Source organism: Lactuca virosa, chromosome 5, assembly GCF_052849685.1.
Source record: "Lactuca virosa cultivar CGN04683 chromosome 5, Lactuca_virosa_CGN04683_v6, whole genome shotgun sequence".
In the NCBI taxonomy this organism is placed as follows: domain Eukaryota; kingdom Viridiplantae; phylum Streptophyta; class Magnoliopsida; order Asterales; family Asteraceae; genus Lactuca; species Lactuca virosa.
The window spans coordinates 183,715,765-183,787,853 of record NC_136430.1 but is presented as its reverse complement, the minus strand read 5'-3'; the positions used below and the strand labels follow the sequence as shown (position 1 = coordinate 183,787,853).

General features: G+C 35.1%; 2 protein-coding genes, 1 long non-coding RNA gene and 1 pseudogene across 4 annotated transcripts; 2 read left to right on the top strand and 2 right to left on the bottom strand.

The window, feature by feature from the left end:
• The first annotated feature begins 35,664 nt into the window (after nt 1-35,664).
• On the top strand, nt 35,665-37,500 carry LOC145117233 (protein STRICTOSIDINE SYNTHASE-LIKE 11-like; annotated as a pseudogene). Its single transcript, XR_013712563.1, has 3 exons — nt 35,665-35,932; nt 36,408-36,662; nt 36,971-37,500. The product of XR_013712563.1 is annotated as a protein STRICTOSIDINE SYNTHASE-LIKE 11-like (transcript).
• Nucleotides 37,501-38,093: 593 nt separating this feature from the next.
• LOC145115399 (uncharacterized) lies at nt 38,094-38,502 on the top strand. Its single transcript, XR_013711542.1, has 3 exons — nt 38,094-38,176; nt 38,302-38,356; nt 38,466-38,502. It is a non-coding gene; the product is annotated as an uncharacterized LOC145115399 (long non-coding RNA).
• Nucleotides 38,503-50,580: 12,078 nt separating this feature from the next.
• LOC145112115 (uncharacterized) lies at nt 50,581-51,308 on the bottom strand. The gene is made up of 4 exons (XM_079048327.1): nt 51,288-51,308; nt 50,971-51,204; nt 50,872-50,925; nt 50,581-50,769 (listed from the first exon to the last, which is right to left on the bottom strand). Exons 1-4 carry the CDS (start codon nt 51,306-51,308, stop codon nt 50,581-50,583), a joined length of 498 nt encoding a protein of 165 aa, XP_078904453.1.
• Nucleotides 51,309-51,742: 434 nt separating this feature from the next.
• Nucleotides 51,743-52,396, bottom strand: LOC145112114 (uncharacterized). The gene has a single exon (XM_079048326.1). It carries the CDS (start codon nt 52,394-52,396, stop codon nt 51,743-51,745), a length of 654 nt encoding a protein of 217 aa, XP_078904452.1.
• Between the last annotated feature and the right edge of the window lie 19,693 nt (nt 52,397-72,089).

The window sequence follows — 72,089 nt, the reverse complement described above, 5'->3', positions numbered from 1 at the left end:
TTTAATTAGTATTGATCTATAATTAATTTAGAATTAGTTTAGAGATCAAAACTATGACTAATTAAATATGGGCTCTTGTATTTATATAGTGTGGGCTAATGCTTATTTGGAATGGGCTAGGCTTGCATGGAAAGTGCATGGATACTCCATGGAGCTTTAACCCATGGATCTCATGGAAATGAAAAGACATGGGTATTAGGGTTTACATGGATGTAACCCTAATCCACCACACTATATAAAGGAGGCTTTGGTTCTTGAAATTGCACTAGTTGATGTGTGTAAACTAAGAGGGCCGATTTCAAGAAGTTTGTGACTATTCTCTCAAGTTTCCAAGTTTGTGGTGATTTGTGACTTCCATTTGAGGCATCCACATTATTGGTGCTAGACTCTCAAACTCCAAGCAATCAACTACTACTACAAGGTAAGTAATTCTACTAGTTTTATTTGATTCAAGTACCCCATGCCATGCTAGTTAGGATAAGAACGTTGGAAAAATAATTATTTGCATGTATCTTAGTCAAACATAGATCCAAGGTTTCTAGGGTTGCATGTACACCATAGGAGTGTTAGAATGCTCAAAACCCATCAGTGGTATCAGAGCCTGGTTTGTTTTATTTGATACTTGACGCAAAAAAAAAAAAAAAAAAAAAAAAAAAAAAAAAAAAAACTTAAAAATCGAAGTTTTGTTCAAAAGCTCGTATCAAAATTTCAAGTTTTGTATATGTACTTACGATTCTTGAAATTTTTGATATGAACATTCATAAACATATGAGTTTAGAAGATCATAGAAATTATGTGCTAATAATTGATTAGATTAATTCTTGATCTTTATGTGTTTTAATGGAGTCCATAACTAGTTCTTAAGTTATGGATAACCAAAAGTCACATTTATAAATAACCATAAAAAGAAAACATAGGTTACAAAAAATGAAGAGTCTTCATATTTAATAACCATTAACTCATAAATTATGAGAAATGAAAAGTTTTGAAAGTTTACAAAACTTGCCCTCAAGTTTTGGAACATGTAAAGTCATATTAAAAACTTTAGTTCCAACCCCTAGAATTTTAAAAGTTAAAATTCAACCCTTATACTTTCTAATATTATAAGTTTAATAATATTTATATATGTATAAGATCAAGTCGTCTTACCGCTAGTACGCCTCATTCACGAAGCCGGTCTATAAGGGGGTATAAGGTTGTTGCCTATAAAATGGCAACTTAATGGGTGTCCACTCTCACCCACCGCTTCCTTGATCAGTGGAGGGTCGTTAGCCGAACGGGTAGGACAAGGACTTATAAATTCTCATTAAAAGTATAATGATAATACTAAAGTAACTAAACTTTATTGAATTCCCAATCGTAGTTATTTTAGGAAAATGTGAATAAGGTGCTAATCCATGAAATTACACTTTACACTTTGTTTAAGTCGTTAATGGAGCGTGTGTGGTTAACTGGCACACTAACTTGAACTTAACAAGGTAGGTAAAGGGTGACTTAATGTTTATCATAGTATCGATGGAGCGTGTGTGGTTAACCGGCACATCGATTGAGGGTTAATACATTAAGGGTACCAAGTAATTTGCATGGTTACTTCACACCTTGTTTTGTGATCCTCGGTATCCCAGTCACAAAACTTGAAGGGCACACTCGAGATTGAAACATGCCATTGAAGAAAGTTCAATGAATCTCAAAGAATCTAGGAGTTTCTAAACCAATTAAAACCTAATTAAATATTTCGTTTTTCATGGTGGAAATTGGTGAATCGTCATTCACCTACCTTCAAATATCTTATAGCTTAGATTACGGCATCCCTTTTCTAAGTTATAAAATATTGTGTTGGGTCCTAGCCTTAATATTACATTTGGGTGTTTTGTTAAGGACTCTCTCTATATCTAATCTAATATATTCCCTCTTCTTTTCAGATGTCTTCCAATAACAATGCTTTTAGCTCAAACCCTACTAGCTCCTTCTCTCTCATTAATCTTTGTGGGAGAGTCATCTTTGATGGGTCCAACTTTACAGATTGGATCAGAAACATCAGGATGGTCACTCGGTATGAGAACAAAGAATATGTTCTCGACAAGGAGCTGAAGGTACCCGAGCCAACTACTACTCCTGAAGAGCTTGCTGAATATGAGGTACATGAAAGAGATGCTACAAAAAGTGGCATGCATCATGATGGCCACCATGACAGCCGAGCTCCAAAAGTCCTATGAGGACTATTATCCTTTTGAGATGCACCAGGACTTGATGGACCGCTACCATCAAAGTGCTCGTCAAGAGCGATATGAAATAATCTCCTCCATGATAACAACCCAAATGAAGGATGGTGAACCCATCACGGGCCACATGCAGAAAATGCAAAGGTATGTGGACCGTTTACTGAAGCTGGATGTGAACTTCCCTGAGGAGTTAGCAATAGACATCATTTTGCACTCCTTGCCATCGTGTTATGATTAATTCCGCATGACATATCACATGAACAAGGAAGAAGTCACCCCCAGCAAACTTCAAGGACTCTTGAAGACCGCCGAAAGTGGTCTAAAGGGTAAGTCGGTTGTTACTACTCCTACTCCTACTCCAACTGCGGCCAATGTCTTGGCAATCGGGCATGGCAAAGGGAAGAAGAGAAAGAACCCTTCTAAGGGTACCAAGGGTAAGACCCTTGAAGGCTCCTCTTCAAGCAAAACCAAGAAAGGTTTTGTCACTCCTTCTGCTAACCCTAATGAGGCTGAATGCTTCTATTGCCATGAAAAGTCGCACTGGAAGCGAAACTGCCCAAAGTACCAGCAAGATTTGAAGGATGGGAAAGTAAAACCCAACCATGCAGGTATATACACTATATTGTCTAATAACTCACCTCATTCTAACTCTTGGGTCCTTGATACAGGTTGTGTTATTCACATATGTTGTGATTTGCAGGGACTAAAAAGAAGTGAGAATGTGGAGCAGGGAAAGATAAACTTGATCATGGGAAACAGGAGAGCTTCACCTGTCACCAAGATAGGAGTTTATTCCTTAGTGCTAAATAGTGGGTTTACATTAGATTTGAATAAATGTTATTATTCGCCAGAAATGGCAAAAAATGTTCTTTCCTTTCATGCATTGTATAAACAAGGTTTTACCTTTTATTTTGATAATAATAATGGTAGTATTGATGCTTTCTTTAATAATGTTCTTTATTTTAAAGCATTACCTTGTGATGGCGTGTATGAAACTGTATCTGTTGTAGATAATCTAGGAAATAATGTATTGTGTATTAACTCTTCCACTAGCTTAGATAAAGCATCCTTATGGCATTGTCGTCTTGGACATGTGAGCAAGAAACGCATAGGCCAACTCCAAAAGGATGGAGTCTTGGAGTCATTTGACCTAAAGTCAGATGATAGTTGTGAATCTTTTTTGCTTGGTAAAATGACAAAGTCACCTTTTATTGGCACTTGTCCTAGGGGTGAATGTTTGTTGGACCTCATACACACGGATGTGTGTGGACCCTTCAAAACCGCCATAAGAGATGCTAATCGGTTCTATGTGACTTTTACTGATGATTTTAGTAGATATGGATATGTCTACCTAATCAAGCATAAGTCAGAAACCTTTGAGAAATTCAAAGAGTTTCAGTAAGAAGTGGAGAATCAGTTGGGCAGGAACATTAAGATGCTTCGATTCGATCGTGGTGGTGAGTATCTTAGTACTGAGTTCCTTGAATGTCTTAAGGAATGTGGGATTGTCTCACAATTGACACCTCCTAGGACACCACAGTTGAATCGTGTAGCTGAGAGGCGCAATCGGACCTTGTTGGACATGGTTCGTTCCATGATGAGTCGAGCTTCGCTACCAATCTCATTTTGGGGGTATGCCTTAGAGACTGCCGCCCATATCCTTAATCTAGTCCCTACAAAGAAGGTTGCCAAAACACCTCACGAGGTGTGGACTGGAAAAGTTCCCAATCTAGACCACATCAAGATTTGGGGTTGCGAGGCTTTCGTGAGACGCGAGACTCACGATAAGCTCGAACCCCGAAGCGAAAGGTGTATTTTCATCGGCTACCCACAGAAATCCTTTGGTTACAGCTTCTACAGACCCAGTGATAATGTGGTCTTTGTAGCAAGAAGAGGATTCTTTCGAGAGAGAGAATTCATGAGCCAAGGAGATAGTGGGAGGCAAATTGACCTTGAGGAAATTCAAGAGTCAAGTGGTGAAGGAACCTCAAACCCTAGCCCTCAACCTGAGGAGGAAACTCCTGTTGAGCCGACTGAAGAATCTATACCTCTGAGGCATTCCACCAGAGTTAGGAATGCACCTGAGCATTATTATGGTTTTAATATTACTGCAAAAGGTGAGACACTTATCAGTGATAACACACTGGTAAATCTGGATAAGCCTAACAGCTACATGGAAGCCATGGCAGGCCCTGAGGCTGCTAAATGGAAAGAGGCTATGGATAGCGAGATACAGTCCATGTATGACAATCAAGTTTGGAACTTGGTTGACAACGTACCTGATCGTAAGATAGTTGGGTGCAAATGGATCTTCAAGAAGAAGACCGACATGGATGGTAATGTACACACTTATAAGGCACGACTGGTTGCAAAGGGTTATTCTCAAACTCCGGGAGTTGATTATGATGAGACCTTTTCATCAGTGGCCAAGATTAAGTCTATTAGGGTTCTGTTAGCCATTGCTGCATTTCATGATTATGAAATATGGCAAATGGATGTCAAAACCGCTTTCCTTAATGGAAAGTTGGCTGAAGATGTTTACATGGTTCAGCCAGAGGGTTTTGTCAGTACAGAGTATCCCAGTAGAGTGTGTAAGGTCGAGAAATCCATTTATGGATTAAAACAGGCACCTCGCAGATGGAATCTTTGCTTCGATGAGAAAGTCAAAGAATTTGGCTTTTCAAGGAGTGAAGATGAATCTTGTGTCTATATCAAGGCTAGTGGGAGTATAGTCAGCTTTTTGGTACTGTATGTGGATGACATACTACTCATAGAAAATGACATCCCAACCCTGCAGGAAGCAAAGTCCTGGCTTGGGAAGTGTTTCGCTATGAAGGACCTTGGAGAAGCTGCCTATATCCTAGGGATAAGGATTTTGAGAAACAAGAGTAAAAGACTAATTGGACTTAGTCAAAGCACCTATGTGGACAAAGTGTTGAAAAGGTTCAACATGCATAACTCCAAGAAAGGAGAGTTACCCATCCAGAGTAACGCCAGATTGAGTAAGACACAAAGCCCTAGTACTGAGGCTGAGATAGCAGAAATGAGTCGAATACCTTATGCTTCAGCTGTAGGATCGATCATGTATGCTATGACGTGTACTCGACCTGATGTAGCCTTTGCTTTGAGCATGGTTAGCAGGTATTAGGGGAACCCTGGCAAGGCACACTGGACTGCGGTAAAGAATATCCTCAAGTACCTACGGAGGACTAAGGACTGGGTCCTTACCCTCGGTGGCAGTAAGGACTTGAGAGTTGTAGGGTACAGTGATGCTAGCTTTCAGACTGACAGGGATAATTTCCGCTCTCAGTCGGGCTGGGTCTTTACTCTAAACGGAGGGGCAATTACTTGGAAAAGTTCCAAGCAGGAGACAGTGGCTGATTCCACTTGTGAATCAGAGTATATAGCAGCAAGCGAGGCAGCAAAGAAGGCTATATGGCTAAAGAACTTCATCGGAGACCTTGGAGTTGTACCAGCTATAAAGGAGCCAATGGAGATTTTCTGTGACAACAATAGTGCGGTTGCCTTAGCCAAGGAACCAAGAGATCATGGGAGATCCAGACACATTGATAGAAAATATCACTTCATCAGACATCGAATAGAATAAGGAATCTTCGTGGCAAAGAGGGTATCATCGGATGAGAACCCTTTAGATCCCCTCACGAAGGGACTGACTCGGGCTAAGCATCTCCAGCATGCTCGGAGCATAGGGCTGAAGGATGATATTAGTTTTAGTAGTTAGATAATCTTGAAATTTGTAAAATGTAATTGATATTTGATGATAAATAAAAGCTGTTAAAGTGTTGCTATCTCTTGTCAATCGTTTACTATTATTTCTTTTTGCATGTTTTGACTTCCAGAATAATTATGTTATGGTTTATATCATATTATTCAAACTCTCCACAGTCGGTCATATGTTGGAAGTAGATATGAATCAAGACTGTCATGGGTTGGCTTCCAGAGGTCTAAGATGTTAGACAAAGCGGGGCTACAACACTCATGAGTGCTCATAAGTTCTGAGTATTGGATTCAACCCACGCTCACTTGTATCACTTCATGGAATTTATCTCGAGTGATCGTGAGACGGTAATATCATATAAGTCTTCAAACCTAGAGATATGATTTGTTGCCTATGAGTTGGTTATGCATTGATTGCATGAAAACGTATTGGTAACTCGATGTTATAAACCGTGCTTTTGTGTGTAATTCAACAAGTAGTAGAGCAAACATATGAGTCGAAGTTTATCTGTTCCTTCTAGGATTAGAAGCGATATCTGGGCCCCTCGATGATTTTGTTTTGACCTATGTATCGGGCCTGGTCAGAACTAAATTGATGTGTTCAGTTAAGTTCTATGTCAAACAAATCGGAAATCGGGATACAAATGCTGGACAATAAGCAAGACCATGTTCCATGTATTTGTCCGGATGATATATAGAACAGAGGATTATATGATCACTTATCTAAAATGGCGCTTCATAGTTCAACAGAGTTTAAAGAGCTACGATTGCTGATCAGTTCCTGAAGTCATACTTGCAACTATAGTTATTAGACTTATCCAAGTGGGAGACTGTTGGATATAGTGTCTAAGTCCATAACTATATTTGGTATGTACTTGACCCGACCCGGCATGGTCCATTTGGGTTGCACTTCACCCGAACAATTTATGGATAATCGTTTGAGAATAGTATAAGTTATGATTTATTAATATATTATAAGTCCTAATATATATTAATATAAAATCATATTATTTAATTAGTATTGATCTATAATTAATTTAGAATTAATTTAGAGATCAAAAGTATGACTAATTAAATATGGGCTCTTGTATTTATATAGTGTGGGCTAATGCTTATTTGGAATGGGCTAGGCTTGCATGGAAAGTGCATGGATACTCCATGGAGCTTTAACCCATGGATCTCATGGAAATGAAAAGACATGGGTATTAGGGTTTACATGGATGTAACCCTAATCCACCATACTATATAAAGGAGGCTTTGGTTCTTGAAATTGCACTAGTTGATGTGTATAAACTAAGAGGGCCGATTTCAAGAAGTTTGTGACTATTCTCTCAAGTTTCCAAGTTTGTGGTGATTTGTGACTTCCATTTGAGGCGTCCACATTATTGGTGCTAGGCTCTCAAACTCCAAGCAATCAACTACTACTACAAGGTAAGTAATTCTACTAGTTTTATTTGATTCAAGTACCCCATGCCATGCTAGTTAGGATAAGAACCTTGGAAAATAATTATTTGCATGTATCTTAGTCAAACATAGATCCAAGGTTTCTAGGGTTGCATGTACACCATAGGAGTGTTAGAATGCTAAAAACCCATCAAATGACTCATATATCACGAACTTCATCAGATGACCAATCTCCAACTATTCGTAAAGCTCAAATTAATAGGAGAGGGGTCATAGTTCGTGAGATTCCAGCTCCAGTCTCACCAACCTCAAAAAAGCGAAAGAAGAGGAAGTTGATAGTTCGAGAAGAATCATATGACTGTGAAATAGTTCCAGAAACGCCAATGGGAACAAAGTCTCCTATTGTTACATATACTTCAACAACAACAACAACAATAAGTCCACTCAAAATTGTTCTTACCAAATCAGTTACTGAGGAGGTTCCAATTTCAGACGTTCGTGCAAATGTATCTGATACGGGTACCGAAGTCATCATGAGTGTTGAGCAAACGAAGCAGGTTTCTCAAGGTATTATAGTTACGTCTTCTATCGAACCTATTCCCAATACATTTGTTTCACTTCCACCATTTCTTTCACAAGTTCAAACCATTACCACTTCACCTACATTTGAAAACATCCTTCAACAACCCTTCACTACACTTTTCCAATATCAATCAACCGATCCACCAAAACCTACTTCCAATGATGAAACATATGGAGGAGGTTTCGGAGGAACTTTTGCTAATTTATAGTTCGACTCAGAGGAGGAGAATGTACCAGATCATATGTTGATGTCTGGTAAGCAATTGAAAGTTCTATATCGCAAACTCAATTCAATACTGCAGTCACAAGCTGATTCTGGAGCTAAGAATTCAGTTTCGGGAATTGAGGTGGAGGTAATGCTCAAGGCGTTAGAGCATAGACTGCAAAGGAAAATTGACATTGTTGACAAGAATAATGAGTTACGGGTCAAGGCTCAAGCTGATGCATTTAATTCTTAAATCAAGGACCTTCTTATGGTAACGAAAGAACGTCATGTTCTATTGGTTAAGGATGTAACTACCGTAAGATAAGATGTCAATCGAAAGCCTGTAGAGATGAAGAATGATATGTCGAAAGAAATAAATGACTTGAGTACGAATTACTCATCAATACTTTCGAAGGTTGACATTATAGCAGAGGCTATCACAAATTTTATTCAAACGTTTCAATCAATAGTTCCAACAATCGAAGCCAAGGGGAATGAAGATCGGGCTCAATTCGAACAATTGGAAATTTTGATTGGCGAACTCAAAGAACTTGTTTCAAAACCTACTCAACAATTTTTTCTAACTCCTGAGTTTTTAACTCAGAAGTTACATGTCCTTGATCAAGCAATTCAGAAGGCGGTTGTTCCAATTTCGAAGTTTGCAAATATGCTACCAACTGGTGCCCCACTTGTTGTCACAGGGGTGCAAGGGGGAGAAAAGGAGGTTGTTGGTAAATCTACAAAGATAAGCAAAGGAGATGAGATGATAAAGCCTGTTGGTAAAGTTTTCTCAACACAAATTCCAACTTCTTTAATTCCAGTAGTTTCTACTGTGATGTCTATGAAAACAACAAGGCCCATTCAAAAGGGAATTGATATCGGATCAACTGTGGGAGGAGGAAACTCAAGTGCAACTAAACCAAAACCCTCTGAAGCAGACAAGGGTAAAGGAAAAGGAGTTGTTACTAAGAAAACGAAGGAAGAAAAGAAAGCCGAGTGTCATAAAAATTCAGAGCATATTAAGGCTTCGTGAGAATGACCCACCAAACATGGATAAGGGAGATCCAAAGAAGATTCACAATTACGAAAATATTGAAGCCATAGTGTCATACAATCAAATGTATGCATTCGAGAAGAAACCAAGGAAGAGTTATTCTATCGAAAATTCTGATATGAATCAACTTGACTTCCCAATTAACGAAATGATGTTTATCACTGCTCAATACAAAATCATTGAAAATTTTCCGAATGAATATGACTTCCTTCATATGAAACTTAGGTTTCATGAAGTAGTTGGTAAAGAACAATAAGAAGTATGGTCACTTATCAATGTTGTTAGGGTGATAAGCGTGACGAAAGATGTGATGTTCGAAAACATGATACAAAATTTTCGGTATCAGGTTGTTAGGGCGAACAATGTTACCTGTGATTTCTCTGTAGCTGATTTCCCATTGATGAACTTGAATGATCTTATTCAAGTTGAATTAATGTTGAAAGATATGGATGCTTTGAAACTTCAAGGTAGAAGCAAGGAAGTTTTGAGATTTGGTCTAGGTCATATCAAAATTTTCATAGACAATTACTATGATTGTCTAGCTTTGACCGATATTGAGTTGTCTAATGCTTTGGGAAAAGAAGTAAAGGTTGAAATGGAAGTGGTGAAGTCTCAGGCAGAACTTAAGAAGTTTGCTGATGGAGAAATATACTTAAAGCCTATGGGAATAGTCTTTTAAGGAAAAGACAAGAAAGGAAAGGCAAAGAAGTTTTTGTTCCAAGCTTCAGAAGTTGAAAGATATACAACAGCTCAGTATACGAATTTCATTGTTCGTATGAATAACTGCAAGAATAACAACGAAGGAGACAAAGTTGAATTAAAGAAAGTTATGAGCTGGTACACAGAGATAAGAAGAATGATGCATTTTGCTGCATAGATTCTCACCAACTGAGAAGTTCAACTTTATTACAAAGGGGGAGAATGTAGAGACGAAATATGTTGTAATATGTCGAAGTCTGTTTTTTGTATGTTTCGTTAGTTTTGTTATATATTTACTAAGGCACACTTTGTACAAAGTCGAAATGAAAAGCCCTTAGTATTTTTTGTACTTTCAGTCCTCCTATAAATAGGAGTTGAACTTAGAGTATTGGCATGAGTTTTTCCAATGTTCTCTGTCTGTAATACTCTTTGTTCTTTGAAACTAATATGAGCTTAAACCAGATTCTATTTAAATCTTTTGTTCTTATTACGTGTTAACTCTGATTTCATTCTTATTCCCGATTATTCTCTTCTACATCTTGCATGGGGTCTATGAAACTTATCACCCTTTTTTGCAACCATTCATTTCTCTAAATGTTTAGAATTCTCAAGTCCTCTCGTGCATTTGATGTGTCTTTTCTTTTATCATTCATTAGAAGAGTACCTAACAAACTCTCGTCCATATTTTTCTGGACATGCATGAGATCTATCTTGTGTTTCAGCTGTAGAGAGGACCAATACTTGAGTTCGAAGAATATGCTTCGTTTTGACCAGTTCAACTCGGCATATTGCCACTTTGGCTCCCCAGCTCCATGCTCAGGACGTTTACCGGGTTTACGAGTTAGTAGATGACCTAGTTGCTCTTGTATGTCGTCATTACTAAAGTTCCTCGGAGTGGGTCTTGTCTCTTCCATCCCTTTAAAGTCCAACCTCTTTCTTAACGAATTATTAGCATCTAGGGAATGACGATGATCAATAAATACGACTTTATTTGTTGCAAGGTACGTAGGAGTGTCTTCATTGCAAGTAGCACATGCTCTATACCCTTGCCCACTCTAACTTGATAGACTACTACGAGTTGGTCAGTCGTTTATTGTCCACAACAACATAGCTCTCATCGTGAAGAATGTGTTTGTCGCTGAATCTTTAATACGTAAGCCTGAGTTCCACAAATTTTTAAGCTCTTCTACCAATGGCCTAAGGAAAACATCCATATCCTTACCAGGAGCTTTCGGGCCGGGAATCAACAAAGTCAACATGAATGATGACTCTTTCATACAAAGTGAGGGTGGCAGATTGTATGTGTTGAGTATGACCGGCCATGTGCTATGTGGATTGCACATGTTTCCAAATGGATTAAAATCGTCAGCCAAAAGACCTAGGCGTACGTTATGGGGTTCACTCGAGAAGTTGGGGTATTTTTTTATCAAAATCTTGCCAATTTTCCCCATCAGCAGGATGACGTATCACACCATCTTCTAAATGTTCGATACTATGCCAAATCCTATTTTTGGTAGTGTGCCTCGAACAATATAAACGTTGTAGTCTAGGGGTCACACGAAAGTACCATAACACCTTATGAGCTACTTTCTTACCCTTGGTGTTTTTATCGATCCATCGGCTCTCTTTACAAACGGGACAAACTTGCAATGAATTGTATTCTTTCCAAAAAAAAAAACCATCGTTTTTGCACACATGTATCGACTCATAGCCTAGACCAATAGACTTTAGTTTCTTTTTGGATAGATAATGTGAAAGGGGAACCTTGTTGACTTTGGGACTTGGACTTCTCGATAAAAGCTTTGAGTCCTGCTTGGCACTCGAGATAGTTTCGATGTGGATTACTAGTCAAGCTTTATCAATAGACATAATGTTGCTGAAATATAATTTCAGGTTTAATGTTTAGTCTACGGAATTAGCATTGTTTTTTTTTACAATCCACATTGTTTATTTTTTTTATACAAAAATTAACATCCTACTTTTTTTAACATTGTACTTTTATAGCATCTTACTATTGTACCGTTTTTACCGTCTAGATTAATATATATATATATATATATATATATATATATATATATATACTAATCAAAATTAATAATTTGGGAGGTGAGGTTCATGGTGGTACCATTTAATTTGTTCATAAAAATGATGTTGTGTACTTTTCATTAGAGCACACCTTTCGCTCGGAATGTTATTGTGGAAATGTTTCATTTTGAACTAAAAGGATAACATATGAGAGTATGATTTCTAGAAAGATGAAACTAAGCAATATTGTGGAAAACCATTTCTACAAATAAACATCATAACAAATTACTGAAATCGTCCCTGTGGTTCGATCAAATTTGTGTGTTTGGTCCCTAACTTTTGTTTTGCACTCGGACCGTCTTCATAGTATGATTTTGTTACGAGTTTCATCCCTCCCCGAGATGAAAAGACTATATTACCCTTTGTATTCTTTTTTTCATTTTTTTTATTATTTTCTTTATTATTTATTTATTAAATAAAATCAATTTACAGGGATGTGGGACCCACTCGTTCTCTCACTTGCACCATAAACACCACATGTCATCGATAACCACCACAGTCCACTGAATACCACCACCGACCACCAAAAACTACCACCGGCAACTGATAACCACCACCGGCCATTGACAACCACTACCCATCGATTCCAAAATCACCACCATACACCGATTTTAGCTCCAGTACAACTACATAATCGATTTCATCAGGTCAAAACCCAAGATCAAATCCCAGAAATCAAACTTAAAAATAGAAAACAAAAATCAAATCGATCAAATCAGAACGTAACTTGAAATGAAAACCAGATATGGAAATCAAAACCCAAAACGCAAAACCTAACATGAAATCGATGTTGAAAGAAAAAACTGATGAAACCCCATAAATCAAATACGATTTCCAAAAGAGTGGGATTAAAGGGGGAACTCAGTGAAGGAGAGATGGTGGTGGTCGGAGGATTTTGATGATAATACCTTCCAAAATTGCCTCAAACGAAACCGTACCACGGACCGCCCCAAAATGGACATTAACTGAAAAGACACCGACGACAACCTTCCCACAGTCACCACCTATCTTCTCCGACAAAAACTCTCTAAAGCCACCATCTAGTACCGATTTGCTCTCTGAAGTCGCCATCGATTGCTGATCATCTATCACCACTTCTCTACTCAGCTAGAAAAACTCTCAAAGTCGCCATTGATTACCGTTCTACACACTAAAACCATCGTCTTTATGGGGATTCACCTTGACCTAACGAGATTAGGTTGAAAAAACAAAACGCAGTATTCATTTTTAGCGGGGGATTTTGTTTGGGGGTTTGATTCCATTAAGGGATTTATTGGTGATTGGATATTTGGATATGTTTTTTTGTATATTGTATCTATTTTGTGAATTGAATATGTTTGTTGTATTTTAGCTTGCTGGAGGAAGGGGTGACGATGTCTTCTTTACTGGTCAGAGAAAATGGAGAAAGGAGAAGAAAAGGGGATCAGGTCTAAAAGGGAATGGTTTGACTAGATGGGGTATGAGGGACTAAGTGCACAATTTTTAACAAACAACAGGGACGATTTCAGTAATTTGTTCTTAGCCTTATATTCATAATATAGTCTTTACAAACACTTTACGATTTAATATATCACAAAGGGTAATTTACAAATTTGGCCATTGTGTTTTATTATAAGTTGCAAGCTCGATCTAAAATTCCCATTTTATTCTACTATGATTCTAAGATTTTCATTTGGTTGTGATTTTGGTTCCTATAGGTAAAATACACATTTTGAGGCTAGAAGTTTTAATCCTTAAGAGAAATTTTATTAAAAAAATAATTATTAAAATAAATAAAGAAAGAAAATATATAAAAACAATAACAATTACGTGAAATAAAATTTTAATTAATTAAAACAAGTTTAAGTGAATTTATTTAAATTATTAAAATAAAATTTTAATTAGTAGGTTAAATGATAAATTAGATTAAAATCTTCAAATTAATTTGAAATTAGGGAATGAAATTTTTATAAATTCATTTAATTAAAATTTGTACTTAATCGTAAGAAACTTTATCTTTGAGAGCTAATATAGTATATATTAAACTATAGAAATATAACATTATAAGTTAAGTAGAAGATTTGAAAATGAAGGAATCAAACTTGCCAAAAAAATTTAAGAACGATATTGATTTCTCTTTCAAAAAAAAAGTATTGTTATATTGACTTACTAGGTTTGTAGCTAAAAAGATAAGAAATTAACTTTCTAGTATTAATATAAGTTTTAGAAATTATTGGTTAATATATAAGTTTTAGAACTTATTGGTTAATTTGGGGTTAGTTTGGGAACACACTAGAAACTTTCTAGTATCTGTATATAAGTTTTTAAACAATTTTATAACAATCTTTTTTTTCAATTCTAACAATAAGTTATTTATTTATTTTTGCAATTATAGCATCCTACTTATACCAAAACCACAGACTTTCACATAATACATAAGAGCATCAAATACACATACTTTCACATACATATACCACATATACACCAAATACAAATACATTCACATACACACATAATAACATCCTACTTATACCAAATACACATACTTTCACATATATAGATAATAACATCCTACTTATACCAAATAAACAAATTTCACATTCATATACCATATATACACCAAACACAAATACATTCACATACACACATAATAACATCCTACTTATACCCAATACACATACTTTCACATATATAGATAATAACATCATACTTCTACCAAATACACATATTTCACATTCATATACCACATATACACCAAACACACATACACTAACATATATACACCAAATTTACATAGATTCACATACATATATCAAATATACACACATATGACAATTTTCACATAATTTTTACAACTACACATATTTAGCAGTTAAACTCAAGTTTCACAATAAATAGAAGTAAATAGAACCTATGGTGGCAAAAATCAACGAAAATGGCACGGTGGTGGTGGTCGGGATCTCAATCAGAAAATTGAAATTGATATTTTTTTCAATTAACCACTGCAATAAGTTTCAAATTAATGTTACAAGAGAAAAGGGAAAGGAAACTAAGCTCAAAATACCTCTCAGTCGCCGGAAATTTCTCAATGTCACCGGATTAGAAACACGATTGGACGATTCTTTTTTACCAGAACGTCAAAGTGTGGATCCATGTCATGGCCCCTTAGCGGCAACACCAATAGTGGCGACAGGGACCTTTAGCGGCGACTTTTCAATATGTCGCCGCTAAAGGTCCATGTCGCCGCTAAACGCTATATTTCTTTTAGTGCAACTCAATAATGTTTTGGATGAACATAATTTTAGTGTTCTTAAAAATTGATTTAAAAATACTCATGTTGATATGTTACAATTTTAAATCAAATTAAACTCGTTTAAATAGTTATGTGTCACAACTAGCACTTTACCTAGGAAATTATGTACTCATGTAAACATCATCTATTGTGATACTTGTAACTCTAATTTGATAATATGCTTGATGTTTATTCAATGATAACAAATTCAATCAAGGTTCACCAAATGAAGTTCAAAACTCTATACAAAGCATTTCAAATAGTCAATTATGAGTTGAAAACGCTAAAAATCCCGGTTCAAGTGTATTATGGACTAGGATTTTCTTATTGGGCCTAATGGGCCAATAAGCATTCAATTCGACTATTTTGGGCTTAGAAACCCTAGTTGGGTTCTAATTGGACCACATTTATAAAACCTAACATTTTGGGCCATAAGAACCTAAAATGGTTCATCTTATTCCTAATGGGCCAAGTTGGGCACAACTATTCCAATAACACTAATGGGCCATAAATGATCCCATTTACCCTAATAGACTTCAATTGGGCCGTAAACCCTCACAAAGGGACCAATGGGCTGAGAACCAACCATTTAGGCCTCATAGGATTAGAACCAAGCATGTAAGGCCCAAGCTACCCATCCTTCTTATCTTTTTAGTCTTTCTTGGCCAAACTATGTAAAAAAGAGAGAGAGAGAGATTTGCATGTAAAGAGGTGGTGACACCTCATTGTTATTTTGAGGATACCCAAGTTGATTACATAACATGCATCTAAGCAAAACATTATCCATGGAGTATTAACCACTAATCTCTTTTCCCCTTCCCCCTTATCTTCGGCCGAGACCAACAACCCCACCATCATTTATCATTTCAAACATAACTTCTCTTATCTTTTCCTCTCAAGCTTAAGGAAATCCTCTCATATCTTCCATCAAAAATCATGAGTGTGTGTTTGAGTGTTCAAGAGTTCTACACAAAAAGTCATCAAACCTTGGTATGTCATTACATATCCAATATGTATAACTCCATTTTTATGTTAGATCACTCCTCCTAAGCATTTGTTTGTAATCATACTTCTAGAAACCTCATAAGCTCGATATCTACTCAAGTAAAGCTTGTTAGGGCCAAAACCTCTCTCTTTTCTTCACCAAACCAAGAACAAACAAGCAATGTGAGTTCATACCCCCTTGTTTTCGGTTTTCATGTGTTTTGGGGGAGAATACAAGTGTTTATGTAGTAGATCTAAGTGTTGTGCATACTATGTGTGTTTTTCTTGTGAAAATATGATTAAAACATCCTAGATCTCGAAAACTATAGTAATAATGGTTGAGATTTGTAAACTACAACACTGTAGGCAACATACTCTAAAGATAAAAGTGTTAAACATGTATACTTGTTGAATAAACCAACAAAAAACCGTGTTTAAGGACTATATTTGCCAAATAAACAAAAATGTTGGGACCTTTATGACATATACAGTTTCATAAGGACCAAAAGAATCATTTTATGTTAAAAATGAACATTTATGACGTTTTTGGTGTTAAAAGGACCATAAATGTAAAATTTTTGCTTAATGGGCCTTATTATGGACTGTTGCGGTTTCATGGGCCTAAATTGCAAAAATATCAATTTTCATGGACCAAAATGTTATTAAACATAAATTTGAGTTAAAAATGAAAAACTCACGGTCTAAGGGTTAAAAATGACACTTATTTCTAAATTGGGCCTAAAATGTAGATTTTACGGAATTTGGGCTGAAAATGTCATTTTTATCAAATAAGGACTAAAAATGTAAAATCTTATCAAAATGGCCTGAAAATGTCAATGAATGTATTTTTGGGCCGAAATTGTAAATTATTATATAATTGGGCCGAAAATACAAGGTTTACTAAATTAATGGGCTAAAATGTTATTTTTAACCAAAATGGGCCAAAAATGTCATTTTATGGGAAATAAGTCCTTAAATATATATTTTAAGTTTTAAGGGACCTAAAGTGTAAGTTTTACAAAAATAAATCCAAATTGTAAAGTTATGACGTAATGGACCAAAAATATCATTATAACAAAATATTGGACTATTTACATCATTTGCATGTTTATTGGGCCCAATTCATTCATTACATGTCTATTGGGCCTTAGTGACCCATATACATGCTTAATGGGCCGAAATTATCATTTACATGTTTATTGGGCGGTAGTGGTCCACTTACATGCTAATTAGGCATGGATTATTCCTTATATGCTTAATGGGCTATAAGTGTCCTTTTGCATACTTAATGAGCCTGGAAATAACTTACATGTCTAATGGGCCACAGTTGTCATTTTTCATGTTTGTCGGGCTTCATCCATTCATATTCATGTTTTATCTGGTGCTTGCAAATCTAAATACATATACGTTAACATTATACATCGTGAAATCTGTCACACCCCAAAACCAAGAACGGCGGAAACGTTCGGGGGCGGAGGACGTCATGTATAGTATCACAACAATGAATAGTAGTAAACAAGCAACAACATCATCCATTGCATTAATAATATAATTTTAATACAAGTGTGTTCTGTCAAGTTAAATAGACACCAAAATATAAATCAAAATGAAAGATGAGTCTTGAACGAGCTCCATCTTCTCTAAACCCTGCATCGGTACCTGTCTACTGGTGACCTGAAGATACAAGTTATTTTGAAAGAGTTTATCAGCTTTAAAGCAGGTGAGATCATAAGTATTTTAGTGTCTGTATTTGTATGAAAGTACTTGTAAGTATGTGGTGTGTAAGAATGCAAAAGTTTGTGAATGTTTGTAAAAGGTTTGACTCTCCTAGAAAACCTTATGTTTCCTACTAAAAGTAGCCTTCTACCAAGGCATCTAGTGTCTGTGTGTGTGTCTCTTCTAAGAGTATGTATTTTCCCAAATCTGACTATCATTAACCAAAAATATAGTTTTTACATTACTGTTTATCGTGTGAATATCACAAATTGAATGCAATGGGAAAATGAAATAGTACTGTAGTGTTGTATTAAGTAACCACTGCTGTACTAACTACCTTAAACCAATTGTTATTTAAAGTAACATGTGATCGGCCTGTATCCTGCTACCGACTATAGAACGCGATAATGTAAGACGTCGGAAAAAAAATGACGTTTGGCACCCGTAGACTTGCAAGTCCTACTGTAGCGAGCAGCGAGGTGTAGGATAGTCAATCCAGTATAGATCTATACACAAACTCATACGCTCCCCACTTAAGGAGATTATGGATACAAAACGGTCATGACAGGTAGTGCCATGCCCCGTTATGTGGCTCACATAACTGTAGTAATGTTCTAGTATATGTATGTGCTAGCTGTATTGTGTGTTCTCTCCATGTATAGCATGTATGTATGTTCTCTCTGTATGGTATTGTTTGTTTCTCATCATAGTATTCTCTATCTGTATGTTATGTTCACTCTGTATAGTATTGACTCATGTATGAACCGACTCTTTGTATGTTTCGTTGTTCTAGTAATAGTATTAGTATCTCCCTAAACTATACCTATTATAGCTTACTAGTAATTGTGTTTGAATGTATGAACATGTGTGTATACCCTTGCTACCCAAAGGTATTGAACTGAAAGAAGGAACTTTTATATCTATATACATATACATGATATATAACTAGGATTCAAACGACCTTCGGACAAATAACCGATACCCTAAGTCCACAACCAAACGAGGAACAGGAGGTAAGGTGAGTTATCAGTCCTAAGTCCTTTCAATACTACTTATATAACTATATCTATAAAGATATACATTGAACAGAATATAATTGTAAAAGAGTTTAAGTAAAAGAGCTTGATAAAAGCATTTGGTATGTAAAAGAGTTTGTAAAACAGTTTGAAAAGTAAGAAATCCACTAGGCTAGTAGTTATTAATCACATGTGATTGATATAACAACTATAATATATCAACTTGTATGCCCTCCCCATGAAAGCATTTAAAAACATTTAAAAGGTTAATTAAGGGGTATGAACTCACCTGTAGTGAGTGGTTTGGATGAACGGATAGTATAGGATTTTAAGTGTCAAGTGAAGACTTGAACACACACAAGGATCCTAGTTAACATATAATAACACATATATGTATCCAATTAGTCATAAAACAACTAATTAACCAAGTTAAGACATCCTAAGACATGTAAAACACTTGATTTAAGTGCTATAAGTCCTAAGGATTGCATCTAAGGGTTGTAGGACTTCGCTATTGAGTTTGGGGTCCAAGGGTAAACTCTTTATGAGTTTATGGTTTTGGGACCAACTCCATTGGAGTTTACGGTCGTAAACCCATGAGTTTACGGCCGTAAACTCATGGTACTTTTACCATTTTGTGATTTGAAGCTTGTAAGGTCATAAGAAGCATTCCTACTTCAAGTCTAAGATTTTGGAAGTGATTAGGGCACCATTTCACTCCTTTGTGGAGTTTACGGTCCTTGGACCATTTCTCCTTGGGTTTACGGCCGTAAACCCAAATTCTTTATGGTCTTTTTGATGTTTTAAGTCCTAAGCACATCAAGGATGGTATCTAGACTAGTATCCAAGGCTTGGTAAGGGACTAGGGCACACTTTGGCCCCTTCATTAGGGTTTACGGTCCAAGAACATCTTGGACCGTAAACACCTTTGATCTTGTGTTTTTTTATGTTTCCGAGATGCTTTAGAAGTGTAACAAGCCTTATAACAAGCCAAGGTAAGAGTACTTACTATGTAGAAGCTTGAAAGGGTGTTAGAAGTCCAAGAACACTAGTGTGTGTTCTTGGTGTTCTTGGTGAAACTTGAAGATCTACACATATGGAATGATTTCACGGATGGAATCATGTAAGATCACTAGATTAAGTAAGATATCAACTTATTAGGGCAAGAAACACTTACAAAGTTGAAGATCAAGAAGGAAAATCGGATGATACTTGAGAGCATTTGAGTTTTGGATCTTGAAAATGTGAAAAAGTGGTAAATATGACTAAGTGTCATATTTATACCCCCTTAGGGTTTACGGCCGTAAACACATTGTTTAGGCCATAAACTCTAAACTCTTGGAGTTTTAGGACTTTATTGTTGCACAATAAACCCTAGGGCATCCTCTCTCCTGTTATCTCCTGAAGTACTAGGCTTTAGAACACTCAAACTGACTCTACACAGCTCAAAAGTTAGCAGAAACTGTTCTGACTTCTATTGAAGTGAATGGTTGTACAGAATAGAAATTTCGGGTTGTCACAGCATCCCCCCGTTAGAAGGAATTTCGTCCCGAAATTAGAGTTTAAGCAAATAAGTAGTTACAAATAACTAAGTAAAAATACGAGGATATTTCAGTTTCATCTGATCTTCTCGCTCCCAAGTGAATTTAGGTCCTCGCTTGGCGTTCCAGCGAACTTTCACTATCAGGATACGGTTGTGTTTCGTTTGCTTGACCTCCCGGTCCATGATCTCTACAGGTTCTTCCACGAAATTGAGGCTCTCTTTGATCTCGATATCGTCGAGTGGGATTACAAGAGTCTCGTCGGACAGACACTTTTTCAAGTTCGAGACGTGGAAAGTAGAATGTACGTTACTGAGTTCGTGTGGTAAGTTAAGTTTGTAAGCTACAGGGCCGATTCTGGCAAGAATCTCGAAAGGCCCTATGTATCTTGGATTTAGCTTTCCACGCTTTCCAAAGCGTATTAAGCCCTTCCAGGGTGAGACCTTCAATAGAACACGGTCGCCCACCTGGAATTCCAACGGTTTCCTTCGTTTATCAGCGTAGCTTTTCTGTCGGTCTCTAGAGGCTTTCAGTCGTTCACGAATCTGAACGATCTTCTCTGTCGTTTCCCGAATGATCTCCGGACCCGGGAGAGTGCTTTCAGGAACTCGTCCTTTAGCTAACTGGGTATCACCCACCTCAGCCCAGCACAGAGAGGATCTGCATTTTCGGCCATAGAGGGCCTCGAATGGAGCAGCCTTTATGCTGGTGTGATAACTGTTGTTGTAGGAAAATTCGACAAGGGGTAGATGAGTATTCCATGCTTTTCCAAAGTCAATCACACAGGCTCGCAACATTCCTTCCAAGGTTTAGATAGTCCTCTCACTTTGTCCGTCGGTCTGTGGATGGTAGGCCGTACTCATGTCCAGTCTAGTTCCTAAGGAGCTTTGTAGCGACTGCCAGAACCTCGAAGTGAACCTATTATCTCTGTCCGAGATAATGGATATGGGAACACCGAGCAGTCGTACAACCTCTCGTATGTAAGTTCTGGTAAGCTTCTCCATCTTGTCGGTTTTCTTTGATAGGCAGGAAGTGTGCGGACTTGGTCACTCTGTCCACGATGACTCATATGGTATCAAGTCCACCCGTTGTCTTGGGCAACTTGGTTATGAAGTCCTTGCTAAGCAGTTCGTTAAGTTTACAGGACAGTCCTTGCATCTCTGCAGGTGCTAGACGATAGGGCGATTTGGCTACTGAAGTAGCCCCTGGAACTAAGTCGATTTTAAACTCGACTTGACGTTGCGGAGGAAATCCTGGGAATTTTCTGTTCTATTTGAATCTATTGTCTCGATTGGTGGGAAAAGCATCTGATTGGATTCTAAGTTTATCCGCATGGCAGTACGATCACTCATAGTCTTGGACAGTCTCCGTCCTAAAGTTCATATCAGAAGTCATATTTGGTTCATCAATCACAGCTTCGTGTATACGAGTCGTATATAATTAAGACTGAAAAGGCAGTCGAATAAATGATTCTTCCTTAATCTCACATCCAAACAAGGAAAAGAAGTTAAAGCGGAATCATCAATTCTAAGCCTTCAGAACCTTGATTATATACCACCATTGCGTATACCCTCTCCAGCGATAGATCAACTTTATGGATCTTCGGGTTGAACTTGACGTACTGTACGAGTGGTACTCCGGGGAGTTTTGCTGAAGTGACTTCGGGAAGGATACGAGACATAAGGTACTCTCTGCATGAGTACCTCGGAGTTTTGGAATGACGGCTTCGCTAGAAAGGCGATTTCGGAGAAAAGAATTTACACATGAAACTGTCATTGTAAGGATCGAATTTACTCAAGTTAAACGATAATGTCGGACTACTCGGAATAAAAGGGCGTTAAACTAGATCATAAAGGTGTTACAAAACATATCGGTGAAACTTTTACAGTGTTTAAGTACTTTAGTTTTATCTATAAGGCTGCTGCTGCGAACAGGAATACTACAAAAAGCATGCACATGCAGCACGAGAGTCCCTTGACTGACGGGGTCTTGCAAAAAGATAAGACCCGAATTGCACTAGTGTTTAACAGTTTATAAGTCTACTATTACGAAACGCCCTAGTATTTCAACGTGGGTCCGGAGTAGTTTCTCCTGCGGCTGTGATCCTTAGTATCTTCCCGTCTGCGCCAGAGTTCTTCGTTATTGGACAATCCTTCTTGAGATGTCCTATCTCACCACATAAATGACATATCTGGCTTGCACCCGCATTGGTGGTGGAAATGATGTGTCGGGTCAGAGTTATGTGGACACGGTTGCTTTCTCTGCTCCTCCTTTTCGAACAATTCCTCGTAAGGTGTCCGATTTCACCGCAACCATAGTAAGCCTGGTTGGCTCCGATGTCAGGGACTTGAGCGATGGGTCATGTCGGTGCTCCACAGCTATGAGCATGGTGCCCTACTTTGTGGCAATTGCAGCATTGCATTTCATTGCAAGTCCCATTATGATAAAAGCTACACTTGTCACACTTCAGAAGTTTTCCCTCGTATGGTCTGATCGGTGCTGGGATAGCAGGGGTTGCCACTTGTTGTTGTTTCATGGCAAGTCTGTGGGATCGCTTGCGCTCCTTTTGGGCTTGGCGCTTTCGTTTCCATTTCTCGGTTTTTCGGCTCTGCGAGTCTGTGCCTGTTATCATTTGTTGGTTTCCCGGATTGTTACAACGATCCGAATTATCAACCCCCTTGCCAGTCTTGCTTGTGTTGTTAGCGCTGAGGTTTGCAAGGACAGCTGTCACGGCAGCTGATACCGCTGCTTGGAAGGTAGCGGCGTCGATATGAAGGATAGGGGTTTCGTTGCTCGGCTGGTTATTTCTGGGTGACGACATGATTCTGTTATGCAAAAGAAAATGAGTTCGTGAGTGATTATAGTCGGCCCTAGATGTATTCTACTTAATCATGTAATCGTAAAGTTTTTGTTTTGCTAAACTGTTCTAGATGGTTTGACCTACATCCCTATGATGCAGAGTTGGAAAAGAGTGGAAGTAAGTTCGTAGAATGTTTACTAGACAATTGCTATTTCGCACTAGACTATCATTGGTTGGTGGATAACTGTAACGCCCGTAGATCCAGGCTAGTCAATTTAGAGACGATAAACATCAAAAATGACTTTTTGATGGAAGTTTGTTTAGAATTAATAATCTTAACCAAGTTGAGGTATATGTCAGAAGGTTTCCGAAAATATAAAGAATGTTGAAATCCGAGTTATAACGAAGAAGTTATGATCTGTCGAAGTTTCGCGACAGAACCGGCACGACGCTGAATGACGTAAAAAGTGAATTTACGATAGAGCGATATTTAGCCTTAGCGATCTAAACGAAAGTTGTAGAATTAGTTAAACCGAGAGCGTGCATAAAAAGAATGCCCAAATCTGACTTCGTATGAGGAAGTTATGTTTTTCCGAAGTTTCAGCTTAACATTATGTAGCCCGAAGTTCGAATATGAGATTGAGTGGTTTCTAGCCGAAACTTTCTAAATGAGAATTGAAGATCTCATCGTTAGTAGTCCAACGGTAAAAAGACAGACGAAAACGGACGTCGGATGAAGAAGTTATGATTTTATAACGAAGTTTTCCTGTCCCGACCTACTAAAAATAATATAATAAAAATAAATTCAAAATTAGCCAACGGAGTCTAAATTAAAGTTGTAGAGCATAATCTCACCTACACTTGGATATAAAGAACGTCGAAAACGGAGCTCGTATGCGAAAGTTATGAATTTTTGAAGATCGTGGCACGCATACCAAAGCTTATCCGAAGGGTACGCCCCGCGTAACCTTTGAGTACGCCCAGCGTACTTCGGTGCATGAACCGCCTCGGACTCGAGTGCTCCGATGACGTAAGCGATGACGTTCCCGAAGCATTACGCCCCGCGTACCGAAGCATTACGCCCAGCGTAATGCGAGGCTTCAGCCCCGATATAAAGGATGCGAGGGCAGCCGATCTTTTTGCTCTTTTTCTCTTCTCTCTCTCTCGTTTTGTCTCGTTTTTCATGCCATAATTACCCCGAAGCCCCGATATCATTCTCGAGCCCCGAAGCAAGTTCCGAAGTCCCGAAGATCCCGAGAAGTAAAGTTTCCGAGCCGAAACTCTGCCCGCGAGAAGCCCGGTTTTCAAGAAAAACATCCCGGTTTTATCGGAAAAGTTTATTTTAAGAGACGAGGTGCTGTCCAATCATTGTCTTATCAAGTGAGTGTATAGTTATTTTCTTCTAACACATAAATAAGAAGTATTTGCTATGAATTACGTACTATGTGTTAATAAATTATTTGTTTATCTGAGATGGTGTTGAATGCAATGTTTGGTGCAGGTTTTTAAATGAGTTAAACTGTATATGTATTTTATATCTACTAATATGTTGGGTAGAACATGGGTAGATGAGATAGTTGGTATGAGATCAATGATGAGGTAAATGATGAGGTATGTAAGATGATTAAGAATGATATTGGCAGATGCACCAATTAGAGAATGTCATAATACTAGCAGATGCGCTTAAGAATAATATTGGTAGACGCACCAATTCGAGAATGTCATAATACTAGCAGATACGCTTATAGGATAATCCTGGCAGATGCGCTTAAAGGATAATGTTGGCAGATGCGCCTAATAGTGAATGTCGTAATCCTGGCAGAGGGGCTTAAAGGATAAAGTTGGCAGATGCGCCTTATGTAGCAATGGATTTTGTGCCAATTCCTTAGGTCAATCCTTAGGAATGAATGAATGAAGGATAGTTGATTCTTAGGGTAAAACCTTAAGAAATAAATAAGATAATAGGGATGGGTAATTGGGTTGATTGTTTGATGATTAAATATAATAATTGTATTATTGTGAGTTGAAAACCCTATATGCTCACCAGGCTCCCAAGCCTGACCCACTCAGTTTTCTTTGCATTACAGGTAAAGGCACAAGAGCATAAGTTGGTTGACTTGACGAGAGATTCTGGATTATAGACCAGTAGTTGTAAATAACTGTTGTAAGGTCCATTTTAATTTGTTTATGCTTTTGGTCTGTATCGGAACATGACATCCCGAGATTTTATTATTTAATGAAAAGTACATTCTCTTTGAGAAATGTTTTGATAAAGTTTTATCATATCTTGTTTGGGAACAAATTCCGCAACCGTTTTCTTTAAAAGATTACTCTGATTTTATTTAAAAGCATAAATGAAACCGGTCTTTTCTGGCCGTGATTTTGGGGATGTCACAGTTGGTATCAGAGCATTAGTTTAAGCGAACTAGGAATTTGTAGGATTTCTAGACCTAAACTTAGAATGTTAAGTGATGATTGTGAGATGAGTGTCTACCATATTTTAGACACGAGCACTAGTATATTTTAGGAAAGATGCCTAAAATGCTTTTATGTGCTAAATGCTATATGTTTGCTATATATGATATTGTTTGTTTGGATCTATGGTCTGTTGCCGACCGGATCTGGAAACCTTATGTGTTTAGGATTCTAAGCGTGTGACGACGGTATTAGAACTGGCATATAAACGTTTCGGAGTGATTTGGATAATTATCTATCGTGAAGGAGGATCTAAATTCACATTGTTCGGTGTATAGATCAACGATGGCAAGAACAAGAAGTGGCACTAGAAACATGAACGAAAACAGGAATCAACCACCTGTAAACGAGCAAATACCTATTGTAGCAGCAGCACCTGAGCCGGTAACGATGTGGCGTACAAGCAATGATGCAGGCGATGTTGGATCGTCAAGTGGAGGAGACCAGGCGGTTTCTTCGACAGAATCGTGAAGAACTGTCAATTCAAGAGGAAGAGCCCGAAGTAAATGGAGGGCATTCGGAAGGAAGGAACTACAGTGGGACCGTTGGTCAAGCCAACCCACCAATAGTTCGCCGAAACTACCAGGATGAAGGAAATGACGGACGTGGATGCAAGTACAAGGATTTCATGGCATCCAAACCCCCGTGTCTAGCCGGAAGCCCGACACCGGTGAAAGTTATGGATTGGATCTCCGAAATGGAGACGATGTTTGAAAGTTGCGAATGCAGCAACAGGCAGAAGACCGCTCTTGCGATCCCTTTGTTAAAATCTGGAGTGTTGAGCTGGTGGAAGCTACTAGCTGGTTCGATGCCCAAGGGAGAAGCTAGCAAGATATCTTGGGAAGATTTTGTGGTGCAACTGAAAATGCAATACTGCTCTGAGCAGGATCTTCTGGAAATCAATAATGAGTTTCAGAATTTGAAGAAGGGAAAAATGAGCGTCACTGAATACGCTACTAGTTTTACGGAGAAAATGAAGCTTGTTCCCTACCTAATTCCAACGGAACTTTCCAAGGTCAACAAGTTTTCCAATGGATTACCATCGGACTTTGGTCCAATGGTCAAGCAAGCAACCAATTTGAAAGCGGCCATCTAGGCTGCTAAGAACGTGGAGACCCAAATAAGGGAAAAGAATCTGGAGAAGGCCGATGTGGGCGAGAAAAGAAGGTTTGAAGGACCCTCAAGGTCCAATGAGAAAAGAAAATTCTCGAAGTCTGGAGGGGGAGGGGGGGATGAAGCAATATGGTGCGATAAGTGCAAGAAGAAGCACTCGGGAAAATGTGGCGCGGAGGTGACATGTTTCAAGTGTGGAAAGCATGGGCACTACGCCGATGATTGTATATTCAACAAAAAGGTATGTTACAAATGTAATGAAGAGGGGCACTTCAAGCAAGACTGCCCAAAAAGGGAAGGAGCTACAAAGCAAAATGCACCTCCAAAGCCAAGGGCATTCCACATGATCCTCGATGAAGCAGACAATAACGCGAGGAATCAGGAATAAGGATTTCATATCCAAATATCAAATTATCAAGTAACAATGTGAATAGTAACTTATGGTGTAGCCTATTAGAGGCATAGTATAGGGTGAACTTGAACTTTTGTGTAATAATTTCAAGAATTAATATAAACCCTGCTTTTGTTATCTGATGTGTTGAATGATTGTGTGATTTTTGTATGGGGACTTGGAGAACTGCGAGGAAATACTTGGGACGAGTATGAGTAGGTGTGAATGGTAGTAGAGGCCTATACTACCGGAAGCACAGGACTCGCACTTGGATCAGGGAAAGTCACAAGGTTACCAAGAAACTAGTAATTGATTCCGTTTTATTCAGGTATGTCATTACCTTTGTTTCGGTAATGACTAGTAGGATGATTGTTATTCCGACCCTAGTGGTCATATCAAATTGAGTCCGACTACGATGAGTTTGTTACGTGGTTCCGAGAACCGAGTTCGATGTAGCATTTGACTGAAGTCAGAAGATTGAAATCAATGCGATCATTGGTAACACGCTCGTTATTAATGAAGTTTGTAGCTGGAAATGCTACATGTTAAAATGTGGTTATATCGCATTAGAATATGAAGGAAGGTATATTCCATTCTGGAATTTAACTCTAAAAGACCTGAGTCTACACGTTGCATCATGCGACGAGAGGTCTTTAGAACACGACCCATCGGTCTATTACAATAGATAAATGAAAGTATTTATCCTAAGAAGAAGAAGGAGTCCACAATAAGGACTTATTGTGTAACTTGAAAGTTATGATTGAAAGTCCAGCATAGTATGAAAAGCAGATGCAAGATTGAGCATCGTCTGCAGTCAGGAAGCCCTAGAGTTAGATACTCTTTCGAGGAAACATAGAAGTTACGGTTATTACTTAGGATGGAAGGATAACGTATGGAATCATTAAACAAGCCCTATTTCGTTGATGATTCCGGGACGTAATCATCCTAAGGGGGAGATAATTGTAACGCCCGTAGATCCGGGCTAGTCAATTTAGAGACGATAAGCATCAAAAATGACTTTTTGATGGAAGTTTGTTTAGAATGAATAATCTTAACCAAGTTGAGGTATATCTCACAAGGTTTCTGAAAATATAAAGAATGCCGAAATCCGAGTTATAACGAAGAAGTTATGATATGTCGAAGTTTCGCTACAGAACATGCACGACGCTGAATGACGTAAAAAGTGAATTTACGATAGAGCGATATTTAGCCTTAGCGATCTAAACGAAAGTTGTAGAATTAGTTAAACCGAGAGCGTGCATAAAAAGAATGCCCAAATCTGACTTCGTATGAGGAAGTTATGATTTTTCCGAAGTTTCAGCTTAGTAGTATGCAACCCGAAGTTCGAATATGAGATCGAGTGGTTTCTAGCCGAAACTTTCTAAATGAGAATTGAAGATCTCATGGTTAGTAGTCCAACGGTAAAAAGACAGACGAAAACGGACGTCGGATGAAGAAGTTATGATTTTATAACGAAGTTTTCCTGTCCCGGCCTACTAAAAATAATATAATAAAAATAAAGTCAAAATTAGCCGACGGAGTCTAAATGAAAGTTGTAGAGCATAATCTCACCTACACGTGGATATAAAGAACGTCAAAAACGGAGCTCGTATGCGAAAGTTATGAATTTTTGAAGATCATGGCACACATACCAAAGCTTATCCGAAGGGTACGCCCCGCGTAACCTTTGGGTACGCCCAGCGTACTTCGGTGCATGAACCGCCTCGGACTCGAGTGCTCCGATGACGTAAGCGATGACGTTTCCGAAGCATTACGCCCCACGTACCGAAGCATTACGCCCAGCGTAATGCGAGGCTTCAGCCCCTATATAAAGGATGCGAGGGCAGCCGATCTTTTTGCTCTTTTTCTCTTCTCTCTCTCTCGTTTTGTCTCGTTTCTCGTGCCAGAATTACCCCGAAGCCCCGGTATCATTCCCGAGCCCCGAAGCAAGTTCCAAAGTCCCGAAGATCCCGAGAAGTAAAGTTTCCGAGCCGAAACTCCGCCCGCGAGAAGCCCGGTTTTCAAGAAAAACATCCCGGTTTTATCGGAAAAGTTTATTTTAAGAGACGAGGTGCTGTCCAATCATTGTCTTATCAAGTGAGTGTATAGTTATTTTCTTCTAACACATAAATAAGAAGTATTTGCTATGAATTACGTACTATGTCTTAATAAATTATTTGTTTATCTGAGATGGTGTTAAATGCAATGTTTGGTGCAGGTTTTTAAATGAGTTAAACTGTATATGTATTTTATATCTACTAATATGTTGGGTAGAACACGGCTAGATGAGATAGTTGGTATGAGATCAATGATGAGGTAAATGATGAGGTATGTAAGATGATTAAAAATGATATTGGCAGATGCACCAATTAGAGAATGTCATAATACTAGCATATGCGCTTAAGAATAATATTGGTAGACGCACCAATTAGAGAATGTCATAATACTAGCAGATGCGCTTATAGGATAATCCTGGCAGATGCGCTTAAAGGATAATGTTGGCAGATGCGCCTAATAGTGAATGTCGTAATCCTGGTAGAGGGGCTTAAAGGATAAAGTTGGCAGATGCGCCTTATCTAGCAATGGATTTTGTGCCATTTCCTTAGGTCAATCCTTAGGAATGAATGAATGAAGGATAGTTGATTCTTAGGGTAAAACCTTAAGAAATAAAGATGATAATGGGGATGGGTAATTGGGTTGATTGTTTGATGATTGAATATAATAACTGTATTATTGTGAGTTGAAAACCCTATATGCTCACCAGGCTCCCAAGCCTGACCCACTCAGTTTTCTTTGCATTACAGGTAAAGGCACAAGAGCATAAGTTGGTTCACTTGACGAGAGATTCTGGATTATAGACCAGTAGTTGTAAATAACTGTTGTAAGGTCCATTTTAATCTGTTTATGATTTTGGTCTGTATCGGAACATGACATCCCGAGATTTTATTATTTAATGAAAAGTACATTCTCTTTGAGAAATGTTTTGTTAAAGTTTTATCATATCTTGTTTGGGAACAAATTCCGCAACCGTTTTCTTTAAAAGATTACTCTGATTTTATTTAAAAGCATAAATGAAACCGGTCTTTTCTGGCCGTGATTTTGGGGATGTCACAATAACCGGATCCAACTTTTGACAAGAATTTGAAAGAAATCATTGAGCTAATTCACCACAGCTCAATAATTTGACGAAGAGAGTGTTTAGATAGGATTCTAATGATAACAAAACGGAAGTATTTGAACAATGATTGGCACAAAAATTTGCCGACTTTCAATATCATTGATATTTAAGATGTAATATGTTTGGGAAAAATGACCTTGGAGTAGGTCTTACATCATATCCGAAGTAGCAAAAGTTTTGACGGTATACTGGCCTAACTATAAAGTACTTACAGTACCAAGTTAGTTACTTAGAAAAGTGGTACTTAGAGCCTAGATGGGAAGACTATTCTTTCAACTAGGGAAAGAAAGGTAGAACATCTCCTACTGGTGGTGGTTATCCCTTGGGTGAACCCTCAGTTCAGCCAGCTGACGCTCCATATCAAGTAGGTACCTTTCGTACACCCTTTGGCGTACTCTGAGCTCTATGACTTCGGCTCGAGTTTCAGCTAGCTCTTGCTGCAGGGTCTCATGATCTACTGTAGATCTCTCACGAGCATCTTTCAGACGAATGGTGCGGATTGTATGCATTCTCGCATTGGCGTCAACTTTCGTGATTCGATGGAGAGCTGTCCTGCCTTGAATTTCATTTCTGGCCACTCTTCGGACCAGGATTGGCAAGACTCTGTCTGCTGAGCCCCCTTCACTTAGGTCATAAAAGCTTCGGTCTCCATTGAATGGCATGGGCTGATCCTGCCCTTGGCTCCATGTTTCCAAGCTTTCTACCCATGGAGGTGTCGGGCATTGAAAAGCCGGACGAGGGTTAGGATTTGGGACAGGAGCCATCGGGGGTAGGTTCTCAACTTCAGGATCGGAGTCAGAACCATCTGCAAAGCCTTCAGCCTGGTGACCATCCACAGGGATTGGGTGATCATTTTCTGGCTCGGCTTCAAACCCTCCTTCATTACCTTGGTTAGGGAAGTACAAGTTGCTGTGGGGATGGAATCCAGCCATATTATCTACGCGAGAAAAGAGATATAAGAAATAAGCATGTACGTAATTTATAGTAACACAAAATACCCCTATAGTATTTTAGGTTTATGTTCTGTTCTAAGGTTTTCATTGTGGTAGTGTTGGTAAGTTTTTAGACTTGTTGCAACCTCACAACCACACTTAGGCACATGCTAGTCAATCCTCGGATAATATAGTTGATCAGGCTATATCTTCCCAGTTTTGACTATATGTCTCTAAGTCTACTTGTGCTGCCCAACAATCGTAATACTTTTGTTCTGTCCTACTTAACATATAATAACACATATATGTATCCAATTAGTCATAAAACAACTAATTAACAAAGTTAATACATCCTAAGACATGTAAAACAGTTGATTTAAGTGCTATAAGTCATAAGGATTGCATCTAAGGGTTGTAGGGCTTGGCTATTGAGTTTGGGGTCCAAGGGTAAACGCTTTATGAGTTTACGGTTTTGGGACCAACTCCATTGGAGTTTACGGTCGTAAACCCATGAGTTTACGGCCGTAAACTCATGGTACTTTTACCATTTTGTGATTTGAAGCTTGTAAGGTCATAAGAAGCATTCCTACTTCAAGTCTAAGCCTTTGGAAGTGATTAGGGCACCATTTCACTCCTTTGTGGAGTTTACGGTCCTTGGACCATTTCTCCTTGGGTTAACGGCCGTAAACCCAAATGGTTTATGGTCTTTTTGATGTTTTAAGTCCTAAGCACATCAAGGATGGTATCTAGACTAGTATCCAAGGCTTGGTAAGGGACTAGGGCACACTTTGGCCCCTTCATTAGGGTTTACGGTCCAAGAACATCTTGGACCGTAAACACCTTTGATCTTGTGTTTCTTTGTGTTTCCTAGATGCTTTAGAAGTGTAACAAGCCTTATAACAAGCCAAGGTAAGAGTACTTACTATGTAGAAGCTTGAAAGGATGTTAGAAGTCCAAGAACACTAGTGTGTGTTCTTGGTGAAACTTGAAGATCTACACATATGGAATGATTTCACGGATGGAATCATGTAAGATCACTAGATTAAGTAAGATATCAACTTATTAGGGCAAGAAACACTTACAAAGTTGAAGATCAAGAAGGAAAATCGGATGATACTTGAGAGGATTTGAGTTTTGGATCTTGAAAATGTGAAAAAGTGGTAAATATGACTAAGTGTCATATTTATACCCCCTTAGGGTTTACGGCCGTAAACACCTTGTTTGGGCCGTAAACTCCAAACTCTTGGAGTTTTAGGACTTTATTGTTGCACAATAAACCCTAGGGCATCCTCTCTCCTGTTATCTCCTGAAGTACTAGGCTTTAGAACACTCAAACTGACTCTACACAGCTCAAAAGTTAGCAGAAACTGTTCTGACTTCTATTGAAGTGAATGGTTGTACAGAATAGAAATTTCGGGTTGTCACAAAATTCAACTACTCATGTGGTAACAACTAGGATCTAATGAGACATGTCGGTTGACACCATTGAGTGTATGACCGTAGCCTGTAGTTATAACCAGAGTCTCCTGGAGGGAGAGCGAGAGTTTGTGTATAGATCTATACGGGGGTGACTCCCCCACACCTGAGTTGTTCACTACAGCTAGACTAGGCCAGTCTAAGGTGACAAACCTTATCTTCAACAAACCGGCATTCAGAAAATGCCAAGACAGGCAAATTAGTCACTATCAAGCATGGTTATAACGACTCACATAGAGATCATTATCATCATAACATTACGAAAATCAGAATATTAATCATGACAATACAAAGCATACATACATCAATACATGGTCTTAGGGTTTATGACCACAACACTTTTATAATCAGAAAATATCGGATTTTCTGGGGAAATTCTATTATTCAATTACCTTCTACTTATAACAGAAAGAATACAAAGAAAATCTGGATCGCATACTTATACATATTTTACAATGGAATTCACACATGCATTTATACTCGACTATTACATCATTTTCAGACTTTTAACAGAAAATATCGGATTTTCTGGGTTTTACGAATAATACATAATCTTTCATTCAAACATGCTTATGAACTCACTAACATTATATATGTTGACCATTTTCAAAATAACTTGTATTCTCAGGGAATCGTTAAGCAGGAGAATCTTCAAGTATGTGTGGAATTATATTTGTGTAATGTCAATCATCATACAATTAATGTTTTGGGAGATGTAATTTAAGACAATATACTGGATGTGAACAATGCCAGTTGTATTATTATAAGGTTTGGTGATTGTGTTATGTTTCACGTATATTCATTGTGATGATATTTCAATTTATAGTCACACGAGCCCTCAGACGTTTCCGCCGTCTGGTTCGAGGGTGTGACATTATGTTTTGAAATTTTAAATTTCGGCCCCTCTACTCTCAATGCTCGAGTCCGTCCATGCCCATAGGTAGATGATTCGAGTCTCGCCGATGATAAAAGACCGGTTTAAAAGCATACTACAAAGTGTACATGTGTGTCTGTGTTTGACGTTCTAAAATAAATAATTCAATGGACTAAATCTACTTATTTCCATATATATGTCAACGACAATATCATTTAACTTCGTAAATTCCACCTAAGTTGTGGACCATTTTGTGATCAAGGAATTTGATGGGTGGAGTTATTCTCAACACTGTGTCATGGATGAAATCATCTAGCATTATGAAAGCGTTTGATAAAATTTATGAGAAGTTATAATGCATAGTTTAATATCATTAGACAAAATATCTACTTCATATTCAATGATTCAATCATAGTTGGATGTCATGTTGTCGTCCAATAAATAGTTTTAATATTTCATATTCATTGCACCTCAACAAAATGACATCCACAATGTATTGAACTTCATAAAGTTCAATAGATTGTCACACCGTCTTTCAAAAATCGATACAACTCTAATTTTTTTTCCTACAATATATTAAATTCTACAAAGTTTAATAGAATACTACAAAATGTAATTTATAATATATATTTCAAAATTAAAAACTTTTTTTTTGTATTGAAGAATTCAATCATCATTGAATTCCAAATTCATTGAATGTCATGGTGAAATTCATAGTGATAGGGTTTATCCATTGAATGACCACTTGTCCCCTCAATCTATTCTCTTATTGAACTCATCATTGTGGATGCTTTAACATCCAAAGTTTATAAGAAAAAAGGAAATTTTATTGATATAAAATGGTTAGCAAATGATAATATATATATATATATATATATATATATATATATATATATATATATATATATATATATATATATATATATATATATATATATATATATATATATACCTTTCAATCAACTTTTATTGACGTTGAGTAAAACGAAGAAAATTGGTAAACGATATATGACAAATGAGATAAATATTAGGATTAATTCCATTATACGTTATAAAATTCAATTTACTGTGGATGTTCTAATATATATAATATATATGACAGATTACGTCCATGTTTGTTGTCAAGTTGCAAAATATGTCACGGAAAGTTGACGGCAGAGAACAAACATTCTGATTTATAATGGCCAATGCAGACATTACCCTTATTCTAAGTAAAAGAACTTTCGGTTTTAATTTATAAAAGAAGGTGTTGACTTGTGATTGCATTTATACATGCCTGTGTTGATTTCATACTTTACGTAATCGTCAAATCAATCATCCTTTCCCCAAACCTATAGTTTTTGGTAACTTCTTAAGCAAATATTGTGAATACAGATAATAGATTTAAACTCCCTCTTTGATTAGCGAAGTTAGTTTCTATAAAATGATTCTCAATATCGCAAATTATGTGACAGGCTTTAAGTTTATTGATCAGTTAGATTCCTTACACATTTCGATGTGAAGTAACAAGCGTGTGGATATCAAAAATTTTACTCTTTTCAGGGCTTTATATATGTAACATGTCAAAAACTAGTAATCATTTATGAATAAAGGGTATATGAACGACGTACGTAAATATATAAAAAAATATTAGATGAAACAGGGGGGTAGAATAAATAATTAAGTATTTGTAGTAAAAGTAATTCCATGCAGGGAGACGTCGATTTATAAACATTTAATACATAGAAGTCGGTGTCCTTTTCACCAAGTTTAAGCAATCATCTTTATCCCAAAATGGGTGATACAGTAGTCAACTGTAACAAGTTGTTGCTACATGTATAGTATGTGTGCGTGGGTTAGCTTTGAACGTGTATATATACAAGGATAAGTAAACGAAAATATGCATTCAAATTGAAAAATAACTATAAACAGTGTCTACATACATCGTAGCAATGAAAACAAGCAGCCTGTTTCTTGTCGATCTACTTGTTTGGTTCTTGGTTTTGGGAAATGTGTTATCCAATGATTATGGTACTTTTAACAAACTTGTATTGCCCCCAAATGTCACAGGTCCTGCATCCGCTGCCTTAGACCGTGGAGGTAAAGGTCCCTATGTAGCAGTCGCAGATGGTAGGATCCTAAAATGGCAAGGCCCCACAACCGGCTTCCTTGATTTTGCCTACACTTCACCTAACAGGTTGTGCTACTTTGTTTTTCCCTAACCACACATTTCACTTTTCACATATGTAGCCGATAATTGAATAATTAATACTCGCTCCGTCCCAATATTATTGTTCACAGACAAAAAACATACATATTAAGAAAAACATTAATTACCATTAACTTTATTTAATAAAACGACAGTTTTGTCCTTACTTTGCATTTAATGTTTCATTAAATGTTTAGTTGCTTAAGTAATACTGATGGGGTATTTGGGTAAAAATGTTATTTATTTTTAGAAGTTTACTATTATTTTGGAACAAACCAAAAATGAAAGATGGACTATAATTTTGGGACGGAGGGAGTATTATATATAGTAAGTGTGCACCAATGAGTAGCTAACTAAGGTTTCCTCCTTAGTGACCAAATGCTACAAGTTCGAATTATATGTTATGCTGAATAGCTGAACTACATAACTAATTACTTGATAAATCATGATTTTATTCTTTCAGGACGAAGAAATTGTGTGATGGTATAAACGATCTGAAATTAGGACCAATATGCGGGAGACCAATGGCTCTTAGCTTCAACTATAAAACCAGTGATCTTTATATCACCGATGCTTTTTTTGGTCTCCTTGTTGTGGGATTCAATGGTGGGCTAGCAACTCAACTTTCCAGTGGTTTCAAGTACCTTTTTGGTATCGATGTTGAATCATACACCGGAAATGTTTATGTGGTTGACGCTAGCTTGACTTACAACATAAGGTAAATTTTCCGAAAGCAATGCAAAATCTCCAAAAATAACTAATTCATTGTTAAAATAAGGCCAAAGTACATAAAACGAGTATAGTTTGTAAATTGTTTAATATGTTTTTCAATAAAACCACTACATAAAACTTTCATTTCATAAAAATCACTATAATTTGGAATTTGTTCTGTTAACCACCTCAAAGAATTTTTTATGGTTTAACAACTAAAACATATTGAAATTCTTTTTATAAAGTATACCACTTTGGATAGAAAAATAATCTTCACATGTTTATTTATTTATTTTTTTACTTTTTTTTGTGCAGAGATATGACAAAACCAGGGTTTAAGCCTGACTCAACTGGAAGGCTCTTGAAATACGATCCAAGAACTCAACGGGTAACCACTTTGTTAAGTGGACTCTCTGGAGCAGGTGGTCCTTCGGTTAGTAGTGATCGAAAATATGTTTTGGTTCCAGAGTATGTGAACAACAAAATCCAGAGGCATTGGCTGCAGGACCGAAAAAAGACACAAACGAGGTCTTTCTGACTGACTGTGGGAGCCAAAAAATATTAAAAGGGCTGCAAATGATGGAGAGTTTTGGGTGGCAGTAGAGAAACAAGTTCAACATTCCCCGATGTTGAGTGAACCTCAAGGGATAAGGGTGAATGGCTCTGCAACAGTGGTCCAAACCGTGCCTCTTCCCCATTTCTTTAACATGGCTCTCGATGTGGTTCAGGAGAGCAATGATGCGCTATATGTGGTTCGAGTGACACTGGTTTTGTTGGTGTTTACACAAACTAGAGTCTTGTTACTAGACATGGTTGGCAAGAACTCATTGTACTAGTTTATTTGTTGATGTGATGAATATGTTTGATTCCAGAATAACTGGCAATAAATATTTTTGCTAGATCAATTAATCTTACTAACTAATGAATTAATGCATTTTTGTTCCATCCTACATGCCTTAAAAATATATAAACAATTTTATATTACACATATAAGAAATCCATGGATTTTTCCTAATAAACGTGCAACAATAACTTAAAGAAGTGGCCTTAAATCGATCGATTCAGTGATTATCCAAATCCCCTATCCTAATAAAAGAGTACCTCTAATGCTACATGGCATCTCCTCAATCTTTCTCAGGTTTTTCTCCCGCCTAGAATTTTATAAGTGAAGTTCCCATTTTGTTGTTCTTCCTTACACGTGAAATTCGTTCTTTTGCTTAACAATAGCAATTTCTTCTTTTCAATCCCTTTAAACGTGGAGGTAAATTGGATTTAAATCATGCATTATCTTTCTCTTCGGTAACCAAAATCGCTTGAAATCGTGGAGCAAATCATCTCCAAAATTGAATTATAAGAGACTATATTTTCTCAGTCATCACCACCACACCATTACTGCTATATCACGATTGCTACTACACCATTTTCACCACCACCTCCATTCTTTTTCAGCATCAACGTTTACCTAGAGATGACACATTTGCTCGAAAAATATTTAATCAACCAGAGGAATCGATGCTCAAGGTAAATATTGATGCCCGCTATATGTTTGATGATATGTCTATTACAGTTTCACCATGTTTTTCTTTTACTCTGTTGTTTGATTTCTTGATCATTGTTGTTCATTTTCATCTCACGCTAACATAAAGTAAAAGAAACGGCACCAGATATGACAACTTTGATGATTTTATCCCTTTTCGAAAGGTATCATCAATTCATTCTTCTTAGACAATTCTTTTTAAGGTTTTATCTTTTCACAACACTTTCATTTGAATCAAATATAAATCCCCTTTGTGTGCCTTGTCTTTTGTAGTCTCCAAAGCTATAACGATACTCTTGCAACATGCCAAGTATGTAACTGTCTTTTTTTTTTTAATTCTTTCTTATTTTTCTGCCTTACATTATTAGACAACAAATATGTTTTAATCTAAAATACTATTGTAATATCTTATAGTCCGAGCTAGAAGCTGCAAAGTTAGAAGTTCAGAAGTGGCTTGCTTCATGTTGCTCAAATGCAGATAACTTAATGTAGTTATCTAAATCAAAATGTCATTTTAATGTAGTTAGCTTGCTTCATGTTTCTCAAATTTTATGTTTTTGTATAAAAATCAATGGTTCTGTTGCGAGGAACCCTTGGCGTCTATGCCTGCTCTTCCACGAGGCATGCTTGAATCTGATGTGGAACCCCTTTATATCAAGTTTTGCTGCTACTCACCATTAGATCAAATTGAGAGTGCATCTAGACCCTATTTACAATTTTCTGTTATGAATTGGTTCAAAAAATGGTAACCAACACCCCCTCTTTTGTCCTTTAATTATTTGGGTGTAGTGTATGTTTGTTTGAAATGTGATTGATTTGCAAGATCGACTTGATAAATTTATGTCGAAATCATAAGGGGTTAAAAATGAGATAGCTTTAGTCCTCTTTTGTCCTTAAGCAATACGCTTTCATTTCACCAAATATGCAACCAATATGATTATTTAAAGATTACATATTTATATCATTTTACTATGACTAAATTGTTGTCGATATTGGGTATATAGGTTGATATTACTAATTGTTTTGTGGTATTTGAGGAGATGTTATAAATTCTTTTAGAATTTTTTTTTTGTCTTGGATCAGGTTTCCACGCATTTCATTTTACAACATCATGATTTTATCCCAACGAAATCCAATGGAATTTAAAATTCATTTCAGTCATATTATATTCTATATTGCATTTTACAAAATCATGATTTTATCATATATCTACACGTATAGAATGTAGATCGGATATTTATATATTAATTTTAACTACTCGCTATAAACTTACCGAAAAATTTTTATTTTTTTAAATTAATATTTTTTTTTGCAAATTTTTTATTAGTTATAAGAGTTTAGAATTATCAATAATGTTTTATTTATCAACCCTGGTTGCCACGGGTTTAAACCTAGTTCATAATAAGGGGATAATTCACTACTAGAATAGGAGGTATTTTTTGGATATTTTTGGACCATTAATAAATATATATAAATAATGTTATCATTAGTTTTATATTATTATGGAAATTATATAAAATTGTTGATGGGCTGATTTTATTAATAAATAAAGATATACACTTATCATGTTAATCTTGTGGATTGACTTAAGAATTAAGATCTCTTAAGTCCGTAATATCTCTCATATTCGGTTATATCTCCATCTATATAAATACGTGATTAGAGACAGATTTATAATATACGAAAATACATACAAGAAATTCGTTTTAGGGTTTGCTGTGGGATTTGAAAAGAGTTCTTGAGATCAACTGTGAAACTCAACCCTAATTCTTCAGATCTGAAGATCATAATGAAATCAGGTATGTAATCGTTTTTTTAGGTTCAAATTTTTCTTTTGACCGATTCGAGATTAAGATCTAAGGCTTACGCATTTTATGTTTTTGGTTATTAAAATAACGAACAATTGGTATCAGAGCCTACTTGAATCTGTTAATTAAAATCGTGGATTGGTTTTAGTTCCTTTGGTCTTCAAACTAAAACATACTTGCATGATATATGTTATTTTACTCTTCATGTTCTTGCCGGCATATTCTTTCTTAACTTTGGCTTATGATATTATGATTTTTATGTACTTGGCTTCAGCATTTGTATGTTCTTTTCTTTTCGAAAAAAAATATATATTATATCAAGAATTACCCTTTCGATTTTCTACTTACTTTTGACATAAGGACCGGCACGTATTTATTTTTCGGTTTTTTTAGAACCTTTTGTACCTATGTGTAGCTATACCCCACCTAATATTTTTAATTTTTTGTCGGTATGTATATGGTAGTATGGTCATATACTAATATACGTGCATGGTGTAAATATGTGTAGCCTTTATTTATTAATTTTTTAATAAAATATTGATAACTTTTGGGCTTCATGTGTGTATTGTGACGATCAGTATTCATTTATATTGCAGTACCGTACAAATCGTGTTACAAAGTATTCATATAATTTGATATTACATATATTGCTTTAAAGTTTTAAGCAAAATATATTTTTGCATAACACGTTGGGACTTCCATTGTAGTCTAACTTAATTTATTTAACCTAAGTTCTTTAGTTTTTTTATTTAGTTGAAAATCATAAAACTATACAATTGTAGAAAATCCATTCAATTATTTTGTATTTGGAGAAAGATTTTAATGGAAGTTATTTAAAATGTGTAATTTAATTATATAATTCATGAAATTATGTGTGTATGTGTTAAGTTGTAAAGATGTCATAAATTGAATTTATTGATTACGGTTTATGCATTAATGGCCATAAAATAGGTTTGTTTATGTTTTCAAAACAAAAAATTTGATTTGTGGTATTATGTCTACTAACATTGATCACATTTAGGATGCATGTACTCAATGAGATTAATTTTAGGGAATGGAATGAGAGAATTATTAGTTCTCAATGGCATGGATATTGACCTTGCATTTTGGATAGAGCAACATTCTTTGAGGATATTGAGTTTGGGGGGAAATAAGGTTAAAACATTGTCCTTAAGGAGGAATCAATCTTGATTCTTATTATTGCTTCCGATAGTGTGCAGATTACGAATCAGTGATTGACAATGTTATTCAATCTCCTATTCTGAATACACAAACTCAACAACCTCAACTTTATATCATACGCGTGGTACCACATTTTTCATCAATTTATTATCCCTTTTTGTTTTGAGGTAAATACAGTAGATTATACAAATTAAGTGGGAGTAAATTTATCTTTCTAGTTTTGGGTAGATATCTACGTAACCCAAGTGTGGATCATAAGAAAGCAAGCAAATGGATTTTGAGATATCTATATATAACAAAAGGCTATATACTCAACTATAGGAAATCAGATGTTTGGGAGATCATTTTTATTAAGAATCTGATTTTATTAGATGCAAAAATGGTTACCTATTCATATCGGGATACTTTTACATTTTAGCATGATGAGTCATTTCATGGAATAGACTTCGGTAACTTCTTCCATAATGGCAACATAATTTTTAGCATGGAATATGGTTGCGGAAATTTGTCACGAGGCTACACATTATTGGTATTGAAACACCATTAACCTTGTGATAATAAGTCAACAATGTTATATTCCAACAATAGAAGTTCTATTAAGTCAAAGCATATTAACATCAAGTTTCTTTCTGTTAACATAATAGTGCAAAATGGAAATATATATAGCACATATTAACAAACTCCATGAAAGTGGATCCGCTCATAAAGGGATTACCTCCCTAGGTCTTTCATGAGCATACTACACACGTTGGTGTTTTATGTTTTGTTTAAGAACAATTATGTTTTTTTGTACAAAATTAAGAATTTGGTTAACTTCATTATTAGTTGCACTTATTTGAAGTTTAATCTCAATTCAATCTAAAGCGAAACTCGTTGGAAATCTATTTAGATTTTAAAACCACACATCATGTCTAATCTATGTTGTTAGTTATATATGTATATGTGAGCATTGATGGACCTAATTGCGTAAATTGTAACGAATGCCAATTTGATCCTATACTTGTATGATTAGTGGACGAGATTGTTTAAGGATACAAATACTATGATAACATTCATTAAAGCGCTTATACAGTTATATATACATTTATACATTCCTGGTCCAGTGGGAGATTGTTAGATATTTTGAGACCACTAATAAATGTATATAAATAATGTTATCATTAATGTTATATTATTATGGAAATTATATAAACTTGTTGATGGACCAATTTTATTAACAGATAAAGATATACACTTACCATGTTAATCTTGTAGGTTGAGTTCCCAGTTTGACTCAAGATCTCCGAAATCTCTAATATCTCTCACATTCGGTTATATCTTCATCTATATAAATACGTGATGAGAAGCAGATTTACAAAATACGAAAATACATACAAGAAATTTGTTTTAGGGTTTGCTATGGGATTTAGAGAGAGTTTTTGAGATCAACTGGAAAACCCAACTCTAATTCTTCAAATCCAAAGATCATAATGAAATCAGGTATGTAATCGTTCTTTTAGGTTAAAATTTTTCTTTTGACAGATTCGAGATTAAGATCTAAAGCTTCCGCATTTTATATTTTTGGTTATGAAAATAACCAATAGGTATCAGTCAGGGAAATAATCCCTCACTATATTAGCAACGGAGGTACGAGTGTTCAGCGGTGGAAAATTAAAATACATACATATATATATATATATATATATATATATATATATATATATATATATATATAACTTTAGGCTCATCGGTTTTCCAAAATATTCCAAATTTAAAAACGAATATAACATTCAAAGCAAACTAAGTTCTAATTACATTGTTTCCAATCCATCTATTTCTTATATGAGTGAAAATACGTTGCAAGTGCAGTTTACAAGTGATCAGGTTTCAATGGTTTGAAAACTATTAGGGAAATTAAATGTAGGAGTGTTGTGGTAGAAGATTTTGCCAATATGACATCTATTAAAGCTTCTACCAATATGGCATGTATAAATCTAATTTCAAATATGCAACTCTATTTGTTATGTGTCTAAATTTAGTTACGCTGCATAATAAATTTAGGTGTTGTTTGTTTTTTTTAGCAAAATGTCTAATGTTGTATGAAACAACCTAGGATATAATAGAGGTGATACACCACACTATGACATCTGTCATAGGGCCAAGCAAAATCATGAACCCTTTCTAATGGGGTTATACGGAGTGGGCCGACATAGAGCACGACAAATCTGATGTGCAGCTCGACAATCAGAGGCAACACCACCCCTCAAACTCGGTAATGGTGGTTCGGCGAGGCAACTCGATAGTAGGCTACCAATGAGAGAGAAATTTAATTTTCAATTTTTGTAACAACTTTCAAAATACCATATTTTTCAAAAAAAAAATACTCCATTTTACAAAATATAACCGTTTTTCTTTTCAAAATTTTAAATTTTAAACCATTCATCAACCACTATAAATACTAACATCCTTAATTAGTTTCAAACACATTCAAACCATCCTAATTCATCTCTCCAACCATTTTTATTTTCCATCATCTTCTAACCTTCTTCATCTCTTAAAATGGCATGTTTGAGTAAAGATGATAAGATAAGTTTTGCTCGTGCATGGGTCGATATAAATAAAGATCCAAATCACATCAACTACCTAGATGGGAATTCTTTCTGGAATAGAATCACCCAACGGTACAACGTGAAACAGTTAAAGGGAACCAACGTCATAAAGATCAAGTCCTCGTCAAATGGAGAACAACAAATGTAGTTACAATACAATTCCAGACTGTGTATTGTAGCAAAAGTAGGTGTGACAAGTGTTTTGCGACGGTAATGTGGCAGGCAAAAGGAGGTAGCAAAAATGTCCCCACTCCCTCCAACCAAAGTGGGCATATGACTCATAGACTAGGTGGCATTGTTTACTTAGATATGTGAGGTGTATCCACTAGAAGATATTCAATTTTTTCTTTATTGTTGTTCAAGACTTTACTAGGGCTGTGTTTACTTGGTAAAAGGATAATATGAAGTCTTTCACAATTTATCATTTTCTATGGCATATTAAAGCTACAATTTGCTAAAATTGTTAGGATTTCTAGATCTTATAATAGTTTGGAGTTCATAAATGCAATAGTAAATGCAAGAAATTATAAAGAAAATGAATAAAATGGAGCTAAAAATGTTAAAAAAATATGCAAAACCCTTTTTGAAGTTCATGCAAGGTGACGGTGGAAGGAACCTATTCATCCACCCCTCCATGGAGAGGCGGACCCAAAAAAAAATTTAAACAGGGGGTAAAAAATTCAACTTGAAGCGGTTTGAAGATGTACACACAAATGATGAGAATTTGATAATTAACAGAATTTCTGGTTGCAACTTATTGATTGAAATAAGACAAATCAAATTATCTTGCAAACAAGTATCTTCCAGCAACAATTAAACCACAGTTATTATGGTACACAAAACATAGTCATTTATTTAATATTATAATTAGATAATGGACAACCACTTGTCTTTTCCAAGAGATCAAAAAAAACATAAACTAGGGAAATACAAATAAGGTAGTGTAGGAATAATATTCCGGTAATGTAGGAAAACAAACAAGATAATAGAAAAACTGAGGCATGTGTTTAACACATTGTCCTTAAAACAAATTCGCCCGCTACCGGGTGTTTGTTTACCAAGATACAACAATTTGAACTGGTTCTTCTAGACCACCCGAAACCTCAATAGGCCTATATTATCTCTTCAATATAGCTAGAAAAAGAAGAAAATGAAGTGGGAAGAAGAGAGTTTTCTTACATTCTTTTTGGTGTACTCAAATGGTTGTAAAATAGTGGTATTTATACTACACATTCTATAACCTCCCATTTAAAAACCTATATTAATCACAAGATTAATGTGTGTTAATATGTAATTAAATTGTAATATTAATTACAATTTCAGTTACGAAAGAAAGAAATATTTGCAAGAAAGGTCCCTGAACTTTTCTTTTCTTTCTCCCACCCATTAAACTCTTTTATTTACTTCTTCCAATAGCCTTACTTTAAGGATTAATTCTCATTCATATTAAATCCATTTTGGACGTGTTAAAAAATGGGGAAAACCCATTTTTATAAATTGGTTAACACCACTTTTCCAATAATCCCCCACATGAATGAAAGTTGAGAATACTTAAGATACACACAGCTACCTAGATAAAATCCAACAGTTGAATCATGCATAGGATAGGTAGGTGTTACCCTTTGAACCTTCCCTTAAGATACATATTTATTTTACTAGCGGACCAGTAGACTCGATGTCCTTGAACTTTTCTGCCGTTTGTGTAAATAATCAATATGTGTCTCACATGATTCTCCCTGACCTAGTTAGGTTCTCATTGATATGTCCGTTATGGTCATGGACAGTTTCCTGGTTCTGTAATAGCTCTTAGGAATGTGCCCATACAATTCCGTTTGAAGCGACCCCACTTCTCTCTCATATAGGTGATTCTATAATAATCATTAAAAGTTAATTCGTGATGATTTCCAATTTATCATCCACGACTATAAGCTTAACCTGCATCACTGTTTGATTTCCAATGATAATAATCCTATATCATCCCTATAGTGATTCGCAAATGTTATATGCAAGTAGGTTGTCCCATTGAACCTAGATCTTGGGATCTCCAGTCAACTAGGTTGGGTTTTCCTTCGCAATAGCTTATTAATCTATGGGTTTTTGTACCATTCCTCATAACGGCCTCTCATTCCAAGCATTTTGTAGCGGATCCGCAATCTGATTTTGACTTTATGTAGTCATTCATCTTGAGAGTCATTGTTGAATGGTGTTATGTCTTTGACAAATATATCTAGACTCACCATTATTTACATCATCATGTACATATATATATATATATATATATATATATATATATATATATATATATATATATATATATATATAGGAGTTATTGGCTCATCATGGGACGTTTCCCAAGAACTTACAAAGCCCTTTAGTTTATTGTCCAACCTTGGATAAACTTGCAAAAAAAATTTCTCCTATATTTTCCAAAAAATGTTGACCATTATCAATATGTTTATCACTACACCATAGTTACCACTATTGAATAAACATAATTGTGTCAACATAATACGATAAGCATATGTACTACATGTATTTGTGAATTCATAATAACATTGCCCAGATGTAATTATGAATATTCCATACATGAGTTTTCTTGCAAATTTCATATTTTTCCATGCAATTTCTTGTCTTAACCATTTACATGTAAAATTCTTTAGGCATCCTATCTCAAGGATACTACTTTGTCATAAAATAGAATATCACTTTAAAGTGCCATTTATATGGATCTATTTCATCACATCCATTGATGTTGAACGACATATTCAAACTTTTGATACTCGTTGTTCAAAAGTTTGCTTTAATCATATAATGACTTTAGTACTCGCACATTTTGTTGCTTTCCCTCGGGCAAGATAACTGCTTGGCAGTTCCATCTATATTTATACTTCTAAAACTTTTTTTAGAAGTTTTAGTTTCATATCAGAATGATATACTTCCAAATTTCGAGAAGTTACAACCACATACAATGATAAGAGCATGAAATTAATCAAGACATTCTTATGTTTGTAATCCAAACATATATTTCAAATATATCATCGACTCTTACTTCTCATTTGGAAACCCACTAAACCGCAATGATTTCTCAAACTCAATAGAGCAAACGGTAAAACGATTATTAGTTTTTACAACTTAATTGAATATGATCTTTTAAGAAACGATCATTTGATTCCAAACTTAGAATAATCATATTTCCATTTATAGTCCTTTCAAATTCATGTTGAATATCTTAATATTCATCAAAACCTTTATCTTGTTTTGATGAATTCCAACCAATATTATTGGATTTAATGGAAATAGCTTCTTGGAGTATAGAAGTATCATTTGATTCTAAATTCCAAACAAGAAATCAGTGCATACATCTATTGAAATCATAGAACACTATGTTCTAACTGATTCTCATATTCTTTGGATCTATCTGCTTTCATTTTCCTCTTGAAAGTCCATTTATAGCCTAGTGGTTTACATACTTGAGGTATACCCACTAGCTCTCATGTGTGATTTGGCAAGATAGAATCCATTTCACTTTTAATTGCCTCTTTTCATTAAGATCTTTCAAAGTAAGTGAATTCCTTTTTGAAAGTTTGAGGCACTCTTTCAACCATATACATACATAAATCATCTCCAAAGGATTTCTCACTTGTCCCCTTTTACTCCATCATGATCTATTTATTTCTCCATTTTCTTCTTCATGAGAGGATTCTTTGTGCCCAATTGTTTTGGAGCGCTTGTCTTTTATTTATCAAGATATCGAGACACATTTTTAAAGTATGATGCATTTGTTGATTCCATTAGTGTACAAGAAAACAATAAACTCTATTGTTTTGTGCATAACCAATAAAGATGCAACCAACAATCTAGTGTACAATCCTTACAACCATTGGGTTAGGTATAACACCCTTTCTGAGACACCCCCACATTCGAATGTATTTGTAAGATGATTTTATACCTGACCATAACTTAGATGGTATTTTTTTATCGTTTTCTTTTGCGGTACCTTATTTAAAAGGTAATTAGTTGACAACACAACTTGCCCCCACATTGAGTGTGGCAACCCAAAACATAAGCAACAACATGACATTCATCATTTCATTTAAGATATGATGTTTCCTTTCGGTGATGCCATTTGTTATGGTGAATAAGGTGCCTTAAGCTCATGTTTAATACCATGACTTGCAAAAAATTCCTAAAATGGTGATGAATATTCACCTCTACATTCACTCTTTTTGTTGAGATGATTCTCAACCTCACTTTTGTAGAATTTAAACTTGTATATAGCCTCATCTTTACTTTTAAGTAAATTAACATAACAAAGTTTAATGCAATCGTCAATAAAAGTGATAAAGTACTTATATCACCGTTACATGGATTCGACTTCATATAATACACATTTGTGTGAATTAGTCCAAGGGGTTTAGTTGTCCTTTCAACGAACTTGAATGATTGGTGTGTTAACTTTGACTCAACACAAGTGTTGCATCCATATTTTGACTTATATGAAAGTGAGGTATGTGTTCAAGTTTGATTAACCTTCTTAATGTGTCAATATTAACATGTCCAAATCTAGCATGTCACACATTAGAAATTTAAGCAAGTAAGCGGAAGAGTTATCCAACTCAATTATATTAGGCTCATTAGCCAATATATGGAATTTAAACATTCCACCATCCTCATAGACCTTGCCTACGAACATAATTTTTTTAGGTTAGTACAAACTTATTGGACTCAAGCACCAAAACAAACCATGTTTGTTCAAAAACCAACCAAACACTAAGTTCTTTTATGGAACATACAACACATCATTAAGTGTTAACTCTTTTCTATGTTATACCATTTCTGGAATGTTTTAAACACCAAATTTAAGTGTTTAGAATGAAAATTTCAAGAATAAATTTTTGTGTCAACTTGGACAACCTTATAATTCTTGAGTCACTCCCTCTTTGAGCACACATGACATGTAACACCCATATCAATCCATCACACAATGGAGTTAGCATCCATAGAGTATACTTTGGAAATCGTTCCACTTTGGATGGTGACATTTCTGAAATCATTTATACCCTAAATATAAATGTTTAGAATTCTAATTTCCAGAAAATATATTTGTTTCTTGCTTGGACAAAACTCAACATAATTAAAAATTTATATTTGAACAATTATGAAACTTGATTTCTGATGCAAAAATTCTAAAATTTGATTTCTCATGCAGAAAACTGATGCATAAATTATGATATCAGAAAATATGATGTTTTATTTCAACAAAACTATTTAAAATGTGATGTTTTTAAGTAAAACCAAGTTGTTTTCTTATTTCCAAAGCTGTTTTACATAAAATTGAAGTTGTTTTTTACTAAACAAAGCTTTTTTGTTTTTTCACAAAACAATGTAATATGTTCAAGACTGCTTTAGCCCCACTTAAACCTATCAAAAATGCAATCTATGTTCATAATCCAATAGCCCTGTCTCTTAGCTTTCCAGGGACTACTTTCACAAGTTCATAGGATTTTTCTACAATTTTTTATGATTTTTACAAAACTATGTATCATAGCTGCTAAAAAACTAACCAGTCAGTGAAAATCGTATTTTTCACCATAGTTAGATTTGTTTCCAGCTTTCGGCCAAAAGTAATGAAATTAAGTAGACTCATGTACAAAACTCTGAGAATTGGTTTCAACAAAAAATGAGCATCCATGACAAAATTATGATTTTTCAAAGATTGGGACAGATTAGAGCATTTCATAGCAACACGTAAATTGTGTTTTTGAGTTAAGCTAGCTTCTTAACTCATTAGGTACTTAATAGAATCAGTACCAAAGCTAGAAAAATTAGTTACTTAATTACAAATACATGTCTTAATGACTAAATGACCAAATGTGCTTCAAAATCACAAAAAAAATCCTCTTTTTTTTCCTTATGAAAATCATACAATATCGATAAAAAAATGCAAGTAAAATTGTTTCCAATTTGTAGTTCGTTTCGTACAAACGAATTTTTTTTAATATTGTAGGAATAATATTCCGGTAATGTACGAAAAAAACAAGAAAATTGAAAAACTGAGGCATGTGTTTAACACATTGTCCTTAAAACAAATTCGCCCGCTACCGGGTGTTTGTTTCCCAAGATACAACAGTTTGAAGGGGCTCTTCTAAACCATCCGCACCCTTAATAGGCCCAGATTATATCTTCAATATAGCTAGAAAAAGAAGAAGATGAAGTGGGAAGAAGAGATTTTTCTTACATTCTTTTTGGTGTACTCAAATGGTTGTAGAATAGTGGTATATATACTACACATTCTATAACCTCCCATTTAAACACCTCTATTAATCACAAAGATTAATGTGTGTTAATATGTAATTAAATTGTAATATTAATTACAATTTTAGTTACGAAAGAAAGAAATATTTGCAAGAAAGGTCCCTGAAATTTTCTTTTATTTCTCCCACCCATTAAACCCTTTTATTGTCTTCTTCCAGCACCCTTACTTTAAGGATTAATTTCTCATTCATATTAAATCCATTTTGGACGTGTTAAAAAAATAGGGAAAACTCATTTTTATAAATTGGTTAATACCAATTTTCCAATAAGTAGTTCCATTAAACAATGACCATCAAATAAGCAATAACCTATCATGTACTCGGTAATTGGCAACGACGGGATCTCATAGTTTGAAATCTTTTCAAAATGCTATCATTTGGAATCGTTTGAAAAATCTCTTTCTCGATGTATGTAACCAAACAATCATTCAACCATTGGTCCCCAATTTTGTTACGTAATCGAGTTTTCACAATCTTCATTGCTGAAAATGATCTTTTAACTGAAGCCGTTGAGACGGGTAAAACCAAAGACATCATCCATCTTTGGAATAGCAATACTATACTTTTCACAAAATAAATAAACTTCTTTGATCAATGATTCCCACCCTTCGTTTCTCAGTGTCATTAACCTTTGTTTTGAAATACCAACTAGTTCCATAACATTCAATATGTCTTGATCTTTCCTCTGTAATGCCAATGATAACTCATTTGTAATTCCAAGTATACTTTTCATCAAGATCAACGCAAAAACAAAATCAAAAGATTGTGTTCAATCCAACAATATGACCGCTTCTGCCTTTTGTTCAGAGCTCCCACAATCCTCAACAACATACTCAAGTCCCTAAATTATACAAGAAAATAAGATACCGATGTTCAACAATGTTACGTAATGAGATCCCCATCGTGTATCAGATGCCCTTTGAAGAGTATATTCTTGATTTAACCCTTTACTAGTTTCAATTTCTCCAACATCTATTGCTTCCAGGATCTTCTCAGCTTGTTTCTCACGAAGCATATCTTTACGCTTACAAGAGGCTCCAACAACATTCACTAACTTACTAATCATAGTGAAAAGCAAAGCAATATCAACATGATTGTTAGCTACAGCAACAAGGACCAACTGGAGTTGATGTGTGAAACAATATACATAAAATACAGAGTTGTTATCCCTCAAAATTAGACTCTTAAGACCATTAAACTCACCTCGCATATTGCTAGCTCCATCGTAGCCTTGCCCACGAATTCGCGACACAGTAAGCTTGTATGTTGCAAGTAGTGAATTAATGGTTGCTTTCAAGGACAAAGAGTTAGTATTTGGTACATGTACAATCCCAAGAAAGCGTTCAATTACGTAACCTTTTTTGTCTACATATCAAAGTACAAGTTTCATTTGTTCTTTTGTAGAGACATCACGACATTCATCAACCAAAATAGAAAAGTAGTCATCCCCAATATCTTTAGTTATAAGCTTACTAGTTTCAATTGCACAACACGATGCTATATCTATTTGGATTTTATAAGAGTACAACTTGTTGTTTTTTGGAGCATTTTGCAAGATGAATTTTCTTGTTCTTCATTTTGGTTTGCCAAAAACATCAACAACTCTTTAAAGTTCCCCTAATTACTTGAAAGTTCTGACTTGTCATGGCCCCGAAATGCTAAAACTTGATGTAGAAGGTATCGAACACAATCACAGAAGCGAGTAATCGAGTCTTATACTCAGTTTTGATTTGATCAGATTGCTTAACAAACGAATACGCAATGTGATGATTTTGATTCATCAAGTCTTCACATTTTTGTCGGGCTTGATTGTGAGCACTCCCTGGACCACCAATATGAATTTTAAATCTTTCCAGCTTTTTCCAATTATTGAATCCTTCGGTTATGAAAGATTTGCCATCACTTGCTTCGACGTCATCATCACATAAATAGTAATATAAGCAGAATGCAACATCTTCCGTCATGATGTATTCTAACCAAGGTTTGTATAAATCCAAATAGAACCAACCACGAATAAATCTCCTTTTCGTTTTACCAAAAGCTGTTTGACGGAACTTATGACCATGCGGTTGATGAGGACCTCTTTGTAAGTAGGCTCTTCGAATTTTCTCACGATCGTTAGGATTATATTTAGACATTCTTCTTCGAGTCCCAGGGTCGGCAAGAAGCTCATTTAAGTTAATTTCTTCACAATTTCTTTTCGAACTTTGTCCTATGTTCGTAGTTTGTTCCAAATTTGGTTTTCTTTGTGAACTTTGCCCCATTTTTGTAGTTTGTTCCAAAATTGGCCTTATTTTTGAGCTTTTCCCCATGTTTGTAGAAGTTCTAATAATAAACTTATCCATTTCCCCTATATTTATAATTACAAAATATAAACCCTAATTAAAAATAACACCCAAATAAGTGAATAACAATTGTATCAGAAATTCATAATATATATATATATATAAAGAAGATCAATCAAAGGTAAATTATTTGAAAACTATGGACGTGGATGTGTGTATCGGGTATAGAAAGTAAAATCAATTAACAATTCAACATAATAAGATTCTAGGGCATATATAAAACCCAATTATTCGAAAAATAATAAAAAAGAAAGTATATGAATACGTGTCATGTGTACCTGACATGAAGGATGAATCAATGGAAAATCAAGTCAAACACAAAACTCAAAACTATAAATGAAAGGAGCAAACCGAATCAATTTGTTGTCGTGAAGACTAAAGGAGGCGTGCTTTCTTGTTTTTATTTACCTTTCTTATATTTTGACTGGGTGAATAAAGCCGCCAATACTAAAACATTTAACCCTCCTTAATTTCCAATGCTTTTTAAAAAAAATTCAAAGAGATACTTTTAATAAAAAAATATTTTTTTTGTTGTGGGGCAGCTGCCCCCATTGCCTCCATTGTGAGTCCGCTTCTGACTCCATGCCCGATTCAATGTAGTTTTTTTTTGAACGGCAAAGAGACGACATATATTAAAACAAAACTAGCAAAGAGCTAGCAAATAAAATGTTACAAACAGAAATACATGAGAATAAAGAGAAAACATTGTAAAGTGCCAAAAGGCTTGGTGCACCATTTCTCCCAGCAAAAAGATATTTTTTCTTTTCCCTATGTTTTATTTATGTAAAAACCATCATAATAGTTTGATCTATTATTTTCACATGACAAGGTTTCACCTTCTTGAAAATTACTTCATATTTATGTTTATTGTTTTGGTTATACTTACAGTATCGGGTTTTTTCTTACTTTAGATTTCCCGATAATTATTACCAAAAAATCATTATATTATGTAATTTTTTTATGATTTTATGTTGTTAATTTAGTGATGGATTACAATGGCTTCACTTTGCTTAAAATCCATCGCTAATTACATAAATCAGTCATCCATGGGAAATCCCTTGCTACAACCAATCCGTCGCAAATCAATTGCATGGGAAATTCGTGGAAAATCTGTCACTGAAACGTATATATGGTAAGTCCATAGCTATTCTATGACAAAGATGTGGCTATTTTGTTGGTTTTGATGTTCATGATAAACAAGCTGTATCGAATAGCAGCAACTTGTTCAGTATAAATATGAAAATATTTGTTGGTAATTAAAGTTTTCTCATGAACTGATATATAAAGGTACGAGTTGTTAAATAGTGAAGTCTATAAACCATCTATCCCTACAAGGATTAATATATATATATATATATATATATATATATATATATATATATATATATATATATATATATATATATATATATATTCATTATCTTATTGGAACAAAGGAATTTCAATTATAAAAGTCTGATAGAACTCTGATGGAAACAAAACGTATGCTAGATTGGTCAAGAACACGATTAAGTCTACAACATGGGGAAAATATGATAACCCATAAGCTGTGATTTCAAAAAAGAAAACAACAATTTCTCATTTCTGTGTTGTGTTGAATGGGTAACATCAATATTTTGATTATATAGCATCATGTTAAGATCAGGAATCCAAAACATATAGGTTTTTAATATCGACTTCATCATATCCAAAATTTTTGTCATCTCATTTTGTCCTCTCTCTTTCTTTTTTGTTGAATGTTTACTTCTTAAAAACTAATCAAATTCGAATGAATTTGATTTTTAGTAGGTTATGAATTTTTAACAATTACATTGATTATTGTGTTCTTCTATGATATGGATTATCATGTCATGTTAGACATCTTCATGTTAAATTGATCAGCTCAATAATAATTCATTCACAGGTTATATCTTTATTTGTTACTTATCTCCTCTTTTACTTTTTTTCCTTACTTCGGCATTCAATTTGACAACAATCACTTTAAAGGTAGTATACCTAGCTCTTATGTGGTAAATAGGAATGTACATTCGTTTGTTTGTGTAATATAGCATTGTAGTTTCACATTCTTTTGCTTATTTAGGCATTTTATGTTCAAAATCTTCCCATTTATATCATTGACCTTCCAATTTTTTGTTATTACCACAATATTTTTCAACAACTGTGAACCAAATACCCAAACTACCCTTATGCGTTCATGTTCATGAGCTTTTCAACGACTACTAGACTGTATAGACTAAAATTTCTAAAAGAAGACTTTTTTACCATTCATATTAGATATTAGATCTCTTTCTCTATGTGTGTATAGGAACATGTGGAAACTTTGCACGAACAACCGTAAATTACGTACATACAACACTATAAAGGCACTTGTAGTAATGATCTCTTACCCCCCTCTAAGCTTCAGCAGTTGAGATTTAATATCAGTACATAACATAATTTATCATATAGCATCGTACTTTCACTTTTTTGTTTTGTTGACATTTTAAAAGAGCTTTGAAAGTACAATGTTTTTATTTTTAAAGGTCAATGAATGTAATTTCATTTTGTTACCCATAATAGCAATGTACGTCCAATTCCTTATTAATAATAGCAACATACTTCATTCCCATATACTTTACTTTTCTTTACCAATATCAACAATGTATTTTATTTTTTACTCAATATAATTATACACTTGCATTTTTTCTATTGAATACACTGATCACATTCCATATTATGTTTGGAGTATTCACCCTGAGATATGATATCACACTTTGAATGTCCATTAGTTTTAACAATATACCTTAATCTTTCTAAATACCCAATCGCCTTGCTCGGACCGTGCTTAGCACAGGCCTCCAGAATTACCTAGTGTGTGTGTGTGTGTATATATATATATATATATATATATATATATATAGGGCTAGGTTATTTTGTTTCTTACATTTATTGTGTGCTATAATGCACCAATAGGAATTTAGTAAATTAAATAATTATTTAATTAAATAAATATAGATATTCAATGATTTCCATAATCATATGTATATAAATGATATCCTTAATTATAATTCTATTTTTATGGAAACTAATTAAATCCGTCATTAATGTCAGCAATAACATTCTTTCAGAATGAATTCGCATCTAGGTTTTTATATATGAGTTCGTATTTTGTTTCAGGACTCACTCACTTAAAATAAAATAAAGTTGCATGGAATATGAAGAACGAGAATGTATTATAGTAGAATACACTCTCATTCTTCTAGATATGAATTCATTCTGAAAGAATATTATTGTTGACATTAATGACGAATTTAATTAGTTTCCATAAAAATGAGTTATAAGTATGGATAACATTTAATATACGTATAATTAATACTAAATTCTTATTGGTGCATTGTAGCACACAATAGATGTGAGAAACATTTGAACCTATATATATATATATATATATATATATATATATATATATATATATATATATATATATATATATATATATATTTTGTTTTTTTTTTTTTTTTCAAGTTGCAATAAAGTTTCCGAATTAAGGCCGACGACATAGAACAAACATTCTGATTTAGATTACAGGCCAATGACATTACCCTAGTTCTAAGCAAAGAACTTTAGTTTTTAATTTATGAAAGAGTTGTATATATAAGAGATTGCTTTTTTTTTTCAAGTTGCAATAAAGTTACCGAAGGTCGACGACATAGAACAAACATTCTGATTTAGATTGCAGGCCAATGACATTACCCTAGTTCTAAGCAAAGAACTTTAGTTATATATAAGAGATTGCTTTTTTTTTTCAAGTTGCAATAAAGTTACCGAAGGTCGACGACATAGAACAAACATTCTGATTTAGATTGCAGGCCAATGACATTACCCTAGTTCTAATCAAAGAACTTTAGTTATTAATTTATGAAAGAGTTGTTGACTTGGGGATTGCATGCCCGTGTTGGATTTTCACACTTTAAGTAATTGTCAATCAATAATTATATATCTTATAATAAGGATTTTATTTACTATTTAATTCAAAATAAATATTTATTTTGAACCTTATAATTAACTTAGATTATAAATACATAATTGTATTATATATTTTTATTTCATAAATTTATATGTTAATATTTCGGTTTTCATAATTGAATTGGTAATTTATAGGAAATTGAGTAATCAAACCATGATTTTGTGTATACTTAAAAAAAATAACCGCTATAAATTTGTTTTTGCAAAATAACCATCTTTTTCGGAATGGGCAATTTTTTTGGAAAAGGAACTTCCCTAACGAGGGTTTCCGGGCCAGTTTTTGCGCACCGACTAATCCTCCGCTGCAAACATAAGGCTTTGCCTCATGCCCTGGAGTCACTGCATGCGAACCTCCATGGCCACAAGGGCTGAGTGGTGCCAGGATTTGAACATGGATTCTATTCTGGACTTTTTTCTGAGCATCAAAGACATTCGGGAATGACTAGTTCCAGATTATTCAACCTTGTCCCGGAAACCGATTGACAAACCATGTTCCAAATTTTATACACATTTTGGAAAAAGTTACTGCCAGTACAAGAAAAATGACTTAGACCCACAGTTTTTAAGGCATATATAATATGACCATATCCTACCGTCACCCTTATTTTTTTTTTTGTGAAAAGTGTGACCGTATGTCGTGACATCATAGGTATCTTACGGCCACATTGAATTTTAGCATTTAAGTATGGTTATAACCTACCTTTTAGTCACATATAAAGTGAGACGAGTTTGTGTTAACTGTGGTTAGTTTATATTTGATGTGACTATTGCTTACCCATTAGTCACATTAAGTTATGTTAAAGCGTGACGTATGCTATCATTTTAGTCACATTAATTTATGTTAAATCGTGACATATGATATCATTTAGTCAGATAAAGAAAAACTCATAAAGACAAAAATGTGACAATTGTTTGCTTTTCGTAATACATAATTGTTAAAACTGTCGTTGAATAACACTTATAAAAATACATTGTTTCGAATTGTTGTGACTATTTGTTACCCTTTAGTGACATTTATTTATGTTAAATGTGACATATGATATCATTTAGTCACATAAAGATAACTCAAAAAGAAAAGAATGTGACCATTGTGTGCTTTTTGTGATACATAATTGTTAAAATCATCGCTGAATATTACGTATAGCAACACATTTTTTTTAATTGATGTGGCTATTTGTTACCATTAGCGACATTTTTATATCTTCAACTATGACATATGATATCATTTAACCACATAAAGAAAAAAAATGTGACCATTGTTTGCTTTTGGTGATACATAATTGTTCAAATCATCACATTTTATCCAATTGGTGTGACTATTTGTTACCCTATAGCCACATTTACTTTCGCAATCATGGTCCTAAGTATCATTAATCCAAGTTAAATATCGTCGATTCCATCTTACTGGAATAGTCTACCAACGAAAGAAACTATTCTTATTTGATTGAAGGCGACAATATTTGTTAAAACCATCACATTTATGAATGGAAGGCAACGATATATAAAATGTTGCAAATAGATATGATAGGAGTAAACAAGAACAAAAAAAAAATGTTAATCACTAACCTAAGTTAAATAGTATAGAAAAATGTTGTAATCAAAATATATCTATCATGTATATAAACGGAAATGAAATATAACCCATAAACTAAAAAGAAGATCTTGTTATTTCTTTATCTTGTTGACACTGCTCCTTGTTTTCTTTATATCTTGAAGCCCCACAAAAAATACCCATTGTCATCATTTTCCCACATAGAGTAAGACTTGGCCACCATCCATACTTTTGAAGGACATCGATGTCTCCCTATGCAAATGATATACAAAAAAAGTTTGAAGACTGATATATCCTTTTCAAACATGAATAAAATTCTTGAACATGAGTTCATCTATGCATCAGTTATATTGCAAATTAACGAAAAAAAGCACTCATTATCAGTATTTTCCCTAATTGGGGATTCAATGGAAGCATTGCTTGATATTTACAAATATTTAAAAAAATGAGAAAAGATAATCTTGGGAAATAAATTTGTATAAATATATACTAATCAAGGTAAGATTTTCGCTTGCATCTAATGCTCCAATCATCTTCAACAAATCCACAACATTTTGGATCTACAACAAATTGAAGTTATCATTTAGAGTAAATTTCACGGATGGTCCCAGTGGTTTGGGGTAATTTGCATGCTTAGTCCCTAACTTATTTTTTTAACTCGGACTGTCCCTATAGTTTTGTTTTGTTACGCATTTGGTCCCTAACCGACTTAAAATGACCAATATACCCTTACCTATTATTTCAATTGTTTTGTTTTTTTATTAACTTGTTAAATGAAATTGTAACATCCGGATCCCGAGGTAATTCATTTTCCATAATCGTTAAGCATGGCAAGTTTGCCACGGTGTGGGATAGGTGCCACGACGCGGCGCTTCAAGAAATCGCAGGTTCATTTAAGGCCGCCATGGCATTACAGTATATGGCCACGGGGTGGCAGCTGGCAAATGGCAAAACCTTATTTCCAGGTTTTGATCCTTACTTTGAGGATCACGTATGGACGTTAGGGTAGGGTACAGCCCCCAAGGGCTCAAGGTCGTGCTTTCCAACTAATAGAAGATGAGGCCAGGGTGGCGCCGGATGTCGTTACTGGTATGTTTGCATTTATTATTCTGTCAAGATATTTATTTTGTATGTTTATGATTATATTTATGTTAGGTACCTTTTAGTGAACTCCTTGCTTGCTATTGTGTATTTTGACTTGGGTGCGAGTCGGTCCTTTGTGTCTCAGTCCTTTGATAGGAGTTTTGATATAGCTTTTGGAGAGCTAGAGTTCCCGTTGTGAGTTTCCATCGCCAACGAGCATGGGGTTTATGCATCGAGCATTTTTTTCGGGATTGTACTTTTGAGATTTTCAGGGTGTCTTACCCGATCGACTTGATCCCTATCCCTATGGGGGAGGTGTGCATAATAGTAGGGATGGACTGGTTAAGTAGGTTTTATGCGAGGATTGATTGTGAGGGTCAACAGGTGGTAGTTCGAACCCCAAGTGGGGGAGAACTGATTATTTATGGAGAGGGTACTAGGGTTCGATTAGCCTTTTTTTATGCTACCAAGGCTCAACAGTATCTGCAGCATGGGTGTTTGGGCTACCTTGCTTATGTGATTGACACTCGGGTAGAGAAGGGGTTTCGGTTTCATATGTGCCTATAGTCAGAGAGTTCCCATATGTATTTCTCGAGGAATTATCCGGCACGCCTGATAAATGCCATTTTATGCATCTTTTAGGATAGTTTTTATTATCATTTAGCATCATATTTTGTACATTTGCATATCATTTGTATAAATAATGTTCAACTCATGTATTTTATTAGAATTCCCGTACTGCTAGCATTTTTGTGTCATTTTCAGATAGTTCAAGTGGAGCAGTGCTTTGGGAGCAGCTGGATGCATGTATGGAGCTTAAATGGAGCTGGAACTGAAGAAGGATGCTAAGGAATAACATGGAGTGCTTAAACTAAAGAATCGCATATGAAACGAGCCAAAAAATCAGATCAACAATTGTATTTTCAGGATCTGCGATCGCATGAATGCAACGAAGTTTTGTAGGACCGAAATAAGTCATCTGGAGCATATCTGAGAAGAAAAGACCAAATCTGTGATCGCATAATGCATTTCTGCGATCCCATTTTTATCCTGTAACTCCAGAAACTTCAAAAATTGCTTCGTACTTTATTCAGACACAATCATGGAAGAAGTTCAAAAAATTGCAATCGTATTTTTCTTTGACTTTTTTCGGAAGCTTGTGTCTCGCATATAAATAAGACCATCATTATCAGATTCGGGGGTTAGATGGTTCCAGACAACGAAAATCACTTCTGAAGTCGATTTCTGATACATTTCAGCGATTTCTAAAGATCTAAAGTTGTGAATCATCTCACACATTTAGTTTATCAACATTTATTAGTAAATGTTTCTTTTATTTAGTTTAGTTTCGTTTTCATCCATGTTTGGCTAAAACCGTAGTTTTCAGTTCTCCATAGACTAGTACTTTTCATTTGATTAGATTTCATATCTGCTTTTCTTTTTGTGTTTATATCTAGATTTTTCAGTTTTGAACTTAAAGAATGTTTGATTTTAAATTCTTGTTAGTCTGATCACCTAGCTAGGGTTTTATCATTCCAGTTAATCAGTTAATAGAATCTATAATTATTCTTGCCAACTAGTAAAAGTAACAAGTATCAGATTGCTTCCGTGTTTGGGATTTAATGTCGATATAAACTATAAAAATCTTACTTTTACGCTTCCGAGCTTGTGAGAAATATTGGGTATTGCTGAGAATTTTACACGTATCATAAAGCTGCGTTTCTGATCTAGCTAAGAGGTTATTTAATTATACAGTAAAAAGTTTGGGTGAATTCAAAGAGCTTGTTTTAGTTAACTAATTAGGTAAAAGAGATTATACTAGAGCTTATTAGTTTTTCTCTGTACTGGCTTAGAAAGAACACATTCTGAATAACCAGATTTGGGCTGATTGCATGATTAGGAAAGTCGCATCAGAGCTGAAATCGTTTTTATCATTGAGTTTTATTTAATTTATTTTCACTGCAATTTTTAGTTTTTGGTTTAATTCAAAACCCCCCTCTTATAATTTCTGTTTTATTGACTAGAATGTGTCTGATGCAAAAAGGCATTGACCGTTAGGCTGTGTCCTTGAGGATTCGACCTTGCTTTCCTGTCTTATCTTCTTTTAGTGCAACCAGCGGTGAGATTTTATTTGCTTAATACGCCCGTGACAGCGTGTTAACAAATTGGTTCCATTGTCGGGGACACGGTGCTTCTAACAGTTTTATGCTAAGAAATTTTCGTACAGGTACACCTCTTCATAACCTCTAGAAATCACAATACCGCAATGTACTCCCTTGTGGAATGAACCAAATCCATTTTTTTACAAAAGTACCCCCAACTTCACCTTTAAACAGTCATTTTAAAACATACTCCCCACCATCCTCAGTGAAATCTGAAACCACAGACTCTTCAGAAACCGAATATGAAGAATCAACCATTAGTGGAGACGAAATAGAAAGACTCTCAGAGAGTGAGCCACTCAAGAAGTCAACAGCATCCCCTTTGCATCACGTTTCCAGAAGCCCAAAACTTCAAACTTAAATCTTGGCTGATACATCTTCTTCCCACATTCCGAGGTCTAGAAAACGAAGAACCACATAAATTCCACATGGAATTACATGTGGTTTTTTCAGGAATGAAGCCACATGTTGTTACTAAAGATCAAATAAAGCTAAGGGCATTCCCTTTTCTGTTCAAGATTCAGCAAGGGAATGGTTGTACGAGCTCCCATCCGGTTCGATTACTACTTGGACAGAGCTCGTGAAGTTTTTTTTAGAGAAGTATTTTCCAAAAATATGAGTTTCCTGTTTCAGTAGAGAAATCCTTGGTATCAAACAAGGAAAAAGAGAAGCTTTACACACTTACTGAGAAAGATTCAAGAAGCTATTGATTCATTGCCCACAACATGGGATCAGTGATTACAAGTTGTACAACTGCTTCTGTGAAGGTCTGACAACCATGGAGATGGACCATATAAATTCTTCCAGTGGCGGTTCCTTAGGTGATATGACATCAACAAAAAATCTGGGAGTTGATCGAAAAGCTGGCGATAGAGTCGAGGCATTCTGGTAATGAAGATGAATGGTATCCGGATTAGCAGAGGGGTGTCAAATAAATCAGCAATGCCCATATGGAGTCTCAAATATCTGAACTGAAAAAGGTTGTACTGCTCCTGACAAAAGAAAAAGAAGTTGTAAAGAAACAATGTGGTATCTGTCTGAAGACTAAACATCCGACAAATATGTGTTCAATATTGCAAGAGGATGTTGATCCAGTCAAAGCTGTCGGAGGATACCAGCAACAAAAGATTTATAACCAGCCTCCAAACTATTATCAGAATAATAATTTTCAGTAAAGACAACAATTTCAGCAACCGTCGGGTTTTCAGCAGACGAACTTTCAACAAAATTTGAATCAACATAATTATCAGAGTCAAAATTTTAAGAAGCAGAATTCACATCAGCATCCCAGTAGTTCCAGTGTCGCCTTAGAAGATATTCTAAAGAGTCTTGCTACGAGCACCCAAACGTTCCAGAACGAAACCATAGCTAGTATCAAGAATCTAGAACAACAAGTGTCTCAACTTGCCACTTCTGTGGGACGTATGGAATCTCAAGGAAAGTTACTGGGGCATATTGAAAAGAATCTAAAACACAATGTGAGTGCTATTTCCTTCATAAGTGGGAAAATTTATGGAGGCCCAGGCGCATCTGAACCAGAAAAAGAAACTGAAGAAGAATTTGAAGAAGTTCTGGTAAAAGAAGAAGATGTAAAAGAATAAGGAAAAGAAGAAGAGGAATATGAAGAGTTTTTAGTTGAAGAAGAAACTGAAAAGTTCGATGAAACAGAAACTCCACAACCAGTGAAGCTGAATCTGAAGGAGTAGAAGCCACTTCCACCATTTCCATCAGGACTAAAGAATATGAAGCGCAAAAGAGAGGATGAAGACATCATGGAAATTTTTCATAAGGTTGAGGTAAATCTTCCACTTTTAGATGTAATTAAACACATCCCTCGTTATGCCATGTTTCTGAAAGACTTATTTGTATCTAAGAAAAGAAATAAAACTAATGAAACTATCAAAGCTGGCGAAAATATCTCTTTAATTTTGTAAAAGGGTTTACGTCCAAAGTGCAACGATCCGGGAATTTTCTCGATTCATTGTTAATTGGGGAACCATACATTTTCAAATGCCATGCTTGACTTAGGTGCTTCAGTTAATGTCCTTCCCTTTTCCGTATTTGAAAAATTAAAATTGGGACGTTTACAAAAGACCGGACACGAATTCAGTTGGCAGATCATTCGACAATACACCCAAAAGGTGTATTGGAGGATGTTCTTGTCCAAGTGCTTGAGCTTATTTTTCCTGCTGATTTTTATATTTTGGAGATGAGTGATTTAGACGTATAAAATAAAAACTCAATTATTTTGGGAAGACCTTTCTGAAAACTGCTAAAACGAAAATTGATGTTTTTGCTAGTATACTTTCAATGGAATTTGATGGGGGAAGTGATGAACTTTAAAATGAATAGTGATGATATTACTAATAATATTTATGTTCATTATATGGGTACCGACAGTCCTTTATCTAAGGGCTTCTGTGAGTTTTCTGATGTTTCCGTGCAAGATTTATTTTTAGACAGAAAATCAAATGATGATACATTAATGAAGCTGAACAAAAATAAGCTTAGGGAAGAGTTAGAGCTGAAATTTGCTGAGGAAGAACCATATAATAATCTGAAAAGAAACAAACTTTTGGAAGAAAAAGAGGAGAAAGTGATGACTTCTGCTAAGAAGATTTCTGAAAAGAAAAATCAGAAAAATGAGAAGACTTCTGGAAATAAGCAGATCAGAAAAAGAAAGAAGTTTAATCGTTTGAAAAACTTATCTGAAGACAATATGAAGTCTTTCCAGATTGCTGAACAAGTTCCAAATCCGCCAATTTTTCCATATTTTAAGGGATTTTGAGTCACAAGAATACGACTTGAGCTTCATAGAAGTCCCAACCACACCAGTTAACAAATCTGGTTGGACAAAGTCGAGTCAACAACTTTAAAAATGGGCGGATTTCTGAGAGGCAACCCGAGGATTAGTTTTTAGTTTTTTATGCTTTCAATAAAGATATGGTCGTAGTCCCAAGCAATCTTGGGGAAATCAAAGGATCTTCAATGTTGCTGAAATTCAGATTTTTCGCCACATCTTCATCAAAATCAAATTTCTGCAAACTTATCAGGTACATTCTTTCCTAGTTGCACCTTTTTGTTTTTAGATGCTTTATTGAGTTATTCATTGCTCTCTGAGCATTGAAGAAAATGCATCATTTTAAGCTTGTCGAGGGGGTTAGTGTAAAAATTTGTATTTTGTTTGTTCAAAATTCTCAAATTTTCAGTTTATAAGTTGTTTTTTTTTTTCAAAATTTTATTCTTCTTTTTGTATTTTATTTTCTGCATTGCATTTGCATATATAAAAAAAATCAAAAAGTGTATTTTCTGTTTTTATTTTTCCGCGTCATTATAAATAAAAAAACCCAAAAAGATTATTATTTTTATTTTCAACATTTCCAAAAAAGTGAAAAACACATGAGATGAGGACATTCTTGCATTCGATAGCTCTGTACAAGTGGAAATGAGAGTCTGAAATGATTAGATTGATAGTGGTAAGTTCAGTAATAGTTCCCATAACTAGGAGTTGCAAAACACCATGATCTGATATGGTAGCTATAAAAAATAAAATAAATGGCATACTAAAACACTCTGTGGGCGGTAGTAACAGTTCATAATGAATTTCTTATTAATGTTTAAAAAACAACCTTGATCGACAAATCTGAACCCACAGAACTGTTGGATTAGGTGTCTAAGCTCATAACTATAATTGGTATGTACTTGACCCAAGAGTAGCATGGTCCATTTGGGTTGCCTTCGCCAGAGCAATTTGATAGGATGAACTTTTTTGAGAATAGGTTATTTGTGATTTATTAATATATTTTAAGTTCTAATATATTAATATGAAATCATATTATTTTATTAGTATTGATCAAAAATTAATTTGGAATTAATTTAGTGATCAAAAGAGACTAATTAGATAATGGGGACTAATTGTGTAAATTAGTTATATATATATATATATATATATATATTGTTTGGGTTTATGATACATGATTGACTAAGTTTATGAAAGAATCCATAAAGAGTTAGTCCAGATGGATCATGAATCATGGATAATAAGCCCAAGGGTATGGATTAGGGTTTAACCATAGCTCTTAGAATCCTACAATATATATGTCACCCTATAGCTAAAATCGGTTAACACATATGTTCTAAGAGTTCATTTGTAACACCCGTCAAAATTAGGTTAATAACAATCACATGTGATTATGCCAATCATGTAATGTGATTTTGTTAAACTAGTAAAGTGACAAACTTACTATGTAATTCGTGATAAATTCTAATACAAGTATGAACTTTTATGATACAACTCAAAGTATACGTCCATACGATTCCAAAAATATAGAGAACGTCTAAATTTGACTTCGCGTAAAGAAGTTATGATAAATCGAACACTATAAATCTCTATAATTAGATGAATTTAAAATAGACTTAGAATTAGCTATTGGAGTCTAAAAATATTGTAGTGCTCGTAAATACCTACGCGTGGATATAAGGAATGTCAAAAACGGAGTTCGTATGCAAAGGTTATGGCCTTCCGAAGATGTCGCTGTCAGAAACCCTAATTTGACTGAACTCACGACGTGAGCATAAAAACTCACGACGTGAGCATAAAAACTCACGACGTGAGGAGTCAAACTGCCACATTTTGAAGCTAGAAGTCTACGGAACGATAACCCAAAAGCTCACGACGTGACCAAGGTTTTCTCACGACGTGAGGACGCTGCAGGACACGAATCGGGGCTAGAAAACACGCGTTAAAGCTACGGGATGACTCTTGCCATAACTCAGGACGTGAACCTATCATGTTCACGACGTGAATGGGCCAAAATCAGCCTATAAATAGCGATCAAAGCTCATTCATTCCTTACACCTTTTCCTTTCACTCTCTCTAGTTTCCGAAGGCCGTTTTCCTTCCTGAGCCTGACTACGAGGAGCCTCTGACCGCTTAGATTCTATAGATCACGCTACTAGGGTGAGTTTCACAGCCCCACTTTCTAATATTTCGGGGGAAAACGCATGCAAAATATTATATATACGTTATTATTATGTCTATATGATAGTATATTAGTATCAACGTAGATAGTTATAATAATCGGGATATAGTTATTTCGTATCTGAAAGTATTCAAACTATCGTAAAGTTGTTAGCATGTTATTGTTATAGTAGTTTACTAATGTAGATCTTGAGTTATACTTAGGATTCTATGTATATGTTGTGTGCGATATAGTTCCGAAGTTATATTCGGAAGTTCTATATGTTAATTTATAAAGTATGTTGTTATTGTTAGTTTTATGACAAGATAAAACTTGGTATGTTATATGTTGTTGTTGTTATTGGTTTTATGTCAAGATAAAACCTGGTTTTACTTCAAGTTATAGTTGTTATACTGCCTAAATGTTATGAAGTTAGGAGTATTGTTTAAAAGCATAGTCTAGTAACTTAGGGTTTTAAACACGAAAATGCTTTTGTTGTTAGGACTATAGAACGCCGTCAAAGTCTACATGAGCTACATCATTCTTAGTGGAAGTCCTCTGACCTGTAACCATTAATCTCGTGTGAGCGAGGAAGTCGTGTATGAATAAGATACGGGTTGACGACCCCACTCGTGGTTGTTAATTACATCCCAAGACAAGCGAGTGACGATCCATTCCTTTTATTTGTTATTGTTCCGGCGTCGATGAAGTGCGCGGTATTGTTTCTCATGGTAAATCATGAGTGTATTGTTTCTCATGGTAAATCATGAGTGTGTTTTGTCAGAGGTTTTGTTATCAAGCAGCGGTTACAGACTCATGGTAGCAACTTGTTAGAAACATTATACTTCGTCGCTATACAAGTATTAATGTTAAGTATAGGTTTCCCCCTACTTATACCCTAGGTACTACTTTTATATTAAGTAGATAATTATACCTAACAAACATACTCGTATAGAATTGAAATAGATTTATACGTAGCGATTTTAGTCGTATAGAATTGAAATAAGATTTATACGTAGCAACTTTCGTTTTTATGGAATTACAAACATTTATATTTATAATATATGAGATTTATAGGTATATACTTATTTGGTAAGTAAACCATTATACCTAGGATATATATACTAAACGTTGGAGAGTCAAAATGATACAGTCAAAACTATACTTTTGAACTTGGAAAATGTATTATTTTTATATGGAGTCAAAACCTGTGGACTCACCAACTTTATGTTGACGTATTTTAAATTGCATGTGTTTTCAGGAAGTTGATAACTATGATACGAGAAATGACGTTGCACCGCCCGGTGTTTCCGCTGACGGCCGGGGTGTGACATCATTTGAGCCGATTTTATGCAAGGATATTCTCTATCAAAAAGTCCTCCTTTGTTCATGGTGTTTGTGAACCATTTGAGGCATCACATTTGAGGTGCTAAGTTCTTAAAGGCCAAAACTACAAGCTACAACAAATAGGTAATTTCGTAACTCAATCTATATTGTTTATGTCAATTCTATGCTAGTTGTAGGCTTAATGCTTTGGAAACAATATTTCATGTATAATTAGAGAAAACATAGATCCAAATCATTTAGGGTTGTATGTGCACCATAGGATGTTGTAGTATACAAAATCCAACAGTGGTATCAGACCCTAGGATTGTTTTCTATTATATTTGATGCATGACTTATTTTCAAAGCTGAAAAACTGTTCTGACAGCATCTACTCGACGAGTACATCATTGGATTCGACGAGTAGGTTGTTTTTTTGCCTTGAACTCGACGAGTCCATAGTTGGGCTAGAACGAGTTGGATGATCAGACAACAGTTTTTCGGGATTTTTGGCCTGTTTTGGATTAGGATAGTTACCACAAAATGTTTTAGTTCATAAAATTTGATTTTGTTGGTGTGGTAATGATTATACTCATCCAATCAAAAGATAATTGTCAAAATTTCAAGATTTGTATCAGTTTATATGAGAGGCTAATTTCTTGTAAATTGTTGATGTGAGTTATCTTGACTTATGAGATTAATTAGATCATAGGAAAATTATAAGATAATTTTGTTTGTTTAAAATATTGATATAAATGTTCTTTAAAGTCCTCCATAACTTGTCCTCAAGTTATGGAACATGAAATTTTTTTCCATAAAAACCACATTAAACTCATAAGTTATGGAAATCAAAGGTTTTTCAAGAGTGACAAAACTTTCCCTCAAGTTTTGGTATTTGAAAAGTCTCAAATTAAGAAAATCTTGTAATTAAAAAGGTGTAACTCCAGGGTTCATAAATTAAAAAAATTAATTAAATAGTTTTTAATTTTGAAATTTTTATATTTAGAACCTTGAAGTATTTGAATAGCTCAAATTGCACCTTATGGACTTTATTAAATTAACTAAAGTGTTTAATTAAAAGAGAATTAATAATTCCATAATGACATGGTTTAAGTTTAATTAAATTAAGAGTATAATTTATTAATAGATTAAACCATGTAGTATTTTAAAAGTTTAAAATACACCCTTATACAATTATAATTTTAAAAGTTTAATTATATATATATATATATATATATATATATATATATATATATATATATATATATATATATATATATATATATATATAGATATGTATGTATGTATAAGACAAGTCAGTCTTACCGTTAGTAGGCCTCATTCATGAAGCCGGTCTATAGGGGGTATCAGGTTACTGCCTATAAAATGGCGGCTTAATGGGTGTCCACTCTCACCCACCGCTTCCTTGACTGGTGGAGGGTCGTTACCCAAACGGGTAGGATAGGACATTAATTCTCATTAAAAGTATAATGAAAATACCAAGTAACTAAACACTTATAAATTCCTAATCTTAGTTACTTAGGAAAAATGTAAATTTGGTGCTAACCCATGAAATTGCACTTTGCACCTTGTTAAGTCGTTAGTGGAGCGTGTGTGGTTAACCGGCACACTAACTTGGACTAACAAGGATGGCAAAGGGTAGATAGATGTTTGTCATGGATCAATGGAGCTTGTGTGGTTAACCGGCACATTGACTAGGTGATAAATGACATCGAGAGTACCAAGCTAATTTGCATGGTTATTCACACCTTGTTTGTGATCCTCGGCATCCCAGTCACAAACTTGAAGGGAAGAATCGAGATTTAAACATGCCATTGAAAAGTTCAATGAATCTCAAAGGATCTAGGAATTTCAATTCACTTAAAACTTAATTCATATAAAATTTTGTTTTCGTGGTGGAATTGGTAAATCGTCATTTACCTACCAACAAAGAGTTTGCAATTGGATTACGGCATCCCTCTTTCGAATTGTAAATTATTGTGTTGGGTCCTAGCCTTTATATTTTATTTGGGTGTTATATTAAGGACTTAAATCAACTAAACTTGAACTTATCCCTTGTAGATGTCTAGTTCAGACAACTATGGTCTTCCCGAATCTTTTTGAAAAGGCCTTCCTTATGAAGATGCTGTTCCACGATTGGATCGTGGAAATGGAAATCATGCTTCACTTCCTCCACCTCCTCCAATAATTCTCTGTAACCCACATGTTCATAGATTTGAAAAGTTCAAGGTCACTCAAGCCCTATTGGCTAGGAAACACCAAGATGGAAGGTTTGGGTGTGTACATGTCTTGGAGATGAAGTCACACATTGACAGGTTGGGAATATTGGGTGTCGTTGTTTCAAGGAAGTTGGTTGTTGACTTGGTTCTTCAATCACTTCGTAAGTCATATAGCGGGTTCTTTAAGGACTACTATATGGGAGATCACGACATGATCCTTATTGATCTAACATATTTTCTTGTTGTTGTTGAATCAACAATGATTTGGCGTACTGGTAAAGAAAATTTGATTGAAAGATATACTTCCCAAACTTCCATGGACATTGACAATGGCAACATTGGAAGTCCAGAAAAGCTTTCTCTTCCCAATGGAAAGGGATCTGCCATGGTCAAGTCATTTGACCAAATGGTAAAGAGAAAGGCTAAGTCTGAGATAGTCCCATGTACCATTCCAAAGAGTCCATATGTTTCTATTGCCAAGAGAAGGGGCATTGGTTGCGAAGCTGCCATATTTACCTGAAAGATCGCAAGGATGGTAAACTCAAAATGTTTGACTCTACTTCAGGTAAACCCACTATCTAACTCTATTAAGTTCCTTTTTGGAGATTCTTAATACATGATGTAATGTAATTAGATTTTGATGTTTTGTAGGATCGAAGAAAAGAAAGGAAGCTTAAAGGAAGAGTAAGCTGATTCTGATCGTGAAGAGATGGATTTCAATCGCATGGTTCGATGAGCAGATTTTTGAGCTGCTGTTTAAGAGTTATGATAGATTGCTTAGGAATGGATAACAATATAGTTTTCATTTGTATTTGCATTGTAAGGACAAATTTTCCGCACTTTTATTAATAAGGAATTTCTTTTTTGATTTTTGCCTTATTTTAAGTTTCCTTACAATGGCATTTGTGAAGTTGTTGTTTATATGTTTCCATCGATAGCAATATTGGAAAATGGATTTGATTCTTTTGTTTGTGGTATAGTCAAAATTTACCAAATAAGAAAAGATTTTCATCACCCAAGTTTCAGTTGGATAGAAATTTGGAATCATGCAACTTGTATTGTGTGATGAATGAGAACCTTCATCTTTAGGAAATTAAGACTAATTCCTTGTTTACATGAATATGTTAGTCAAGTGAAGGACTAGGGGATCGAGTACACTTGGTTGTGCGCTGGTCAGGTCCAGCACAAAGAACGACAAGACTATTCGTTATGATTTACTAAAGTTTAGTAAATATGGTTATGCTTACAAGATGAAGTGTAATTCTGAATCATTGGAAAAGTTTCAATGTATGGCAGAACAAATAAGAAGAATAAAATTAGGCAAAAAGATAAAAGTTTCTCCAATATGAAAGGATGGGAGAGTACTTGAGTATCGTGTTTTATGATCATCTTAATGATTATGAAACCATATCACAATTGATCCTCTAAGGACATCTTAGTGCATTTGTATGGCTACGAAGAGGAATCGTGAATTGTTGAAATGGTTAAATCAAGAAGATAAATCATACTTCTTTCCAAAATCGAGTCTTAGAGTAACACTCTAAGAATGAGCCTCGAGTGACATAATATTAAGAAAGTTTTATAACACTTATCAAATGTACAGTAAAATGTTTTCTACTCTTGTACATTTGAAATTGGTAAGTTGTGATGTTTTGGATAAAACAAAGACCAACTAAGACCAATTGTCAGAAGTGTTTGTCTTGATAAGAAACCGCACTAACTCTTGAATATTTTTTTGTCAAGTAACGTTCCTTGACAAAGTGAATCTTATAAGTCAAGAGGTCAGCGGGAGTTTTAAGGATCTTGAAAAGTTTCAAGACCTAATCAATGGTAAACCTATTGTTAATCACTTGCGCACGACTTGAGGTTTGTAACCTATCGTGTTGACATTCAAGTTAAAGTTGACTATGCATGTGAGTTTTATGAGTTCTAAATTGTTTGCATAAGGCAAATCACCTTGATCAGTGAAAGTTCATTGATCAGTAAGGGTGATCTGCCAAGTGGTAAGAAATTAAGACTGAACAAGTTCAATCCATATGAGTTTGAATTTGTCATAGACCTTGTCTTATGATAATGGTTAGGAATGACAGATTCGAATGGATAGGAACACATACACCATAAAGTCTAAGTGTCATAAGGTTTCTCTCTACTTCATGAAAATGATTATGAGGAAACACTTTCACTAAAAAGAATTTAAAGAGATAGCAATTGTGATATTTGCGTTCTCAAATTCGATTATGATTACGACATCCCTCTTCATAGTTTGAATTGTGAGAAATGAAAAAAGGTCTAAACATTTGAGACTTATTGTTGTAAGTTCTAAAACTTTTAAGA

Excerpts from the sequence above, each read along its gene's own strand:
- LOC145112114 (XM_079048326.1), bottom strand. The coding sequence starts at position 52,396 with ATGGGGAAAAGCTCAAAAATAAGGCCAATTTTGGAACAAACTACAAAA.
- LOC145112115 (XM_079048327.1), bottom strand. The coding sequence starts at position 51,308 with ATGGAGCTAGCAATATGCGAG. Across the intron at positions 51,205-51,287 it reads TGGAGCTAGCAATATGCGAG|TTGGTCCTTGTTGCTGTAGC; the intron begins GTGAGTTTAATG and ends CATCAACTCCAG. Across the intron at positions 50,926-50,970 it reads CACGATGGGGATCTCATTAC|GGACTTGAGTATGTTGTTGA; the intron begins GTAACATTGTTG and ends TGTATAATTTAG.